The 72,089-nt window shown below is 43.3% G+C and overlaps 1 protein-coding gene, 1 long non-coding RNA gene and 1 pseudogene across 2 annotated transcripts; 2 read left to right on the top strand and 1 right to left on the bottom strand.

Annotated features, from left to right (window-relative positions):
* Positions 1-28,058: 28,058 nt before the first annotated feature.
* On the bottom strand, positions 28,059-30,901 carry LOC122011496 (3-ketoacyl-CoA synthase 11-like). Its single transcript, XM_042567888.1, has 2 exons — positions 29,030-30,901; positions 28,059-28,840 (listed from the first exon to the last, which is right to left on the bottom strand). The coding sequence occupies exons 1-2, from the start codon at positions 29,755-29,757 to the stop codon at positions 28,066-28,068; spliced, it is 1,503 nt and encodes a 500-aa protein (XP_042423822.1). The 5' UTR covers positions 29,758-30,901; the 3' UTR covers positions 28,059-28,065.
* Positions 30,902-50,769: 19,868 nt separating this feature from the next.
* On the top strand, positions 50,770-54,204 carry LOC122008321. Its single transcript, XR_006119264.1, has 2 exons — positions 50,770-51,295; positions 51,963-54,204. It is a non-coding gene; the product is annotated as an uncharacterized LOC122008321 (long non-coding RNA).
* A 2,292-nt stretch (positions 54,205-56,496) lies between these two features.
* Positions 56,497-60,368, top strand: LOC122008320 (annotated as a pseudogene).
* Positions 60,369-72,089: the final 11,721 nt, after the last annotated feature.

Genomic DNA, 72,089 nt, shown 5'->3' with positions numbered 1-72,089 from the left:
TTTGTTAAGTATTTAACCTTAAGAAGACTTAGTTTTTCAAAAAAGAGAATTGTTTTGATGAAATTTTGAGAATGCTTTGGAAAATACTTAACATTTTCAACAAAACTAGCATTTGAGAAAAATTGCTTTGAGAGACACTTGGCTAAATATCTTCTTTTTTTTTCAAAAACATTTAGCTAAGTACTTTTTAAAGTTTTTTTTTTAAAGAAAAAAGGAATTTAGCTAAATTTGAAAATACTTAGCTATATATTCATCTTAAAAATGATTACCTTGAGAAAACATCTTGCCAAATAGCTAAGTTTAGAGTATAACCTAACTAAGTTTAGTTTGATTAAGTATTTAGCTTAAAGAGGTTTTACATAAGGGCTTAGCTATGAAAATATTCTAGAGGAGTTGTAATTTAAAAGCCAGGACATAAATAATTTAAATTTTAAAGCTAAGTTAAAAATAACTTGAATTTTCGAAGACATGCCAAAAATAGTTTTTAATTTTGAGGTCAAGTCAAAATTTTATTTTAAAGAAAAACTAATTTTAAAACCAACTCAAAATCTCTCCCCCGTAATTAATGCCTTAATTAATTCTTTGAGTTCAGGAGTTCAAGCATGAGATGTAAAAAAAAATTATTTTCCTAACTTTCCATCTCACTCATTCCAGATTAACAAACATGTTTGGCATATGAGTGAGCATGAGATGGAGTTGTCTTTGCAATTGATATAAAACATAAGTTTTGAATTTCAAATAATTTTTAAAATGATTTTTTAAAAGATTTTTCAAACAATTTTGAAATGAAGTTTTAAAAGATTTTTGAAATGATTTTTAAAAGATTTTTCAAATAATTTTGAAATGAAGTTTTAAGATTTTAAAATGATTTTTAAAAGATTTTTCAAATAATTTTGAAATGAAGTTTTAAAAGATTTTTGAAATGATTTTTAAAAGATTTTTCAAATAATTTTGAAATGATTTTTAAAAGATTTTTCAAATAATTTTGAAATGAAGTTTTAAAAGATTTTTGAAATAATTTTTAAAAGATTTTTCAAATAACTTTGAAATGAAGTTTTAAAAGATTTTGAAATGATTTTTAAAATAATTTTCAAATAATTTTGAAATCAAGTTTTAAAAGATTTTTGAAATGATTTTTAAAAGATTTTTCAAATAACTTTGAAATGAAGTTTTAAAAGATTTTGAAATGATTTTTAAAAGATTTTTCAAATAATTTTGAAATGAAGTTTTAAAAGATTTTGAAATAATATTTTACCCATTTCGGGTAGATTAGTTGCGGGTGCTAGCTATTCTCGATCCTCCTTCTATTTTTAATTTTTTTATATTTAAATTGAATTTTTAATTGAATTTCGAATTTTAAAGTTTGAATTTCGAATTTTTAATTTAATTTTGATTTTTTTAATTAAATTTTGAATTTAATTTTTAATTTTTAATTTTTAATTTTAATTTAATTTCGAATTGAATTTTGAATTTATTTTCAAATTTTTAATTTAATTTTGAATTTTTAATTGAATTTTGAATTTTAAATTTTGAATTTTAATATAATTTTGAATTTTTAATTGAATTTTAAATTTTAATTTATTTTCGAATTTTTTAATTTAATTTTGAAATTATGTTCGTTTTATTAATATTGTTTTTCTTTTTGCTCCCTCTGGATCATAGCCTCGATATGGTCTGTCGAGGTAGTGTATTTGATCCTTCGGGATCCAATATTGACCAAGTCCAAGTTGATTAATCAATTTGGACTTGGGGACTCATGCTTGGACTGTATTTCTATTTGTTCTTTGTACAATAGATAAGTAAGATTTATATTTCCTTTTTGGTTTAAATCCTAGACCAGTTCTATTGTAAACGGCTCTTTGTGTCCCAAGAATTAGGTTAAGATTCTTGTAGCCTAAAGAAAACCGTTCTAGTGTTTTCTCCAGATCCTTGACTTGGGTTTTCAGACTGGAGTTCTCTTCTTCAAGTTTTTGAACTTGAGTTGAGTTTCCAGTCTATACTGGTTCAGTCAAAGATTTGGAGTCAGTCATTTCTTAAAGGACAGCTACTTCCTTTAGAAGTGACTTGATTCTAAGATTCGACTTAGCTAATTTTCGTAATAAATAATTGACTAAGTTATTGAGTCGAGGGATACTTACAGAGGGATTGGGCCCTTCGGAAACGGATACGGATCCGTGGCTTCGCTCGGACTCGGCCTCCGACTCGATCTCGCTCTCGGATTCGTCGATCTGGTCCTGGGCCATCAGTGCAAGTAAACTCGTCTGATCGAGTTCGTCGTCGTCGTCTTCTGAGGAAGATTCGTCCCATGTCGCCTTTAAGGTCTTCTTCCTTCTTTGCTTCTTTGCATCCTTTTGATTAGGGCAGTTGGCCTTGATGTGCCCCTTCTGGTTGCCGTAGCAGATCACGTCGAACTTTACCTTAGAACTTGGTTGGGCCTCCTTGAATTGGACTGCCTTCTTTAGGTCCTTCTTGTTAAAGCCTTTCTTCTTCTTGTAGAGTCTCTTCACAAGGTTCATGAGCTCCGTTGTTAGTTCTTCATTTTCATCATCTGTGTCGGGTTCTTCTTCTGACTCTGGTTCAGTTCTTCGTCGTGATCTCGGTTCCCGCGTTCGACTGGTACCTGCAACCAAAGCAACCCCCTTCTCGGTTGGATGTGCATTAGTCTGCTCATGTAATTCAAACTCACAAAATAATTCATCTAACTTTATTGAAGATAAATCCTTGGAGACTTTGTAGGCATCTACCATTGATGCCCACAATGTGCTCCTCGGAAACGAGTTTAGTGTGTACCTTATGACGTCCCGATTCTCTACCTTTTGCCTGATTCCGTGGAGAGAGTTGAGGATGTCTTGAATTCTTGCGTGTAGAGAACTTGCCGTCTCACCTTCCTGCATTTTCAGATTATATAATTTATTAAGTAAAAGATCACTTTTACTTACCTTGGTGTCGGAGGTGCCCTCGTGGAGCTCTATCAGTTTCTCCCACAGCTCCTTTACGGTTGAAAATGGACCGACTCTGTTAAGCTCCTCCTTGGTAAGACCACACTGGAGGGTGCAGGTAGCTTTGGCGTCGGCTTCTACCTTCTTGATTAGGGATGGCTCCCAGTTCTCACAGGGTGTAGGCTTGCCATCACCGTCGGTTGGTAGTTGTATCCCAGTCTTAATTATCATCCAGGTTTCGAATTGGATTTTCAGGTAGGTTTCCATTCGTCCCTTCCAGTACCGGAAATCTTCTCCGGGGAAGAGGGGGGACGAACGGTGCTGAAACCCTCTTATTGGGCCATTGAGAGAATATGCAAAAGAAATAGAGAAAAAAAATATGTCACAAGACTAAGTCTTGGATTAGTAGTGCGGAAGTAAAGAATTGATACAGAACTAACTCGAGTGGTGTTGCATCAACCTCGAGCGAGATCGATACGAACGAAAAAAAACTAGAATATAGTAATAATACTAATTTCAGTTGACTCCGAAAAATTTAAAATACCGCGAAAAATTGCATGATTGGTGGTTGCACCAGATCAACGCGACCCCGCTCTGATACCAATTGTTGGATCGAGAAGCGCTAGAGGAGGGGTGAATAGCGCTCACGACTATTTCGTTCGATTCGTAAAACTATCGGAGTTAAAACACGCAGCTGAATAAAGAAAGACAAACAGAAAAAACACGAGGGTTTACTTCATTCGGAGCCTAGATCGACTCCTACTCGAAGGCCCGCGATCCTTGATCGCTTTCCATGGGCAACAACAATATTTCGGAAATGTGTTACAAACTAATTACAATAAAAGCTATTAAATTTACCAACAATAAGAGAAATAGTAGATGCAGAGCTCCGGGTTGTCGGTGTCAAGTCGCAGCACCTCGGGATCGTCTCGTAGGCAGCTTGTATCAAAAGGATTGCTTGGAATGAGTTTTTCTTAGTGTGTTTCAGCTGCTGCCTCGAGACCTTTATTTATACTGTGTTCAAGGCGCCTTCAAGCCCTCTCAAGGTGCCTCCAGCCCGCCGAGTCGCACGCGTGGATCAGCACAGACCTGGTCGAACTCTATCTGGTTCAAGGCGCCTTCAGCCTCTCCAAGGCGCCTTCAACCTTCGGTCCAAGGCGCCTCCAAGCCTGCTTCGCAGCCAGCTCATCTTTTGCACCCGAGGCGCCTCCAAGCTCCATGGAGGCGCCTCGGACACTATTCATCCGAGGTAAACTTGTGCTCCTTTGCTCCTGCAAAAGTGTTAGTCCTAAACACATACCCTGCAACACAAAGTTAACACAAAACAATAGTAAATATGATAACAGAATATAATGACAGTCTCCGGACTGTCCGGGTCTGACTTCGAATTTCCAACCGGAAACCCTAGGTCGACCCGACGCCTACTGTTCCCTCTACGGGGAGCGCGCCCCCACCTACTACACTCAGGAGATTTAACTGATGTCAGTCAGGTCCTCTAGACCGATTGGACTTTCCGCCTAGGGTTACCATCCCCTAGGACCTAGGGTTACCGCCCCCTAGGGGTTTTCTCCACCTAGGGTTACCACCCCCTAGGACCTAAGGTTGCCACCCCTTAGGGTTTTCCTTCACCTAGGGTTACCACCCCCTAGGACCTAAGGTTGCCGCCCCTTAGGGTTTTCCTCCACCTAGGGTTATCACTCCCTAGGACCTAGGGTTACCTCCCCCTAGGGTTTTCCTTCACCTAGAATTACCACCCCCTAGGACCTAGGATTTTCACCTGCCTAACCGCAGTTAGGACTTTCCTGAAACCTTATTTAAGCATGTTAGGTAACTAGGAATCTTAACTTTGAATCTCTTTGCCATTATCAAAACTGAGGTTTGATCGTCGGATGCTTCCCGCACCAACAGGTACACGTTATTCACTATTCATGCTTGCGCTCACTGTTGCTCCATTTTCTTCATCTATTCCGGTGATTGACTTGAGCATCGGAGGGACAACATCAGGGACCCCTTCCCTGGCTCGGCATTGACGTTTCTTGTGTTGCAGAGCAGAGCAGAGTCAACATCAGTCAACGCAGAGGTCACATCCCCATCTAGCAGTCTCCACGATTTTCAAACAGGATCATATTGGCATCGTCTATGAGATCGTAGCCTCAATCTGATACGTGAAGATGGAGGATGCTAGACGACTCACCACGGTGACTTTAACAAAGGAAGAGCTAGATATGCTGATATAAGCCCGACAGCAAAAATAGTGGAGTAATAACAGCAGCAGATGTTGTCCGAGTGCCAAGTACATGAGCCTGCAACATCAGCAACCATCAGGTCGGATATAGGGACCGAGCGGAACATATATTCATTCGGTGGCAAAATAAGAAGCCGACCGACACATATGGGGAGGCGCCCAATGCATTGATCCCCTTTCATCGCACACTGTTCCAAACTCCATCAGAGGAATAGTGTCAAGTGGACAAGGAATGAAGATCCTCCTCAGACGAGGCGTTCGTTGGGGATGTGAGGAAAGAGAAAGCACCAAGGAATGATGATTCGCCCGAGTAGATCAATCAACGGTTCTCTCGAAGGATCTTGGATGACCCTCTGCTAAGCCACTACACTCTACTGGCGATCGGAGAGTATAATGGAATGATCAATACGGATGACCACCTAGTCAAGTTTGATAACGCGGCTACACTCCATCAATACACTAACGGAGTGAAGTGTCGAGTCTTCCTCACTACCCTTTCCGGATCAGTGTGGTACTGGTTCAGACGATTGCCAATCGACTCGATTCATAGCTTTAAAGACTTTCGAATGACATTCTTGCACCACTTCGTTAGCAGTCGCCGCTACCAAAAGACAGGTGTTAATTTGTTCATGTTGAAGTAAGGACCGAAAGAGGCATTGAGGGCCTACATCAAGCGGTTCAAACAGGTGGTCATGAATATTCCATCGGTCTCCTTGAAAATATTGGTGAACGCCTTCGTCCAGGGCTTACCGAAGGGGAATTCTTATGCTCCCTTATCCAGAGACCACTAAAGGACTTCAACCACCTACTCGGGAGAGTCATTGAATACATAAATGTGGAGGAAGCCCAAACGATACGGAGGACGGAAGTTCCTGTAGAGCATGCTGCTCCCCAGAACGACGGTCAACCACCAACCATCAACCACCAAAAGGCTCCCAATCGGGAGCAGCACAGCCACATCAGGAGCCAAGGGCACATGTTGTGCAACATGTAGCAATCAGTCGCTCGAAAACTGCAAAAGGCAAGTCATGGACACTATTATTTTGCTCCTTCCATCAGTCAGTGATGCACAACACACACGACTTCTATAACCTGATACCCATTGCAAGCAGACCAGCTCCACATGGATATCGACGTCGATCACCATCGCCTGATCGACATCATAGGTGTCGATCAGCCGGGCTAAGGGAAGAAGATAGACAGGCGGACGAGCAACGCCCTTGTCAACCTCAAAGGAGAAATAACACAAGTCCTGCCCGAGCTTCTGCAGAGTGGACTAGGACCTTAGCTCGGGAAGAGAAGAACAAAAATAATGCCGCTCGATGAGAGATTGGAATGATCACTGGGGGTCGACCAACATTGATTCCAACCGAGCGAGAAAGTCGCACGCCCGGTAACTAGAAATACATGTTGTTAGATGTAGTAAGGAGAAGGCCGAGGGACCCGAGATCAACTTCGGCTCTCGAGACTTAGAGGGATTAGAGATTTCGCACGATGACGCCTTGATCATTCGGGCGGTGATAGCTAATTATACTATTCATCAGACTTTTGTTGATATAAGTAGCTCGGTGAATATTATATTTAAGAAGACGTTCGACCAGCTGCAAATTGATCGAAGTGAGTTGTAGCCAATGACGACCCCACTCTATGGGTTTACAGGCAAACAAGCAATGAAGTATTACCAATTGACTAGGCACAACTGGCCATATCACTTGGAGAAGAACCGCTCAAGAGAACAAGGACCACAAACTTCATTATGGTGGGCGCACCGTCCACCTACAATGTCATATTGGGCATACCAACTCTCAATGTGTTTTGAGCGGTGGTGTCCACCTTCTGCTAGAAAATAAAGTTCCCGGTGGACAATGAGGTAAGCGAAGTCAAAGGTGACCAATTGGCTGCTCGACGATGTTACCTCGAGATGGTCAAGACAGAGGCAAGGGTATCATGGAAGATTTAGCATTTGGAGGTGAATGTCATCATGGAAGAACCTCCCGCACTAGTCTAGAAGGAAAAGGAGGAAGTCCAGATCCATCCCATCTGGTTGAAGGCCACCACCTTCATCGCCACCAACTTGACAGAGGAGAAGAAGGTAGAGTCGGTCACCTGCCTTAAGCGAAACCATGATGTGTTCGCCTGGTCGACACACGAGCTCCCAAGCATCTTATTAAGCGTAGCTCAGCACAAGCTTCACGTCCGACCGGACGCTCGGCCGGTAAAGCAGCAAAAGAGAGACTTTAGTGTGGAGCAGAACCAGATCATCCGAGCAAAGATAGAAAAACTGCTGGAAGCCTGTCATATCCGCGACGTTCAGTTCCCAAGCTTGTTGGCTAACGTCATGATGGTCTCCAAGTCGAGCAACAAGTGGCGAATCTGCATCGACTTCCATGATCTGAATAAGGTCTATCCAAAGGACTTCTATCCACGGCTCTGGATAGATCAAATGGTAGACTCCATGGCGAGTTGCGAGCTGATCTGCATACTCGACGCATACCAAGGTTACCATCAAGTGTTGCTCGCCCATGAAGATCAAAAGAAGGTCAACTTCATTACGACCGACGGAACTTACTGTTACAATGTAATGTCGTTCGGATTGAAGAATATTGGCACCACCTATCAGAGACTAATGAACAAGGTGTTCCAACGGTAAATCGACAATACCATGGAGGTATATGTCGATGACATATTAATAAAATCTCTCTGAGCTATTGACCTTTGCGCAGATATTGAAGAAACTTGCCAAACTTTGAGGGCATATGAGATAAAGTTGAACCCAAACAAGTACCTGTCGGGTAATAAGTGTCCGGGTGGGCCAACTGTCTGGCTCAGATAATACAGTAAGATAGCCAGAGGCTCAGTGTGAAGCAGCGGAACGCTAAGGAGACTAGAGAGTTTATCCGAATGTGAGGGGCATGCTGCTACACTCAGTCACCGCAGGGAAGAGCAGCTGAGGTCGATAGAGAAGAGGAGTCCCGGCCGAGCGGCTACCCTACTCAGACAAGTAGCGAGACTTGGCCATTAATGGAGCGAAGGATTCCCGACCAAGCTGCTACCCTATGTTAGAGTGTATACTAAAAGCCTAGCTTTTTGTAAACATTTATTTTGAAATAAAGAATCACATTGGCCAAATGTCTACATTTATACTAAGTGTAGTTGTTCAATTAATTTATATTGTAGATAACATGGAGTGTGGTGTCACATAGAGAAAATAATGTTATCAGTTCTTTATAAATTATAAACAGTTGCTCACCACTAAGATAGACAGGAACAAATCATTGGAATAGTCGTAGTGTAATTTGGTATTAATTTATCTTGACTATAAAATTACACTAGTACACTCAGAGTGTATTGAGCTGGACCATTTAAGGTAAGTTCTTTTTATACTGACTAAATAAAAGAACAAGACCTTTGTTATTATGGAAGTGTGTGCTCTTAATCATGATATAATAACAAGCACATATATTTAATATTCATTTCTTTAATTTATCAAAGGGTGTGATTTAGTTTGATAAATCAATAGTCCCGATAAGTTGGGAAATGATATTATTTATATGGTGTGTTGTTGATTATACAATGAAACTGTGCCCTAGTAATCTAGGTTGATAATGTCTCCAAGAGGAGCTCATTAGAATTGTCATGTAAACTCAGCAGGTGGACTTAGTCCAACATGACGATAAGGTTGAGTGGTACTATTCTTGGACTAAGATATTTGATCCGACAGTAACGACGGGGGACCCCCTTTGAGGGAGGTCAACGCCACATGGAGGTCAAAGGTCAAACGGTCGACCGGAGAAGGGGATGTCGACCAGTCGGCCGAACGGGATCTAAGCGGAATAAAAAACAACCTGACGGGGGAGTCGGATCTCCGACGCTAATGTTGAACAGGGTCGACTGGCCGAGCGGATAGCCCGCTCGGCCGAAGGCATAAGGCAGCAATACTGTGAAAAGTCTCATCCGAGCACGTGGCCGGGAGAATCTTCCCGGTCGGACCGATATCTACGCCTAGTCGGGCCTATGCTTGCCGAGCGGACGGATGCTCGGCTCAGGGAAAAGGAGACAAAGACAAGGGGACGCGGGGAAACATCTTCTGACAGCAGGTATGTTCAACGACCAGACCATACGCATGATCTTACGACAGAGGGTTCCGCTGTCCCATCAGAGAGGTGTTCGGACTGTAGCAGTATGGTGTCAGGCAAGCTCTTCTGACAAGCCCATACTAAGGTATGGTAAGAGGACACGTATTCGCTTCAGTATGTGTGCATAAGCCTTTTCCTGGCTTTATATAAGGGTCCTCATTCTTCACCGGAGGTACGCATTCACGCGATCACGCATTCTCTCGTATTTGAAGCCACTTCCGCATTTCCTCTTACCTGACTTGAGCGTCGGAGGGTCGTCGCCGGGACCCCTTCCCGGCCCGACTTCTTTGCAGGTTCGCCAGAGACCCGGGCGACCGGTCGGAGATCCACGTCAGTATTTCGGAGAGCGCCACGTGCCTAGCGTCCGTTGATTCAGCGTTCGGACATGATCAATTTGGCGCCGTATGTGGGAATGCACCTGCATCTGAGCAGAAGCAATGGACGAAGCTGGACGACCGCACACGGTGATGCTCTCTACTAAGGAGCTCGACGCTCTGATCGAGGCAAGAGCAGCTAAGCTTGTGGAACAACAAAAGCAGAAGTCGCAAGCCGAGCAGATTGAGCAACAAGCGACATCAGCATCAGGGGGCCGAGCAGAAGCACCGCATGCCACGGTTCCATTTCATCGGGCCCTATTCCGCACGCCTCCTGAACCCGCAGCAGTTAATCGTGATTGAGGATCTTCATCAGACGAAGTGTCAATACGAGACAACAGAAAAGGCAAGGCCCCTCGAGCAGACGCCTCCCCCGAGCGGATCAACCGACAATTTTCAGATGCCATCCTGCGGGACCGTCTACCAAAGCACTATGTGCCCCCGGCGATCGGTGAGTACAACGAAACCACCGACCCGGATGATCATTTGGGTAAGTTCGACAACACAGCTACCCTACATCAATACACGGATGGAGTAAAGTGCCGGGTGTTCCTTACCACCCTCTCGGGATCGGCTCAACGGTGGTTTCGGAGGCTGTCGGACGAATCCATTACAAGTTTCAAGAAATTCCGCACAGCCTTCCTCCACCATTTCGCCAGCAGTCGACGTTATCAGAAGACAAGTGTCAGCCTGTTCGCCATCAAGCAAGAGCCTAGAGAGCCGCTCAGAGCTTACATCCAACGATTCAACCGAGTGGCCATGGATATTCCAACTGCCACCTCGGAAATGATGATGAATGCGTTCACGCAAGGCCTCGTGGACGGTGACTTCTTCCGCTCGCTCATTCGGAAGCCACCTCGAGACTACGATCATATGTTACACCGGGTCAATGAATACATCAATGTGGAGGAAGCTCAGGTGGCCCGAAGAAAAGAAGTTCCAGCTGAGCGGCTAGCCCCTGCCGAACGGAAGCCTGTCACTCGCCAGGAGCTGCCCAGAGGACTGAGGGCCGAAGCAGTCCGCCCTCACCATGCGAGGTCTCAAGCCGTTCAGGAGGTAGCTGTCGAGCGGCCTAAACCAAAGAAGAAATGGACCCCCATGTTTTGCTCTTTCCACCGGACTGACACGCATAACACAAGAGATTGTCGGAGCCTTCCCCTGATCGCCCACCCCTCTCCTCGGAATAGCCGTCGTCGCTCACCATCATCCGACAAGCGACAGCAACACCATGAAGCCGATCGGCGTATATCCGACAGGCGACAGCGACAGTCTCCCGAGCGGCATCATCCTCAAAGGCACGAGGACTATCCCGGGTGTCTAGGGAGCGGCCTAGGCCGTCCGCTCCGGAAGAAGAGAATAGAAGCAACACGTCCCGCGACGAAATCAACATCATCGCTGGCAGGCCGACCGGAGATGACTCCAACAGAGCACGGAAGGCGAGTGTCAGGCAGCTCCAAATCCATGCGGTCGGCTGCAGTCAAGAACGAGCGAGCGGACCCGAAATCAGTTTCGGGCCCAGGGACTTGGATGGAGTCGAAGTGCCACATGACGACGCTCTCCTCATCAAAGCGGTAATAGCTAACTACACTATTCACCGTGTTTTCATAGATACAGGAAGCTCGGTCAATATTATATTCAAGAAGGCCTTCGACCAACTGCAAATTGATCGAGCCGAGCTGCTGCCCATGACAACCCCCCTCTACGGGTTTACGGGCAATGAAGTTCTGCTGGTCGGACAGGCCCGATGGCTATTTCGCTGGGAGAGGAGCCGCTCAGAAGGACGCGGACTGCCAACTTCGTCGTGGTCGACTCTCCCTCTGCATACAATGTCATCTTGGGGCGACCGGCGCTCAGCGAGTTCCGAGCGATCGTCTCCACCTTCCACCAGAAAATCAAGTTCCCGGTGAAAGATAAAGTGGGAGAAGTACGAGGAGACCAGCTGGCGGCTCGGCAATGCTATGTCGAGATGGTCCGAGCTGAAGCTAATTCCGCTTGGAAGACGCCACGGATCGAGGTGAACGCCATTACCGAAAAGCCACCCTCTTTGGTTTATAAAGAAAAAGAGGAAGTGCAGATTCACCCGACCCGATCGGAGGCCACCACATTCATCGCGGCCGATCTGGAGGCAAGCTAGAAAAGGGAAGTGATCAAATGTCTCCAGAGGAACTCCGATGTCTTCGTTTGGTCAACGCATGAGCTACCGGGAATTTCTTCAAGTATAGCGCAGCATGAGCTCCATGTCCGACCGGACTCTCGGCAGGTGAAGCAAAGGAATAGGGACTTCAGCGCCGAACAAAATGCTATTATCCGAGCGGAGGTCGAAAAGCTCCTGGAGGCCGGCCACATACGCGAGGTCCAGTTCCCGAGTTGGTTGGCAAACATGGTGCTAGTCTCCAAGCCGGACAACAAGTGGAGAGTTTGCATCGATTTCCGGGATCTCAACAAAGCATGCCCCAAGGATTTTTATCCTCTACCCCGGATAGATCAACTGGTGGACTCCACAGCCGGCTGCGAGTTGATATGTATGCTCGACGTCTATCAGGGCTACCATCAAGTGCCGCTCGCCCGGGAAGATCAAGAGAAGGTCAGCTTCGTTACAGCCGACGGCACTTACTGCTACAATGTGATGTCGTTCGGACTGAAGAACGCGGGGGCAACCTACCAGCGATTAATGAATAAAGTGTTCAAGGAGCAGATCGGACGCAATTTGGAAGTGTACGTGGATGATATTCTCATCAAGTCCGTCCGATCGGTCGATCTTTTTAAAGACATGGAGGAGACCTTCCGGACGCTGAGGAAGTATGGAGTTAAGCTGAACCCTCAGAAGTGTCTGTTCGGAGCAAAAGGCGGGCGTTTCTTGGGCTATATAGTGACCGAGCGGGGCATCGAGGCAAATCCCAGCAAGGTGAGAGCATTACAAGATATGCCGCCCCCAAGAAATCTGAGGGAAGTACAGCGCTTGACCGGTCGGATAACAGCATTGTCAAGATTTATCTCGAAGGCGGCCGATCGGAGCCTCCCGTTTTTCAAAATCTTGCGCAGAGCTACTAAGTTTCATTGGGATGAAGAGTGTGATCGGGCGTTTGAAGAACTGAAGACATATCTGAACTCTCTGCCCGTGCTCGCCAAGCCAGCTGTGGGTGAGCCGCTTTGTATTTACTTATCTTCAACCGAGCAGGCAGTAGGCTCGGCATTAGTAAGGACGAGCGGAGAAGAACAACCCGTGTACTTCTTGAGCCATATTTTAAAAGACGCTGAATCTCGCTACACTGGGCTAGAGAAACTGACATTTGCTTTGGTCCTCGCCGCTCGGAGACTTTGTCCTTATTTCCTGGCACATACAATCATCGTCCGGACAAATAGCCCATTGGGAAGAGTGCTGTTGAACCTAGAAGCGTCCGGACGGCTCATCAAATGGACAACGGAGTTGAGCGAATTTAACATTCAGTATCAACCCCGTTCGGCGATAAAGGCGCAGTCCTTGGCAGATTTTGTCACCGAAGTGCAAAAGCCAGAGCCCGAAGCTATGTGGAAAATATTTGTGGACGGATCGTCCACTCGGCTCGGAAGCGACATTGGCGTGCTATTACTCTCTCCCCGAGAAGAAAGGATGCATTTATCCGTCTGGCTGGATTACAGAGCTACAAATAATGAAGCAGAGTATGAGGCCCTTATAGCCGGCTTGCAGGCCGCCCGGCATGTGGGGACCGGTCAGGTAACGCTGCATTCAGATTCTCAGCTGGCCGCTCAGCAGCTCTCGGACACTTTTGAGATTAACAATGCTCGGCTCAAACTCTACGCTGAAGCCTTCGAAAAGCTCAGGGCCAATTTCAGAGAAGTCATTATTTAGAAGATACCCCGAGCGGAAAATCAGGCAGCAGACGAGTTAGTCAAGCTTGCGAATTCAATATTACTGGTCGTCATCCAACAGCCAATTGAACAAGTATCCTTGGTGGCGCATATTGACCGGATGGAGGGCCTCGCAGGCCCGAGCGATTGGAGGACAGCCATCATAAAGTTTCTGCGCTCGAGTGCGGCACCGTCCGATCGGAAGGCTGCCCAACTATTAAGAAGGAGAGCCGGTCGGTTCACACTCATTGGAGACCAACTCTACAAGAAGGCTTTCTCCCGCCCACTTTTGAAATATGTGAGCTCGGAAGACGCGGCGTACATCCTCCAAGAAGTGCATCAAGAATCGTGCGGAGGGCATCCGGGCGGACGATCAGGCTAAGAAGATTCTGCTGGCCGGATACTTCTGGCCAACCCTGCAAGCAGACGCCGCTCAAACCGTTGCGACGTGCCTTTCCTGCCAGAAGTATCACAACGTCTCCCACCGATCGGCTGAGGAAATGAAGGCATCTACAATATCATGTCCGTTCGATCAGTGGGGAATGGATATAGTGGGTCCGTTCCCTATGGCAACCGGTCAGCAGAAGTTTCTACTGGCGGTGGTCGACTATTTTTCCAAATGGGTGGAGGCCGAGCCGCTAGCCAAGATCACCGAGCAGATGGTCAAGAAGTTTATCTGACAGCATATAATCTGTCGTTTCGGCATCCCTCGCCGGCTCGTATCTGATAACGGACGACAGTTCACCGGGAAGTAGCTAGAAGACTGGTGCAAAAGTTATGGCATCGAACAACACTTTACTTCCGTGGCGTATCCCCAAAGCAATGGCCAAGCGGAAGTAACCAACAGAGAAATCCTTAGAATTCTTCGGGCTCGACTTGACCACATAGGAGGAAGCTGGGTGGACGAGCTGCCGGGTGTTTTATGGGCTATCCGCACGACCCCAAAGGAAGGAACGGGTGTCACGCCATTCCATTTGGTGTACGGCGGCGAAGCGATTATCCCAGTCGAAGTCGGTGTGGAGTCCGTCCGGATCCAGCACTATGATGATGACAATGCCGAGCGGAGGAACATGGAACTGGACTTGGTCGACGAAGAGCGAGCCAAGGCGTCCGTCCAGTTGATGGCGTACCGGCTAAGAATGAAGCAGAACTACAACCGGCGCGTGATCCCTAGAGCATTCCAAGTTGGCAACCTTGTCTGGAAGAAAGTAAAGTCGGTCTGTGACGTTGGCAAGCTGGAGGCTCCTTGGGTGGGCCCCTTCAAAGTCATCGAAAAGCTCCGCTCGGGTGCTTATTATTTGGAGGATGAAGACGGACGGCGGCTGGATCGACCATGGAGCACGAATCATCTCCAGCCGTACCGAGCTGGGTGAGAGGTGCGCTGATGTAATTTTACATATGTTTTGGTCGCCTATGTCCTTGTAATGCAGGAAGCAGAATGATAAAAGATGGCAAATATCTTTGCCGAACGGCAATGTTAAAATTAGCCTTAAAGACCGTCGAGCTCCGACGTTAAAAATCGAGAGTCGAGCCGGCGACTATAAACCCTCTGAGCGGAAGACCGTCGAGCTCCGACGTTAAAAATCGAGAGTCAAGCCGGTGACTATAAACTCTCCGAGCGGAAGACCGTCGAGCTCCGACGTTAAAAATCAAGAGTCGAGCCGGCGACTATAAACCCTCCGAGCGGAAGACCGTCGAGCTCCGACGTTAAAAATCGAGAGTCGAGCCGGCGACTATAAACCCTCCGAGCGGAAGACCGTCGAGCTCCGACGTTAAAAATCAAGAGTCGAGCCGGCGACTATAAACCTCCGAGCGGAAGACCGTCGAGCTCCGACGTTAAAAATCGAGAGTCGCGCCGGCGACTATAAACCCTTCGAGCGGAAGACCGTCGAGCTCCGACGTTAAAAATCGAGAGTCGAGCCGACGACTATGAACCCTCCGAGCGGAAGACCGTCGAGCTCCGACGTTAAAAATCGAGAGTCGAGCCGGCGACTATAAACCCTCCGAGCGGAAGACCGTCAAGCTCCGACGTTAAAAATCGAGAATCGAGCCGGCAACTATAAACCCGCCGGCCGGACGAATGCAATAAAGAGGTTTAACTGGTGAGTCGTTTCGTCAATCGGCCAAGTGCCCAAGAGTACATCCGACGAACAACCTCCTTTGTCAAAACATGATATACTAAGCCGAGCGGACAAGCTACGCAAAATACTTCGTAAAAAACCCCCTTTCAAACACAAGGAAGGTGGGATGAGAAGCGAATAACGATGAGAAACAGGAGCATGAACAGTAGTTACCTAGCCGAGCGAACAACACTCATATTGATTAGAAAAGGGAAAAAGCAAGTAAAAGGATAGCATTAAAGAAATTAAGGCCGAGCGGCCTAATTACAAAATTGGGTAAGTTTTTGGCCGAGCGGCCGAATTACATAAAAGCTTCCTACTCAAGAAAATCATAAACCTCTTGGGGGATGTTGCCGAGAAGCGCCGCCTGGTCTTGGGTCGGGATGAGGACGGAGTCGGCCAGATGACCCTTAGCTTGGATTTCAAGTAGGTGGTGGTGGCATTCATGGCAAGCTCGAAGGTGGTGTACATCCGTTCGCAGACTTTCTCCGAGAATACTTCCGAACGGATGTAATTCAGCCTCAGGGTTGCGACTCAGCCAGGCTCAGCATCTTGATATTCCTTGAAGGCCGCTTGGGAGGCTGCAAGGGACTCCTGCAGAGTTTTCATCTCCTCTTTATGCTTATTTGCCTTCGTCGAGCGGGCCACTTCTCGCCGTCCAGATGATCCATCAGCTCTTTAACTTTTTGCTCCAGGCCCCGAGCCTCTACGTTCTTCTTCTCCAGATCGGAGATAGCCGTTTTCTTCCGCTCGGTAGCCAGACTTATCTTGCGGTCCAGTGATTTGTTCAGGCGATCAAGTTCGGCCAGAGTGTGCGCCTGGTCGGCCGTCTTCTTCCGTTCGGCCTCCAACAAGTCTTGGGTCTTTTTGAGCTCCTTCTGTAGCTCGACATATGTTGGACCCTGAGAAGGTGCACCGCTCGCACTCTTTAATCTTTTTAATTCTACGTCCACCATCGCCAGACGATTGCAAACGGCGATCTCCTCCACTCATCTCTGTCACGGGCAAAGTTGTTAGTAGCCGGTCGGAGAGAATGCGTAAAGGACTTGAGAAAACAAACTTACCCCCGTGGCCTGTTGCATGTGGTTGTTGGCCAGATTACTGAGGGGAATCATTGCGACGCGTGCCCGAGCGTCGGCCCACATTTCAGCTAAGGGCCCTTTCATTGTGATCAGGTGCTCGGGCGTTATTGGCCGATCGGATTCAGGCATTAATTCCTCAGTGGGGAGATGCAGGGAGACACGGACGGTGCGGCGCCGATCGGGCGTCGTCTGGGCAGAAGCCGGGGAAAGATCGGAGGTCGGCGCCGAAAACTGGGACAAGATTGTTGAGCGATGGACTTGACAGGGAGCGGGCGGAAGGGAGCTGACAGGTATCGCCTCCAAGGGGTCCGCGGAGGCATCCAATTGGGAGGGGGTCCGATCGGAAGAGATCGCCTCCACCGGCGCTTTGCCGCGAGAATCGGCGGTGGCCCGCTTAGATGGATGGACTGCAGATGTAGCCAAGCGGAGTGGCGTCTCCGTGCGGCGCCTCTTTTGTCGTAGGGGGCGCTCCTCCTCCTGAGTCGAGCCTTCCTCCCGGGCGGAAGGTTCTCGACTAGCAGTTGCGCCAGCCGCTGGCTCTGGGAGAGAAGCCTGAGCAGCCGACTCCCCCACATTTGTCTGGCTCTCTCCTTCGTTCGAGCCGACCGGCTGAATGCCGAGCGTCTCCATTTCTTTGGCCGCCGCGGCCTCGAGCGCTGCCGCCTTCCTCTTCAAAATTCCAGCCATCACCGACTCCATGACAATGTTCACTGCAAGGAAAACAGAGAAAATCAGTTAGCAATTAAAGCGATGCACAAAGTAAAAATCTTACCGAAGCCGCTTGGGAGGGGGGCCCTGATCGGACTCAAGCCGAATATGTACATCACCCCTTCTGGCAGGAACCTCGTGATGTCAAACTTCAGACCGGCTAACATGTTGGCGGCATGAAGATAGTTCGGCCGGGTCTTGAACCTTTTGAGTTCTGGGGAGAGAGGATGTCCGACCTGCCATTGGGTTCAGAAGGAGGCCCGCTCGGGAAGGCGAATATAAAAGTAGAATTCTTTCCAATGCTTATTAGAAGAAGGTAGTTTATTAAAGAAAACTAAGCCGGGCCGAGTCTGGAACATGTAAGTGCCCGGCTCAGACTGTTTAGGGTAGTAGAAATAGTAGAAAACCTCCGGTCGGAGGGGAATGTTATGGATTTTGAATAGGACGACAACGCCGCATAGAAGGCGGAAAGTGTTGGGTACTAGGCTTCCGAGCGGAATGCCGAAAAAATTGCAAACGTCAATGATAAAGGGATGAATTGGAAGTCGCAGACCGGCAGTGAACTGGTCGCGGAAAACACAAAAGGCTCCACACGGCGGTTTGTGTGGCCGAGCGGAGGGAGTGGGTAAGATAATTTCGAGGTCGAAAGGGATGTCAAAGTTATTTCTCAGAATATCGACATCACGCCGATCGAAGCATGACTCCATGGTAACATACCACGGGCCGAGAGTTTGGTCTTGGGATTGAGAGGAATGGGCCATTGTTCGAACGGACGAAATCAAAAAAGGAGAAAGGTAGAGGATAGGAGAAAGAAGACAGCAAACGAAACGATGCCCCGAGGATCGAAACTCGGGAAAGAAATGCAAAGAAAACACGAGAACCAAAGAGAGAAAGAAGGAGAACCTTACAACAAGAGGAGGATCGAGGGAAGCGCACCGGAGATCGCCGAAAACAGAAGAGCAAGATCGCCGGAAATCTGGAACGCGAGAAGTAGCGGTAAGCACGTGACAACAGAAGTGAGGCGAAGGAAAGAAGAGAAGCCTTTATACGGTGGAACCCGAGCGGCCTCCACCGTCGGATCCAGGTCGTGAGAATCGGAGCACTCATCGCGCCGTCCATTTTGAACCGCCTCGGTCTCGTCACCCGCGCCGCCGCCGTACGATGACGTTAGCAAGGCCACGTGGCATTCCATCACGGGGAAGCATTTAAGGAGCGCCTTAACGAGGCACAGAGCGCGTGCTCGACCTTAATGATGGAGATTGGCGAAAACTTCGAAAAGATACCGAGGAGGGTTGGCGTTGACTGGTGTTTTAGCTACTCCCATATGGGCCGAGCGGAGGATAGTTGCTTACGGTCGCCGCTTGGCGAAATTGATGGTCGAGTCAGTCGGACTAATCGCCTCATTCGACTAGACTTGAAGGGGAGGCAAGTGATCCGGCGGTAACGACGGGGAACCCCCTTTGAGGGAGGTCAATGCCACGTGGAGGTCAAAGGTCAAACGGCCGACCGGAGAAGGGGATGTCGACCAGTCGGCCGAACGGGATCTAAGCGGAATCAAAAATAACCTGACGGGGGAGTCGGGTCTCCAACGCTAATGTTGAACAGGGTCGACTAGCCGAGCGGATAGCCCGCTCGGCCGAAGGCATAAGGCAGCAATACTGTGAACAGTCTCATCCGAGCACGTGGCCGGGAGAATCTTCCCGGTCGGACCGATATCTACGCCCGGTCGGGCCTATGCTTGCCGAGCGGACGGATGCTTGGCTCGGGGAAAAGGAGACAAAGACAAGGGGACGCGGGGAAACATCTTCTGACAGCAGGTATGTTCAACAACCAGGCCATACGCAGGATCTTATGACAGAGGGTTCCGTTGTCCCATCAGAGAGGTGCTCGGACTGTAGCAGTATGGTGTCAGGCAAGCTCTTCTGACAAGCCCATACTGAGGTATGGTAAGAGGACACGTATTCACTTCGGTATGTGTGCATAAGCCTTTTCATGGCTCTTTATAATGGTCCTCATTCTTCACCGGAGGTACGCATTCACGCGATCACGTATTCTCTCGTATTCGAAGCCACTTCCGCATTTCCTCTTGCCTGACTTGAGCGTCGGAGGGTCGTCGCCGGGAACTCCTTCTCGGCCCGACTTCTTTGCAGGTTCGCCGGAGACCCGGGCGACCGGTCGGAGATCCACGTCAGCATTTCGGAGAGCGCCACGTGCCCAGCGTCCGTTGATTCAGCGTTCGGACAAGATCAATATTAATTAAAGTGAGTTGTCAATAACTCATTTAATTAGTGGGCATTCGACATCTTAAACACAGGGAGATTAACACACTGATGATAAGAAGGAGCCCAAAATGTAATTTTGGATTTGTGCGGTAGTTCAATAATAATTCTTTAGTGGTATGAGTTATTACTGATGAAATTAAGTTGGGTGTTTGGGGAGAACACGAGAAGCTTAATTTCATTGGAAGACCAAAACTAATTCCTCCTCTCGGTCCCTATCGTAGCCTCTTATATAGAGAGAATTATATCCACCAAATACCCACTTCCTACCCACCCTTAGGTGGTCGGCCAAGCAAGCTTGGAGCCCAAGCTTGGGCCGACCAAGCAAGCTTGGAGCCCAAGCTTGGGTCGGCCAAGCCAAAGGCTTGAGCCAAGTAGGGTGGCCGACCATAGCTTGGAGCCCAAGCTTGGTGTGGTCGGCCATATAAAATAAAAGGGATTTTCTTTTTAAAATCTTTCCTTATGTGGAAGCCATGTTTTAAAAGAGAGTTTAAAATTTAAATCTTTCCTTTTATAGTTTTCTACAAAAGATTAAGAGAAAGATTAGATATCTTTCCTTATTTGTAGTTGAAAGGGAGATTTTAATTTTGGTAAAAACTTTTCTTTTTTGAAAACATCTACATGTTTTAAAAGAGATATTTTAATTTATAAAATTTCCTTTTATAACCAACCATGAAAGAAAAAATTAATAGAGATTTTTATTTTATAAATTTTCGGAAACAAATAAGGAATTTTTAATTTTGTGTTTAAAACTTGCCTTATTTGGAGCACTTGAAGGGGTCGACCATGAGAAGGGTTAAAAGGAATTTTTAATTAAATTTTCCTTATTAACCAATGACAAGGAAAATAAGAAAATTTTAATAATAATTAAATTTCCTTATTTGTCATGACTAAGAATTATAAAAGAGAGGGAGGGGTGCCTTCAATAACATAACACATCCTCTATTCCTCTCCTCTCTTCCTTGGTGTGGCCGGCCTTATACTCCTCCTGTTCTCTTCTTCTTTAGTGGCCGGTGCATCCCTCTCTTGGAGTTCTTGTGGTGGCTGGTTCTTGCTAGGAGAAGAAGGAGAGAAAGGAGGCTTTGTTCTAGCATCCCTTGGAGCTTGAAGGTTGGTGGCCGAAACTTGCAAGAAAGAAGGTGTCTTGGTGGTTCTCATCTCGGTAGATCGTTGCCCACACAACGTCCGAGATAAGAAGAGGAATACGATAGAAGATCAAGAAGTTGTTGCTTACAAAGAAAGGTATAACTAGTATTTATATTCCGCATCATACTAGTTTTCTTTGTATGAATTTTGAAATACCAAACACAAGAGGCTAGTGATTCTAGATTTTCGGATTTGTGATTCGAAGTTGTGTTTCTTTTGTTTTTTCCATCTTGTGATTCGATTGTTCTTTTTGATTAAACCTAGGGTTACTATAAGGAAATTAAATATTGAATTTCGTTGAGAGGCTTTGTCGAGGCAGTGGTGGATGTTCCCATACCCAAGAAGGCCAAGTGCCTCGCCATGTTTGACCTGGGAGCCGATCTCTGAAATAAATATTTAATTAAATTTGTAACATGGGTGGATTTGGATCTATAATGTTAAGTATCGTTTGCGATCCAAGTATAAACCTCTAAGAATAGATAAGTTAAATTTGGAATCAATAATGTTAAGTTCTGTTTACGATTCCGAATTTAATTTCTAAAGAACACAATAGATTGTTAGGATAGGTTCAGGACTTGTACAAAATTTTTATACAGGGGAACCGGTACGATATTCCTAGTAGCAACCAACATCCTACTCGGCCAAGTAATAGGACCATTGTCGTATCTCTCGATATCCTTCTTGGAGATAGTGTCGCTAACATGAGGGATGGTCGACAGGCAGATCATACGGAGGAAGCTTCTACTATCTTATCAGGGATATACATGCCCTGTTAAGGTATTGTGTCAGAGGTACTTTCCTGACACATCCCTTCATAGGATATATTGGAAAATATGTTCATGCCTCGAGGAGCGTGCACATCATCCACCAGGGCTCTATATAAAGGGGGTCTATCGCCGGCGAAGGTACGCGTTATTACTGTTTGCGCTTATGTTACTGTTGCTTCGCTTTTCTCTATATTTCTAGTGACTGACTTGAGGGTCGAAGGGTTAATGTCGGGGACTTCTTCCCTGGCTCGGCACTAACGTTACTTGTTTTGTAGAGCGGAGCACGTTCTACAGTCAGTCAGTGCAGCAGTCACATCCCCAACTTTCCACCCTCCCGTTTTCGGACAGGATTAGAAGAGATTATAGGTTTTGGCTTAGTTCTCCTTCTCTTGGTTGCTTGAAGATCTTGCATATGCAAGCTCGACACTGAAGATAGCAAAAGAATAGCAATGGAACTGTAACATCTTCTTGTGGCTTAAACACCTCAGAATTAGGCTATTTTTCTTTCTTTTTTTTTTTTATCGTCGCCAATAGATTGGCAGAAACACCCCAATTGATTGCTAACCATTTGAATATCCATGGAATGGTCACTGACTCTATATCAACATTTGAGATTATACCATTTTGAATCTCAATCGATTGGTGTGAATCACTAATCGATTGGCCAATCGATTTGTCAGCCTTTTGTGCTCTTGCAGAAGGCCTACCAATCGATTACACCAATCGATCGTCCAATCAATTGACCAATTGATTTGGAAACCTTTTGTGCTCTTGAAGAAGGTCTGCAAATCAATTTCACCAATTGAGTGGCAATGCTCAATCAATCGACCAATCGATTTGGCAGCCTTCTGTGCTCTCGAAGAAGGTCTACCAATCTATTGAACCAATTGATTGGCAAATCGATTTGGGAAGCTTTTGTGTGCTAGTAATTTGTTACCAATCGATTGACAATACATACTAATTGGTTGATATATCACTTTCCTAAAATCAGAATTTCGGGTTTACACCAATCGATTGGTGTTGCAAAACCTGGGTTTAGATTTTAGAATTTTAGCTCGCCAATTGATTAGTATAACTCACAAATTGATTGGTAGACTCAAATATAGGGGTTTTCATCCCTAAATTATAATTGTTGTCAAAATGTGACTTCATATCATTCACATTTAACATTCTTAATGTCGATCATTAGTAGTCTGTAATCATCCCTCGAGGTGTTATCTAGGTATTAAAGGTTCAATCTTTATTATGATATATTTATAAAAAAATTCCTCCACGTAAAGTGTGTGTGTATATATATATATATATATATAATTAAAAAAATAATAATTAATCAAATAGGGTAATGTCGAGTATGGATAATCGGTCTAACCTTATAAAAAATTTTGACTGATCACTAAGATAAATTGGAGTAATTTCTTCAATTAAATGTAGCAAAAGGTAATTCGCTTGTCCTCGACGCCCCCGTCAACCCGTCCCTAAGCCAATACGGAGGAGGTAAATCACAAGTGGTTATTAGTCATTAGTGTAGTGGTCAAAGCATGGGGAAGTCATGCTCTGATATACCGAATTTCGATCCCATGACCAATAATTTCTTCAATTAATAAAAATAATTAACCAGGTTGGATAATGTTAAATCTGGAATGACCGGCCCAGCCCCATGAAAAATTTCCCACCGACCACCTAAATACATTGGAAAGTACTTACGATGGACGACGCAGGAGATGCTGAACTCCAACATCTTTTAGTCTCATTTAGAGGGAAAAAGTAATTTCTTCAATAAAAAAATAATTAACGGGTAACGCTGAGCCTGAGATAATTTTTTCAATTAAAAAAAAAATTGGCTAGTCCTGGGATGACAGATTCGACCCTACTGAATTTTTTCATTGGCCACCAGGGTAAATCGGAAAGTACTCGTGGCGAGTAGCCAAGAAGCCCAGTATTCTTTGATTGCGCACCCTATTTGGTGGAAAAATTTCTACAAATTCACCATAGTTGACGATCAAACCATGGATGCCTAGGTGACAACTTGAATGCTTTATCGCTAAACCATAGCACTGAAGGTTAAAAAAAATAATAAACTCAGTTAGCCTCATTGACTAGCCTTATGGTGACCGGTCCGACTGCACAAAATTTTTCCATCAACCACCAGGGTAAATTAGAAAGTACACACGGCGGTCAGTCTAGAAGCCTAGTGTCTTTTGGTTGTGCGCCCCATTTGGAGGAAAAAATTCTATAAATACGCCATAACTGATGATCGAATTACGAGTGCCTGGGTGATAACCTGAATATCTTATCGAGACACCATAGCCCCGAGGACTAATTCATTCAATTAAATGTGGCAAAAGGCAATTCGCTAGCCCCGCTAACCCGTCCCTAGGCCCATATAGAGGAGTTAAATCACAGATGTCTCTAGCCATTAGTGCAGGTGGTCAAGGCATAGGAGAATGCATGCTCGGACACGCCGAGTTTCAACTCCAAGATCTCATAATTTCTTCAATTAAAAAATAAATAAGCCCAGGTAGCCTTCTTAACTAGTCCTAGGGTGATTGGCTTGACTCCATAAAATTATTCCACTAGTCATCAAGCTAAATCAGGAAGCGCGGGCAGCGGGCAGCCTAGAATCCTAGTATCCATTCGTTGCGCACCTCATTTAGAAGAAAAATTCCTGCAAATACGTCATAATTAGGGATCGAACCGCGGATACCTAGATGACAACCTGGATATCCTATCGCGACACCATACTCCCGGGACATAATTTCTTTAATTAAAAAAAATGATAATCCTAGTTAACCTCATTAACTATCCCATTGCGTGATCGGTCCGGCCCCACGAAAGTTTCCCTTCGGCCACCAGGGTAAATCAGAAAGCGTACGCTACGACCAGTCTAGAAACCCAACATCCTTTGATTGCGCCCCTCATTTGTAGGAAAAATTCCTACAAATACGTCATAGTTGGAGATCGAACTGTCTGGATAACCACCTTCAATTAAAGTACGTTTGGTTTAAGTTATCATTTATAATCTTTAGGGTGCGTTTGGTTGGAGGTTATCCTTGATAACCTTAGTTATCCATCCAAGGTTATCAACGAAAATCCTATTTGGTTTAGGTAATCAATGATTTCCGAGTAATGTTTCATGCCCGACACGTCAGCAAAAGGGGCATGCAACCCGGATTCGGAAAACCTCGAAAAACTAAGGTTTTTTTAATTCCGGAGTTAACGGAATTTTTTTACCTAAAATACCCTCGAATAAGAGAAAAATGTGATAAAAGAGAAAAAAATAAAGAAAAATAAAAAAAACTTTAAAAAATAAAAAAATGTAAAAAAAATATATTAAAAAAACATTAAAAAAATTTATAAAAAATGGAATAAAAAATAAAAAAATAATAATTAAAAAACGTAAAAAAATTAAAATATATATAAAAAATAAAAAAAGAGAAAAAAAAACGTAAAAAAAAATTTAAAAACTTTAAAAAATACACCTAAAAATTTAAAAAAAATGTGAAAAAGAAAAAAATTAAAAAAACGTACGGTATAAATAATATTAATATTAGAGCATCTGCAATGGGATGCTAAATGGATGTTATAACACCCATTTAACACCCCTTCTTCATTGTAAGTGGACATTATAATGTCCACTCACAAAAGAGAGGAGAGAGGGTGTTCAAAGGTGTTCAAACCCATTGTACAAAGGTGTTCAAACCTTTGAACACCCTCTCTCTTAATTTTTAAATATTTTTTCTTTTTTAAATTATAAAATTTTTAATATTATTTAAAAAATTAATAAAAGGGATGAATAAGTGGATGGTGGGGACCATATTAATGTTAAAAGGGATGTGAGTGAAAGAGATATGTTGTTATAATGAATATGTGGCAGTGGACCCCATATCTTTTGATGATGTGGTGAATATTATAACGTATTAGCGTTACGGATGCTCTTAATAATAATAATAATAATATATGATTGGTTTTGTATCATATAGTAAAATATTAAAGTAAATTATTTATTAAAATTTTCAAACAGATAAATTTTTGTTACATTAATTAGATTAAACGAAATAAATTATGTTTTATTTACCATAATCTTAATTATATGATTACTTTGTAATTACATAATCAAAATTATACATGATAATTTCACTATACTTTTATTATTATTTTTACAACTTTACTTTCCCCCTTTCTTTTTTCCTTTTTATTTTTTACGTTTTTTTATTTGTTTTGTTACGTTTCTTTTCTACGTTTTTTACGGTTTTTTTACGTTTTCCTTTTTGTCTAATATTTTTTTACGTTTGTAAAATAAAATATCACATATTTTTATTTTTATTTAATTTTTATAATTTAAATTAAAATTTTTGTTATAAAAAATTTTAAGAGTATTGATCCTGTCCGGAAGCTGAGTCGGATGAAGGCAGGCCTTGATGTAGTGGAAGTTGACGGGAAGTCGCCGCGGAGCCTGATCTACCTGGCACCCTCGAAAAGGCTGGCTCAGGCGGATGATGAGGGAAGAGGACCAGGCTGATGGCGATACGACTCTGCGCACACTCAGACGAGCCCACGAGTCGTTAGAGACCAGAAACCAAGGAAAAAGTCTCCGAGTCAAGCCATCGAAAAAGTAAAGACTAGTGAGAAATAACGAGTGAGCGTACCTGCGTAAGGGACAAAGCATCCCTTTTTATACTCCAACGGATGTTTCTGGGGCCTGGAGGATCTCAGGGAATGTCGGGTATCAGGCTTTGTTTGGCGGTGGTCAACACGTGGCCTCCTCCTATAGGCTGGCGGAGGAATCGAGAGGCAAATAAGTCATGAACCGTTAGAATATTCCCTGACATGTGATGATTACTCTCTGCAAAATGGTTACGCTTCCTTGGCTTGCTCGCTTGTCTTGTAGTGCCTAAACCCTAAATTGTATTCCGCGATCTGTTTGCCGACCTGCATATACCTGTTGTTATTCACGGCCCGTATGTCCCAATCTGCATGTCGGGTCTGTCTCCCGACCCACATCTGTCTGTCGTTATCCGTGGCATGTATGTCCCGACTTGCACGCTGGGTCTGTCTCCCGACCCGCATCTGTCTGTCCTTATCCGTGGCATGTATGTCCCGACCTGCACATTGGGTCTGTCTCCCGACCCGCATCTGTATGTCATTATCCGTGGCATGTATGTCCCGACCTGCACGCTGGGTCTGTCTCCCGACCCTCATCTGTCTGCTGTTATCCACGGCATGTACGTCCCGACCTGCACTCCAGGTTTGTCTCCTGACCCGTATCCGTTTGCTAATATCCACGGCATGTACATCCCGACCTGCACGCTGGGTCTGTCTCCTGACCTGCATCCGTCTGCTGTTATCCACGGCCTGTACATTCCGACCTGCACTCCAGGTTTGTCTCCTAACCCGCATCCGTCTGCTGTTACTCAAGGCATGTACATCCCGACCTGCACTCCGGGTTTGTCTCTTGACCCACATCCGTCTGCTGTTACTCAAGGCATGTACATCCCGACCTGCACGCTGGGTCTGTCTCCTGACCCGCATCTGTTTGTTGTTATCCAAGGCATGTACATCTCGACCTGCACTCCGGGTTTGTCTCCTGACCCGCATCTGTCTGTTGTTACTCAAGGCATGTGCATCCCGACCTGCACGCTGGGTCTGTCTCCCGACCCGCATCCGTCTACTGTTATCCAAGGCATGTACGTCCCGACCTGCATGTTGAGTCTGTCTCCTGACCCGCATCCGCTTGCTCAGAGGCATTTCCTTCCACGCCTTTACCCGGCCTGTGGGCTTACCCCTGAGTTGCACCTGACCTGTGGGTTCAATCCTTAGCTATATTCGGCCCTGTGGACCGGTCCCCTTCTTGATTTTTGTCGAAGCCAGGTATGGCCCAACTCGTAATTCTATCCTTTGACTACTCCGTCGACTGAGGCTTTGACTATAGTCACGTGAGCTTGACTCTTGACCTCCATGTAAACTTGATTTCTGACCAGCCAAGGGGGTTGAACTTTTGATCGACCACGGGGACTGCACTTCTGCCCTCCATGCTGGCATAATTCCTAACCAGCCACGGGGGGTGGACTTCTGACCTCCACGTTAGCCTTACTTCTGACTCTTCCGTAGTCTTGACTTCTAGCCACCTCATCTTACCGACCCCACAACAATACACCGTATCAAGTATTTTTATTAAATTTTTTTTATTAATTTCATAATCATGTAATTTTATTTTTTTTGAGATTTTCTGATTTTGAATTATATGTGACGTGTCAATCATTATTTAAGAATCATTAATTATTTAAATTAAACAGAATTTTTACTGATAATGATTATCAAGGATAATCTTCAAGATAAACACTCTAATAGCAAATTACCTTAATAATTAAATTCATCAAAGAGCAAGTACGCATTTATTTAATTTGCGACAGGCATCATTCATTAATAATCAAATTTAACAAGACGAATTCCCATGGTGTCGGCGTTGGGCGTGGCGACCACTTGCACAGGGAACTTGCGGATCTCATCCGCCCACGGGTTGAGGTTGGGGTCCTCCGCCGCCGCCTCCACGGTCCGGAGCGCCCTCCACACGGCGCTGTTGCACTTGAAGCCGCCTCCCAGCGCGATCTGCCACACGCGGTCGCCCTTGCGAACCCGCCCCTTCGCCTCCGTGTACGCCAGCACGTACCACACCGAGCTGCTCGACGTGTTGCCGAATCGGTACAGCGTCATCCGCGACGGCTCCAGGTGCCACTCCGTCAGCCGCAGGCACCGCCCCATCTCCTCCACTACGGCGCGGCCTCCCGTGTGGATGCACACGTGCTCCACCGCCCGCGTGAAGTCCGGCACGTATGCCTTCGTCACGCCGCCCTTGTTACTCATCACCCTCCCCGCCAGCCACTTGGCGACGTAGAGGAGCTTCTCGGAGGTGGGGAGGATGAGGGGGCCGAGGGTGGTGAGGTTGATGCGGAGGGCGTCGGCGGCCACCGCCATGAGGTTCTTGGAGAGGGAGACGCCCAGCTTGCCGTCGGCGTCCACCACCTGAGCGGCCGCCATGAAGCTCTGGTCATCGGCGCCCGTGTGCGTGCGCACCACGTGCATAAGCTGGTACTTGGATCGCCGCCGCTCGCTGCGCTTGTTGGTCAGCAGCACGGCGGAGCCGCCCACCCTGAACAAGCAGTTGGACACCAGCATCGACCGGTCGTTGCCGTCGTACCTACAATTTTTCAGTGTTTTATCCGGTAAAATATTATTAATAAATTAAATTATAAGGAAAATAATATATTTTTTAAAAATCTCGAGGGTTTATAAAAAATTGAAACGTTTTTTTTATTTATTTTAATTTTAATTTAAACATGTAAAATCTCCTGGTGACGGGCTTCTGCTTAGGATAATTATTTATTACCTGCCGCCCATGGCAGTATTCTCAATGCTGATGACGATGGCATACGAATTCCGGTTGAGCTGGAGAAGATCCCTAGCGAGCGCTATCGCAATCGGACTCGCGCTGCACCCCATCCCGCCAAGGTTGAACGTGATCACGTCGTGCCGGAGCTTGAACCGGTTCGCCACCATCGCCGACAGCGAGGGCGCCGGGTTGAACAGGCCGCAGTTGACGATCAAAATGTCGACGTCCTCCGGCCGCAGCCCCGTCTTCTTCAGCAGCGCCTCCACCGGCTCGAACATCACCGCGCTGGCCTCCTTCCGCGCCTCCACCGGATGGTTGTACGACGGCGCGCGCACCACCGTCTCCGGCAGGTACGTCTCGTGGCCGAGGCCGGCGCGCCCCAAGATCCTGCGCTGGAAATCCAGACTCTCCGGCGAGAACACGCCGGCGAAGTCCGACATCGATATGAACGCCTGGGTCGACTTCTTCGGTTTGTAGCACGCGATCTCCATCAGATACACGGGCCGCGGCCGCACGAGGAGGTAGATGATGAGGAGGCAGAGGAGAAGGCATCCGCCGAGCACGGCGGCGGTCGAGTCGAGCCGGCGGCGGAAATCATCCAACGAGACGGACGCTGGCGCCTGGATAAGGAAGAAGGCGAGGAAGATGGAGAGGAGGATGTAGACGCCACGGGCAAAGAGGTAGTCGACGGCGAGCTTCGCGAAGTGCTCTGTTTCTTTAACCATGTTGCCTAAGCTAAATTACAGCGTTATCTAAGTTAATTCTGATTGGCAGCGACGATGGAGAATTTATAGACGCGTCCGCAACGAGAATTTATCACGTCATGTCATGTCCTGTCATGTGAGCCGGACCGTATAAAAAAAATAAAATCAAGCACCAACAGGGTTGCCCTAGATAGTCAACGATGGAACGGGTCGACAATTAGGTTCTTATTTATTATATACAGCACGTGGATTTTATTGGGTCGAGAGTAACACGTGGGAGAGATCAATCGTATGATTTTAAAAAATTATTTTAATATTTTTAAAATACGAGTATGCACAGTCAAAATTAAAAAGATGCGGCACAAAAAAACATAAATAATTTTATTTGATTCGAAACCTTCGGTGACTCCTATTCCAAGACTCAATCTCACAGACCTATAATCAGGTAATCCACTAAAAACCTTTTTCGATACCTCCGAAAGAAGGAATCGAATACAAAGAAGTTCAGAACAAGTGCAACACTTTGCACTTGTCTTTTTGCAGTAAATAAATACGCAAAATAAAATTTTACCGACACTTAGAGATTGATATTGAAATGCTCCTGTCGATGTCGATCTGTCGGCTGCACTCGAAACTCCTCGGAGCAGTTGTCAGGCACAGCAGATTCGGAGCAAAGTCGTAGCATGAGCTCGGAGCAGTTAGAATCTCAAAAGAACGCGTAGTAGCTCGTTTAGTCATTGTGTGTCAATGCCTCCTCGAGATAGCCTTATAAAAGGCATGGAAGGCGCCTCCAATGAGGCAAGATCAATCCCGATCAATCCGGTGCTTATCCATGACTTCGACTAACATTTATCCTACGGAAAGCGCCTTTTATAAACACTACGAAGGCGCCTTAACACTTTTCATCCTAAAGCAATTTTCTTCCTTTTACCTTGTAAAACAATGTTGGATCAAAATATCCTGTAAAATAAGTATTATGACAATTTAATAATAATAAAAGGTATTATTAATTAGTTTTTGTCCTCCCAGAATCAGGAACTAATCAAGGTCTCAGCTTAGGGATCCCAAATGGACCTAAATTGCTTCAACCGAGATGCGTCCTCACTTGGTCACTCTCCTCCAGTGATTTACCTTAACTTACTAGTTTGTCAGACATCCGGTCAACCCGTCGACCTATCTGGGCTCCGTGTCAACTATCCGGTCAGCTTATCGACCTAGCTGGACTTCGTCCAGCTATCCGGTCGGCTCGTCGACCTAGTTGAATTTCGTACCAGCTATCCAGTCGGTCCGTCGACCTAGCTGAACTTCGTACCAACTATATGGTCGGCCCGTCGACCTAGCTGGATTTCGTACCAGCTATCCGGTTAGCCCGTCGACCTAGCTGAATTTCGTACTAGCTATCCGATCGATCCGTTGACCTAGCTGATCCGGGGATAAGGATAGGGGCCCACATTGGTAGAGGTCAACAACACGTGGGTCGGGAAGTCAAAGTCCAGGGGGCCCGCCAATGGTTCCTGCCGATAGGAGACAAGACTTGGCCTAGCAGTCGAACCAGTACACAGCCAAACCGAACCGCAGGTCGGGTTGTCGACGCTCAGAAGAGGAGTTGGTCTGTTGAGCGATCTGTCCGCCGGGCTGAACGCCAAGCCGAACAGTGTTGCTCGTCCGAGTGTGCGACCGAGCGGCCTTCCCGCTCGGCCCGGCACGCTCCCTTGACTAGATGCTGGGAGGCCTAAGCGGTCGTCCCATTCGGCCCGGTGACAGACAAACAAACAACGCAGAAGAGGACAAAAGGAGCAGTGGATGACATCGACCTCGAGACAGCTGCCGCCAAGGGGCAGCATGGTCGGCGGTCGGGTCGTACAGTACGGTGGAAGTTTCCACTGTCCTGTCAGGGGTATGATCAGACAGTTGCGGTATGGCGTCAAACATGCTTTTCTGACACGACCACTTCAGGTATGCTTTGAGGAGTATGCACGCTTTGGGATGCGTGCACGCATTCCCCCGGGAGCCCTATATAAGGACCCGCAGACTTCGACGGAGGTATGCATTCTACATCACTATAGCTACAGTTCTCACTCTCGTCATTCTCTCTTTCCGCCGGAGTTGACTTGAGCATCGGAGGGTCGTTGCCGGGAACCCCTTCCCGGCTCGATTTTGTGTTTGCAGGTTCTTGCCGGAGATTCACAGCAGTCGAAGGTCTATACGTCATCATCGGGAGCGCCACGTACCCAGCAATCATCGACTCAGCACTCGGACAGGATCAAATTAGCGTCGTCTGTGGGAACGCACCTGAATCCGAGCCGAGAAGATGGAAGAAGCTGGACGCCAACTCATGGTGACGCTCTCTCCCGAGGAGCTCGACGCACTCATCCAAGCGCAAGCTGCGAAGATGGTCGAGCAACAGCAGAAGACACAAGCTGAGTGGATAGCGCAGCAGGCCACCTCGGTTTTTGGTGGCCGAGCGGCGATGGAGGACTGACCGGAGCAATACTCTACTTGGGCGCAGAACAAGGGGCAGACCAGCACACCAGGAGACGCGCCGCCCGCCCCTATTCCGTTTCATCGGGCATTGTTCCAGACTCCGTCGGAGTTGGCCCTAGCCAACCAGGGATCGTCCGATGAAGCGCCCGCGCGGGACGCCAGGAAGGAGAAGGCGCCGCGGGCTGAGTCATCCCCCGAGCGGGTCAATCGCTAGTTCTCCGAGGTTATCTTACAAGACCCTCTCCCAAAGCATTACTCTCCCATATCGATCGGAGAGTATAACGGTACAACCGATCTGGACGACCACCTCGGTAAGTTCGATAATACTGCTACTCTCCATCAATACACTGACGGAGTCAAATGCAGAGTCTTCCTCACTACATTGTCCTGTTCGGCACAACGCTGGTTCTGGAGGTTGCCGGACGGATCAATTCAGAGCTTCAGAGACTTCCGAACGACATTCCTTCATCACTTTGCCAGCAGCCGACGCTATCAGAAGACCAGCGTCAGCCTCTTTTCCATGAAGCAGGGGCCAAGAGAAACACTCCGAGCCTACATCCAACGCTTCAACCAAGCAGCTATGGACATCCCCACGGTCACGTCCGAGACAATGATGCATGCTTTCACACAAGGCTTAGTCGACGGGGACTTCTTTCGCTCGCTCATCAGAAAGCCGCCTTGCGACTACGACCACATGCTGAAAAAAGCAATTGAGTATATTAACGTGGAGGAAGCACAGGCGGCCCGAAAGAAGGAAGCACCAGGCGAGCCTTCGGCCCCGACCGAACGGAAATCACACACCAGCCAGCAACCACCGAGAGAACCGCGTGCCGAGGGGATGAGGCCGCATCAAGATTCCAGGTCGCCCTCCGTTCAGCACATTAAGTCCGAGCGGCCTAGATAAAAAGGCAAGGTATGGACGTCCCTGTTTTATAGAATCCATCAATCGGCCACTCATAACACTCGAGACTGCCGAAGTCTCCCACCGGTTAGCCAACCTGAGCCAAGGAACTATCGCTGCCTATCACCTTCACTGGACAGGCGAGCTCATCATCAGAACACCGAGCGGCGAATGGTCAGGCGTTCACCCGAGCAGCATCACCGTCAGCAGCATCATCACTAGCCAAGGGCCAACCCCCGAGCCTCACAGGAGCGAGCGAGACCATCCGCTAGGGAGGAGGAAAATAGAAGCAATGCAGCTCGGGGCGAGATTAACATCATCGCCGGTGGACCGACGAGTGGTGACTCGAATCGGGCCAGAAAGTCGTCCGCCCGGCAACTCAGGATCCAAGAACGGGCAGCCGGACCCGAGATCAGCTTTGGTCCCGGGGACCTTGAGGGAGTTGAACTACCCCACGATGACGCCCTCATCATCCGAGCGGTAATAGCTAACTACACTATTCACCGCATATTTATTGATACAAGCAGCTCAGTCAACATTATCTTCAAGAAGACATTTTACCAGCTTCAAATTGACCGAGCCGAGCTATTGCCAATGATGACCCCGTTATATGGGTTCACTGGCAATGAAGTCCTTCCGATCGGGTAGACCAAGTTGGCTATCTCGCTAGGAGAAGAGCCGCTATGGAGGACGCGAACCACTAACTTCATCGTGGTTGATGCCCCCTCTGCATACAATGTAATATTGGGACGACCGACCCTCAATGAGTTCCGAGCGGTCGTCTCAACCTTTTGCTGAAAAACAAATTCCCCGTAGAAGATCGAATGGGAGAAGTCTTGGGAGATCAGCTGGCGGCCCGGCGATGCTATGTGGAGATGGTCCGAGCCGAAGCAAAGCCCGCTCGGAAAGCACCGCGCCTTGAGGTAAACGCTATAACTGAAAAGCCCCCTACTTTGGTTTATGAAGAAAAGGAGGAAGTACAGATTCGGGAAGGTCGACCGGAGGCCACTACATTCATTGCGTCCGTTCTGGAAGAAGAACGGAAGGAAGAGTTGGTCAGATGCCTCCAGCAGAATCACTACGTCTTCGCGTAGTCAACGCACGAGCTGCCAGGGATCTCGCCAAGCGTCGCGCAGCACGCGCTCCACGTCCGGTTGGACGCTCGTCCCGTCAAGCAAAGGAAGCGGGACTTTAGTGCCGAGCAGAACGTCATCATACAGGCGGAAGTCGAGAAGCTCTTGGAGGCCGGCCACATACGCGAGGTACAGTTCCCGAGTTGGTTGGTGAATATGGTACTACTCTCCAAGTCTGGCAACAAATGGCGGGTCTGCATCGATTTCCGTGATTTAAACAAGGCATGCCCAAAGGACTTCTACCCTCTACCCCGAATTGACCAAATGGTGGACTCGACCGCTGGATGCGAGCTGATATGCATGCTGGGTGCTTATTAGGGGTACCACCAAGTGCCGCTTGCCCGGGAAGACCAAGAGAAAGTGAGCTTCATTACGGCGGATGACACCTATTGCTACAACGTAATGCCGTTCGGAATGAAGAACGTCGGGGCTACGTACTAGCGACTCATGAACAAGGTGTTCCGAAAACAGATCGGGCGAAACCTAGAGGTATATGTTGATGATATACTCATTAAATCACTCCGAACGCCCGACCTCTGTGCAGATATAGAAGAAATCTTCTGGACATTGCGGACGTACGGGGTCAAGTTGAACCTGCAAAAGTGTCTGTTCGGAGCCAAAAGTGGTCGTTTCCCAGGCTACATAGTCACCGAGCGAGGCATTGAAGCCAACCCTAGCAAGGTCAAAGCGCTACAGAATATGCCGCCGCCCAGAAACTTGAAGGAAGTCCAACGCCTTACGGGTCGCATAACAGCACTATCCCGGTTCATCTCCAGGACGGTCGATCAGAGCATGCCCTTCTTCAGGATCCTGTGCCGAGTAACCAAATACCAATGGGATGAGGAATGTGACCGAGCATTCGAAGAATTGAAGGTCTACCTAAACTCATTACCTATATTAGCTAAGCCATCTATTGGCGAGCCTCTCCGCATTTATTTGTCTTCAACCAAGACGCGGTCGGTTCGGCGTTAGTCCGGCAGAACGGCGAAGAACAACCAGTGTATTTCCTTAGCCACATTCTAAAGGATGTTGAGTCTCGTTACACTGGTCTTGAGAAGCTTGCCTTCGCACTTGTTATCGTCGCTCGGAGGCTCCGACCCTATTTCTTGGGGCATACGATCATTGTCATGACAAATAGTCCCTTAGGCTGAGTTTTGCTGAACCCCGAGGCATCCGGGCGACTGATCGAATGGACCACGGAGCTTAGCGAATTCGACATACAGTATCAGCCCCAGACGACTATCAAGGCGCAGTCGTTGACAGACTTCGTCACCGAGGTACAAAATCCTGAGCCCGAAGCCACCTTGGAGGTGTATGTAGATGGATCGTCCACTCGGCAGGGAAGTGGGGTTGGCGTGCTGCTGGTTTCCCCCCACGGAGAACGGATGCACCTGTCCGTGCAGCTGGACTATCGAGCAACCAACAATGAAGCAGAGTATGAGGCGCTAATAGCAGGTTTGCAGGCCGCTCGGCATGTGGGAGCTAGCAATGTTTTGATTTATTCAGATTCATAGTTGGCTGCTCAGCAACTTTCGGGAGCATTTGAGATAAGCAACGTCAGACTCAAGCTTTATGCGGAAGCCTTCGCCAAACTGAAAGCCGATTTCCGAGAGGTGCTGATATAGAAGATCCCCCGAGCGGAGAATCAGGCCGTAGATGAGCTGGCTAAGCTAGCCAGCTCGATATCACCGATCGTCATCGAGCAGCCAGTCGAGCAGGTGTCTCTGGTCGCCCACATCGACTAGATGGAGGGACTCACATTTCCAAATGACTGGCGGATGGCTATAACAGAGTTTCTGAAGTCAGGAGCAACGTCGTCCGATCGGTTGGAAGCGCATCTGCTCAGAAGGAGAGTCGGTCGATTCGTCCTCGTTGGTGACCAACTCTAAAAAAAACGTTCTCCAAGCCTCTGCTTAAATGCGTTGGCCCAGAGGATGTGGACTATATTCTGCAAGAGGTACACCAAGGCTCATGCGGCGGGTATCTGGGCGGTCGCTCATTGGCGAGGAAGATTCTTTTGGTCGGCTACTTTTGGCCAACTTTACAGGAGGACGCCGCCCGGACAGTCGCCACGTGCTTATCCTACCAAAGGTACCACAATTTCTCACATCGTCCCGCGGAAGAATTAAAGACATCCACAGTGTCCTGTCCGTTCGATCAATGGGGCATGTACATTGTGGGATTATTTCCAATAACGATCGAACAACGAAAATTCTTACTAGTAGCAGTCGACTATTTCTCTAAGTGGATCGAGGTCAAACCAATGGCTAAAATAACCGAGCAGATGGTCAAAACAATTCATCCGCCAGCACATCATTTGTCGGTTCGGCATCTCGTGGCGACTCATCTCAGACAACGGAAGACAGTTCTCGGGCCAACAACTCAAGGAGTGGTGTGAGGGGTATGACATCCAGCAAGCTTTTACCTCAGTTGCGTATCCCTAAAGCAATGGGCAAGCTGAAGTCACCAATCTGGAGATCTTGCGAGTTCTGCGAGCTCAGCTCGACCTTGAAGGTGGGAGTTGGGTAGACGTGCTGCCCGGGGGTATTATGGGCACTCCGAACGATGCCCAAGGAAGGAACAGGAGCGACCCCCTTCCACCTGGTGTATGGGGGAGAGGACATCGTCCCAGTAGAAGTCGGGGTAGAGTCTGATCGGATCCGAGTCTATGACGAGAACAATGCTGAGCGGAGGCATTTGGAGCTGGACCTGGTGGACGAGGCGCGAGCCAAGGCCGCCGTCCGGTTGATGGCGTACCGGTAGAGGATGAAGTAAAACTACAACAGGCGGATAATGCCCAGATCTTTTCAGGTCGGCGACCTCGTCTGGAAGAAAGTCAAGCCGGTCGGCGATGTGACTAAGCTGGGAGCTCCTTGGGCTAGACCGTTCAAGATTGTAGAAAAGCTCCGTTCAAGCACCTATTACCTCGAGGATGAAAACGGGCAGAAGCTAGAGCGACCCTGGAGTGCGAGCCACCTCCAGCCGTACCGAGCTGGATAAAAGGTGCGCCAATGTAAGACACGGCATATATTTGTCACCCTTTGTCTCTTTCAACCGCAGGAAGTAAAAATAGAAGGGTTTTTTGCAAAATCACGGGCTCACGGCCGAGCGGCTAGTCTTCCCAAACCGTCGAGCGGCGACGTTAAATCCCAGAGTCGGATCGACGACTATAAACCCCCTGGCCCGAAGACCCTCGAGCGGCGACGTTAAATCCCAAAGTCAGACCGGCGACTATAAACCCCCCACCCCGAAGACCATCGAGCGGCGACGTTAAATCCCAGAGTCGGATCGGCGACTATAAACCCCCCTGCCCGAAGACCGTCGAGCGGCGACGTTAAATCCCAGAGTCGGACCGGCGACTATAAACCCCCCGACCTGAAGACCGCCGAGTGTCGCTCGGAAAGAATGTGTTTTGAGAAGTAAACGAGAACAAAATTGAAAGGTTATGTTGACTCGTAGCATGGCCAATACGCAGACAAAAGTCGGATAAAGTTCAGATAATACTAACTCGCCGAACGGCGAGTATACAGATGAAACTTCAAAATTTAAAGGCACTCCTCACTCCAGAACATCGAAGATTGGCTCGAAGATGGTTTCCAGCAGTCCGGCCAGGTCTCTGGGGGGGAGGGGGGGACGTCGTCTTCGGAAGATGTCCCTTGGCCTTCAGATAGGCAGTCGTAGCATGGATGACTTCCTCAAAGGCCAGGACAAGCCGATCGCTGAGCTTATTGCCAAATTCTTCCGAACGGACATAGTTTTGCCGCATCACCGCGAAGCGACCTAATTCGCCGTCTTGGTACTCCTTGAGAGCGACTCGGGTAGCTTCTAGGGCGTCCTGGAGATCCTTCTTATCTCCTTGAAATTTAACTTGGTCTGTCGATCGGCTTTCCCGCTCGGCGGATAGCAGGCCAGTCAATTCTTGGACGCGTTGCTCCAGCGCTCGGGCCTGCACATTCTTTGCCTCTAGATCAGAAACGACCCTATTCTTCTTGTTAGTCGCCAGCTTGATCTCCTGGTCGTGATACTTAACCTCGGCTTTGAGCCCAGCTACCCTGGTTTCCAGGCCAGAAGACTTGTGCCGCTCGGCCTCCAGCAGTTTTTCTGTTTTGTTCAGTTCGTTCCGAAGCATGGTGTACGAGGGCCCCTGAGCTGGCGCCCCCCCAGAAATCTGAAGTTTCTTCAACTCTTCCTCTAACGCAGCCAGGCGGTTGCTGACTGCGATGTTCTCCACCCAGTTCTGCGCTCAGATAAAATAATATCAAGAACCAAGCAAAATAATCATATAGGAGTTTGAGGGGCATGCCCCGGTAGCCTGCTGCAAGTGGCTATCACTGAGCTGACCGGGAGTCATTAGGGCAACAAGAGCCCTCGCATCCTCCCATATTTTGGCAAGTGGTCCGTGGATGGTGATCTGATGTTCAGAGGCAGTTGGTAGATCAGCCGCCAGAAGGAATTCTTCTGTTGGGAGATGTAGGACAGCCTTAATCACTCAACGGCCGCTCGGGTCAGACTGGGCTGAAGTTGAGCGACCGGATGACTCGCCGAGCGGAGCGGAGATTATGCCCGAGTGCCTAAGCCGACGAAGGGCTCGGGGCGGAGAACTGACGGGCTGCGCTTCGAGGGAAGCCACTTGCCGATCGAGTTGTGAGGGAGTTCGATCCGAGGAAATTGCCTCGACCGAAACGGGGGTTGGGTCGACTGCTGCAGAAGGAGCGCCGACCTGCTCCGACACTGGTTCCATAGATGTAGCCGAATGGGCAGGAGGATCCATCCGGCGCTGCTTGCGTGTCACCAGCGGAGCGTCGTCGGTCGAGTGCCCAATGTCCTCCGACGTAGGATGTCCAGCAGACGAGGTAGCATCGCCAACCGCTTCGGTTGCAAGTTCCCGAACGACCAACTCTCCGACGGCGGATGGATCTTCTTCGCTCTCACCATCTCCTTAGTTGTCACCCCCTCTATCTCGGCGACCCTCTACTTCATCCGTTCAGTGGCCTTGGCGCGCCATATGATGTCGGCTGCATAAAAGAAGAATAAATCAGTTAGATCAAAAGGAAAGGGGGCGAGGAAAATGCTTACCCATGCTGCTCGGAAGCTTCGTTCGGATCGGACTTAATCCGAATATGTACATCACACCCTCACAAAGCAGCTTATGGATGTTGAATTTTTGCCGAGCCAGTTGGTTGGTTGCATGGAGGTAGGCCAGCTGGCTCTTGTATTTACCAAGGTCCGGCGGGGTTGGCACGATGGTCTGCCATTTGCTTTGGAAAGCTGGCAACTCGGGAAGACGAAGGTAAAAATAGTACTCCTTCCAATATTTATTCGAGGTCGGCATTTTGTCGAAGAAAACAAGGCCAATCCGCGACTGGAAGAGGAAGGTGCCCCACTAGGACTGTTTGGGATAGTAGAAATAATGAAAAATCTTGGGGACTAAGGGAATGTCGTGCAGCCTAAAGAGGACAACCACTTCACACAACAACCTGAATGAGTTGGGGACGAGTTGGCCGAGCAGGAGGCGGAAATAATTACACACTTCAAGGATAAACGGATGTAGAGGAAAATGCAGACCAGCTATAAACTGGTCTTGGAAGAAACAAGTAGTGTCAGGCGGCGGGTCGTGTGGCCGATCGGATGAGGTAGCTAATATTAATCTATGGGCAGAAGGAAGTTCGAAGTCACGGACGAAGTTCGTCGCGTCACCCTCATCGAACCGGCTCTCTATGGTCGTATACCAGAGGCCGGGAGAGGGATTAGACGGTTGTGAGGTGCTCGCCATCGCCGGAACAGTAAAGAAAGCGAGAACCAGAGAAAAACAAAAAGATGGATGAAAAAGAAGGTCGGAACAGTACCGAACGAGCACGGATGTTGCTAGAATACTAAAGAAAGCACAAAGAAGAAGATAAAGGGCAGGGAGTCCTTATAGGAAAGGATGGCGGAGAGAGGAGGCGAGAGATTGCCGGGACACTGAGAAACTGGTTCGTCGGAGCACGAAGCGCGAACGAAAGCCGCTGAACGCACGAACGCAAAAGTGCGGCGGGGGATAGCGATGAAGGCTTTACAAGGATGGGCCCGATGCTGCCTAATCGTCGGATTCAGGTCACGGGACCCGAGGCCTGCATCTGACCGTTCATTTCAAACAGCCGAGGGTCCCATCAGAAGTGACGCCACCGCTGCATGATGATGGCGACAACGCCACGTGGCACCCGGTCATAGGATCGCATTTAATGAGCGGCATTACGTGATCAGGGACGCATGCTCAGCCTTAATGGCCAGGATTTGCACAAATGCTGAGGGGATTCTAAAAGCGTCAGCGTGGACCAACTTACAACTGGCCCGGCAGGTAGCGGAAAGGAGTGAAACAAGTTCTATTAGGTAATCTGTCGAACGGTCGTAGGGCGCTTTCATTAGGGCCGTGCAAAAAAATATTTACATCAGTGGTCGAGCGGCCATCATACCACTGAGCTAATAGTCCAGTTAGTCGGACCTACAACATCCTTCGACTAGACTTGAGGGGAAGGCAAGTGATCCGGGGATAAGGATAGGGGGGCCCACATTGGTAGAGGTCAACGACACGTGGGCCGGGAAGTCAAAGTCCAGGGGGCCCGCCAATGGTTCCTGCCGATAGAAGACAAGACTTGGCCTAGCAGCCGAGATAGCCGCCGAACCAGTACGCAGCCGAATCGAACCGCAGGTCGGGTTGCCGACGCTCAGAAGAGGAGTTGGTCTGTCGAGTGATCTGCCCGCACCGGCTGAACGCCAAGCCGAACAGTGTTGCTCGTCCGAGTGTGCGACCAAGCGGCCTTCCCGCTCGGCCCGGCACGCTCCCTTGACCGGATGCTGGGAGGCCTAAGCGGTCGTCCCGTTCGGCTTGGTGACAGACAAACAAACAACTCAGAAGAGGACAAAAGGGGTAGTGGATGACATCGACCTCGAGACAGCTGCCGCCGACGGGCAGCATGGTCGGCGGCCGGGTCGTACAAAGAATCGTACGGTGGAAGTTTTCACTGTCCTGTCAGGGATATGCTCGGACAGTTGCGGTATGACGTCAGACACGCTTTTCTGACACGACCACTTCAAGTATGCGAGGAGCGTGCGCGCTTTGGTATGCGTGCACGCATCCCCCTGGGAGCCTTATATAAGGACCCCCAGACGTCACGGAGGTATGCATTCTACATCATTGTAGCTACAGTTCTCACTCTCGTCATTCTCTCTTTCCGCCGGAGTTGACTTGAGCGTCGGAGGGTCGTTGCTGGGAACCCCTTCCCGGCTCGTTTTTGTGTTTGCAGGTTCTCGCCAGAGGTTCACAGCAGTCGAAGGTCTATACGTCATCATCGGGAGCGTCACGTACCCAGCGTTCATCGACTCAGCATTCGGACAAGATTACTAACTAAATTTTCTACACACTTAATTAAATGATTAGATAACAACATAACTTAATTTAACTTATTTATCATTCATTAAAATTCGAATTAGACCATTAATATAAACAGCGCCAATAGATTTGACATGGCATCGTCCATATATCCATCGAAGAACTAATCAAATGGATATTCATAGTCAAGGTTATCAATCGATCCTATTTGATCCTGTCTGGAAGCTGAGAAAACGAACCTGCCGGTGTGACGTGTCTGGAAGGTTGACCGCATCCCCATGACCCGGTCGGTGATCTGTCCGCTACGTTGACCAGATCGTCAGAAGTCCTCCTCCGGTCAACTGTACCTGTATCCAGCGACCGGGTTCCTCCCGGTCTCTGGTACCTCGGTGCTCGAGGCGAATCCCACAAATGTATAAATATCCGGATAATAATAGAATATTGAAATAAATGCAAAGAAGGTACGAGAACGTACCCTGGCCCAGGGGGGCGCCCTCGGATGGATGGATGAGTTGGTCATGGTGCTGACCGAGTCGTCGTGGCCCCAACCATGAGATGGGTGGGGACCCGCTGATAAGCCGAATCTGATGGTGGCGATATACAATGGCTCATAGGCCGATACACGACACGCAGGCCGGATCATCATAGCAGTAATACAAAGAACAGAACATCACGGCTCGACGGCCGGAAAATACAATGGATGCATAGAAACACCGCAAAGGACCGGATCTCAAATGTACAGCCATCGATGCGAGCTGTCAGGACGCCGGAGCTAACTGTGTGGGCCGTCGGAAGGGGCGGCAGTGGCTGCCGGCGGTGGTGACACCACCTGCTGGTGATGGCGGAGCTAGACGCCGGGGGCATCTGCTGCCAGAGGCGGCTGTGGCCGGAGGCGGATCCCACTGTAGGGTGATGTCGGGAGCTGCCGGCAAAGGAGGCGCTGTGCGCACGGAGGCTACCGGCGAGGAAGGCGCTGTGCGCGCGGAGGCTGCCGGCGAGGAGCCTGAGAGGAAGGAGGTAGCAGCTCGCCGGCGATGAAGGAGGGGACGAGGCTGGCGGCTGGGTTGCGAGACGTGGAGATATCACAAGCGGGAGATGGAGAGGAGGAGATGGAGCGACCTGTGGTCGGCGTCGGCGTCGGCGCCGGCGAGGAGCCTGAGAGGAAGGAGGTGGCTCCATTTCCTTTGGCGGCGGCAGCCTCCTTCCTGCGTGCAAGCTTTTTTCCCCCTCCTGCTGTGAACGGCGATTCCCCCAAAAAAACCCCTCAGCCCTAGCAATCCTCAATCCCTAAAATGCCCTCCACTTTTCTCTTAATTCCTTCTCTGCCCCCTTCATATCCGGATCACAAGCCTCCCCTTCAAGTCTAGTCGAAGGAGGCGTGAGTCCGACTGACTGGACAGTCTATTGCAAAGAATTGAACCGCTTCCGATGTCAAAGCTAAATCGCTGAACCAATAATATAATGTCTCCCGCGACCGGTCGCTATAATAATGGTGTCGCATGAGATAGTACTCGTGCCGAGCGGATCAAATCTGTAACCGGACCAATGCCTAGTACGCAACCGCGAAGATACCGACCGGACGATCGAAGTGATGCCGATCGGGTGGATAGACGCTGAGCGGAAGATGCTGAGCGAACGACAACACGCTGAGTGATCGACATGTAAACTGACAGCCGACTAAGCGGCACGTGGCCGGGCGTGCGACCTAGACCAAGCGGTGTGGCCGAACGGATGAACGGAAAGATGTCGATCGAGTGAGTAGACGGCGAGCGGACAACGCCGAACGGGCGACAGAGAAAATGACGATCAGTCGATCATGAAATGCTGGCCTGACGTGCTGAATGAGCAGCACCGAGAATGGTCAACGAGTGAACATAAAATGCTGGTCCGGCAGTCGAGTAGCGAGGAGTTGGCAATGCTGAACGAGCGATCGGAATGATACCGATCGGATGGATAGATGCCGGACGAATGCTGTCGTGCGAACGATCGTAATGCTGCCGATCGGATGTATAGATGCCGGACGGACGATGCCGCGCGTGCAACTACGATGACGTCGATCGGTAAGATAGATGTCGGGCGGACGATGCCGCGCGTGCGACCGCGGTGACGTCGATCGGTCAGATAGATGCCGGGCCGTGAGGACTGTTCGACCCCGAACGGGGGAGATAGATGTATGATATACTGGTCCGATGTACTAGTCCTCCCGGCCGAACGGCTCGGGGGCCTTCGGTGATAACTCGACCCCGAACGGAGGAGATGAATAATCAGGACAAGCTGGCCGTGACCAGTGAAGGCCGCACAACCCCTAACAGGGGAGGTATGATATCTGAAGATGACGACCATTCGACCCCGAACGGGGGAGATAGAATATACGATATGTTGGTCTGTGCAAAGATCTTCAGACCGGGGGGTTTATAGTCGCCGGTCCGACTGCGGCCCGACTCTTGGTCGGTCGCCCGGGAGGTTTATAGTCGCCGGCCCGACTCTCGATTTTTAACGACGGTGCTCGTCGGCGCGGTTTTTATAGCCGGTCGGCGCGGCTCTCGATTTTTATCGACGGGGCTCGTCGGTGCGCCCGCTCGGATTATTTATAGACGCCGGCTCGTCTCTCGATATTTATCGTCGGAGCTCGACGGCGCGGTTTTTATAGCCGGTCGGCGCGGCTCTCGATTTTTAACGACGGGGCTCGTCGGTCTCCAAGTGAGACTATATACCCGGCCGAACGGCTCGGGCCTTCACATCGAGCGCTGGGCTCAGATACCATATACCCGGCCGAACGACTCGGGCCTTCACATCGAGCGCTGGGCTCGGATATAAACATCCCGGCCGAACGGCTCGGGGGCCTTCGTCTTCGGGCCTGTGGCTCAGAGATAAACCTCCCGGCCGAACGGCTCGGGGGCCTTCGTCTTCGGGCCTGTGGCTCAGATATAAACCTCCGTACCAACGACTCGGGGCCTTTCTTGAGCACATGGCTCGAGATATAAACCTCCGAACTACCGAGGGCTCGTCTTGAGCACGTGGCTCGGATATAAACCTCCTACCGAACGGCTGGGGCTTCGACTCCGAGCCCGTGGCTCGGATATAAACCTCCACGAACGGCTCGGGGGGCCTTCGGCACGTGGCTCGGATATAAACCTCCCTACCGATCGGCTCGGGGGCCTCGACCCGTGGCTCGGATATAAACCTCCCACCGAACGGCTCGGGGCCCGAGCCCGTGGCTCGGATATAAACCTCCTACCGAACGGCTCGGGGGCCGACCGAGCCTGGCTCGATATAAACCTCCGAACGGCTCGGGGTTTCGCCGAGCCGTGGCTCGGATATAAACCTCCTACCGACGGCAGGGTCTTCGACACCGAGCCCGTGGCTCGGATATAAACCTCCGGCCGAACGGCTCGGGGACCGAGCCCGTGGCTCGGATATAAACCTCCTAGCCGATCGGGCTTCGACTCGAGCACGTGGCTCGGATATAAACCTCCTACCGAACGGCTCGGGGCCTGAGCGGCTGAGCATACCCTCCGGCCGAACGGCTCGGGGCTTCGCCATCGAGCTTGTGGCTTGGATATCCCTACCGAACGGCTCGGGGGCCTTCGACCGAGCCCGTGGCTCGGATATAAACCTCCCGGCCGAACGGCTCGGGGCTCCACCGAGCCCGTGGCTCGGATATAAACCTCCCGGCCGAGGGCACTTCGAGCCCGTGGCTCGATATAAACCTCCTACCGAACGGCTCGGGGCACTCGAGCCTGTGGCTCGGATATAAACCTCCCGGCCGATCGGCTCGGGGGCCTTCGTCTTCGAGCCTGTGGCTCGGATATAAACCTCCCGGCCGAACGGCTCGGGAGCCTTCGACTTCGAGCCTGTGGCTCGGATATAAACCTCCCGGCTGAACGGCTCGGGGGTCTTCGGGACTAATACAGATCATATAACTGACAGGATAAATACCAGAAAAACTGACCGTGATCATGAGGATGGCAGAACTACCCGGCGTCGTTCATCTTCACGTTCCAGATCAGGCGCGTTCCCACAGACGGCGCCATTTTGATCCTGTCTGGAAGCTGAGAAAACGAACCTGCCGGTGTGACGTGTCTGGAAGGTTGACCGCATCCCCATGACCCGGTCGGTGATCTGTCCGCTACGTTGACCAGATCGTCAGAAGTCCTCCTCCGGTCAACTGTACCTGTATCCAGCGACCGGGTTCCTCCCGGTCTCTGGTACCTCGGTGCTCGAGGCGAATCCCACAAATGTATAAATATCCGGATAATAATAGAATATTGAAATAAATGCAAAGAAGGTACGAGAACGTACCCTGGCCCAGGGGGGCGCCCTCGGATGGATGGATGAGTTGGTCATGGTGCTGACCGAGTCGTCGTGGCCCCAACCATGAGATGGGTGGGGACCCGCTGATAAGCCGAATCTGATGGTGGCGATATACAATGGCTCATAGGCCGATACGCGACACGCAGGCCGGATCATCATAGCAGTAATACAAAGAACAGAACATCACGGCTCGACGGCCGGAAAATACAATGGATGCATAGAAACACCGCAAAGGACCGGATCTCAAATGTACAGCCATCGATGCGAGCTGTCAGGACGCCGGAGCTAACTGTGTGGGCCGTCGGAAGGGGCGGCAGTGGCTGCCGGCGGTGGTGACACCACCTGCTGGTGATGGCGGAGCTAGACGCCGGGGGCATCTGCTGCCAGAGGCGGCTGTGGCCGGAGGCGGATCCCACTGTAGGGTGATGTCGGGAGCTGCCGGCAAAGGAGGCGCTGTGCGCACGGAGGCTACCGGCGAGGAAGGCGCTGTGCGCGCGGAGGCTGCCGGCGAGGAGCCTGAGAGGAAGGAGGTAGCAGCTCGCCGGCGATGAAGGAGGGGACGAGGCTGGCGGCTGGGTTGCGAGACGTGGAGATATCACAAGCGGGAGATGGAGAGGAGGAGATGGAGCGACCTGTGGTCGGCGTCGGCGTCGGCGCCGGCGAGGAGCCTGAGAGGAAGGAGGTGGCTCCATTTCCTTTGGCGGCGGCAGCCTCCTTCCTGCGTGCAAGCTTTTTTTTTCCCCCCCTTGCTGTGAACGGCGATTCCCCCAAAAAAACCCCTCAGCCCTAGCAATCCTCAATCCCTAAAATGCCCTCCACTTTTCTCTTAATTCCTTCTCTGCCCCCCTTCATATCCGGATCACTATTAAATATGAAATGAATTGCAATAGTGAATATGTGCTCCTTTGAATTTTCAAAGTACGTAGTTGAAGAACAATTAGCAAAACTCAATCATTTTTCAAGTGCATGCAAACATAGCTTTGAACTTCGAATTATATTGGACCAATCGGCCGGTTTGACTAAGAAAATCAATCATTTTTTTATATTTAACGTATTCCTCATGGCCATTTGTTAATAGAGGGTAAAACCATATTTTGATAATTAAAATTATAAAATCTTTTTAAAAAATAATTTTGTTTGTCGAACCAAAACACCATGGCACTCTTCTTCCTTTCATGTTCATTATTTCTTTAGCCGTGAATTTGTGATGATTATGATTTTAATAAAAGTTGTACAATTTTATATTTGATATGTATAATTTTGACGAGTGACTAGGGCGGTAAACAAGTCGAGTCGAGCCGAATTTTGAGGTGTTTAAGCTTGTTTGATAAGGTAATCAAGTCGAGCCGAACTTAAAATGAACCAAGCTTTTGAAATGAGTGTTCAAGTTTGACTTGGTTTAATTTTTATGAACTTGAGCTTGTTTGAAGTTTGGTTTGAGCTTGGTTCATTTAAATGTTATCAAACTCTCAATTCAAGCTTGGCTTGAGCTTGGTTCATTTAGATATTATCAAGTTCTCAATTCAAACTTGTTTGATTGTTTGAAACTTTTAGTTGTTTTATTGATTATTGAGCTTGATAATTTAAATTTATTTATTTATTTTATCATTTATTTAACGTATTGAAAATAGTTTTATTAATGAATATAATTCGTGAACATTGTTTATGAACGTTGTTCATTAATATTGTTCACGAACGTTGTCCACGAACGTTAACGAGCTGAACACATGTATTCAAACTTGTTTGTTTAGTTTAACGAGCTGTTCAAACTTGTTTGTTTAATTAATTTTATGTATATTAAACGAACATAAACAAGTTCTTACTAAGTCGAACATCAAATTTATTCACTTGATTCATTTACAACCCTACGAGTAACTCGTATTTAAGCGTAATGTAGATTGATATGAGAAATATCAAGAAAAAAGGGGCACTATCTAGCATAGCGTGCCTACCAAGTAGGATCAAACCGTGTCCAGTTTTAGAGGCACGGTCCGCCCAGGAACGAGCATATCCATTGAACACAGACTAGCCTTGTCTAGTTTTGGAGACGTGCCTCTAAGTTTTTAAACATAAAAGAAATTTTATGTTTAGAATTTAAGATGGAATTAGAATACTAAATATAAAAACTTTTAAATCAAAATTTTTTTTAGTGCTGACATAATGTAAAGTGTAAAATTATATAATATTAAAATTATATATATATAATTATATATTTTTTAATTTAATAAAAGATCCTATATTAAGAGAGAATGTTTTATAGAGTTAGCCAGACATGATGATAAAAGATGAATATGTTTGTCTTCAATGTCTCCATCAATCTATCTTATGATCAATATGGAAAAGATAAATCATGAATAATTATTAATTTTTAAAATAATAATTAACACATAAAAAAAATATTTATCTTAATTTTATCAAAATTCGAACTCTACACCTTGTAATATTATAACTAGTCAGACATGACTAACCGTGAAGATAATTTTTTTCCGATTTTACCAGAAATCGATGCCCGTTTAACTTCCCAAACATAAGAAAGGCTTGAAGTCGGCGTGCCGCGTGACAGGTTGGCGGCGTGCAGTCTAGCCGTCCATCGACGCAACTGCTTCAGTGCATCCGTCTCCCCAGCTAACAGTCAATTACTTGAGTACTTTTCAATTGGATCACACTTGCGGGGTAGCTTATTAATTAACTTTCCAAAGTTGACTAATTCATTTTAATAATAGAAGTGTAATTGTGAAGATATTAGATATTTTTATTTTAAGATATAAAAGTAATTATAAATAATGATAGGTCTTTTTATATGTTTTTTTTTTATCACAGCTGCTTCTTATATAGTTTTCTAATTAGCATGAAAGTTGACTAAATCATTTTAATGCTTTTAATAGAAGTGTAAATACATGATGAAAACAATCCGAATCAATTTAAATTTATAAAGATATTAGATATTTTTTATTTCAAGATATAAAAGTAATTATAAATAATGATATATAACTAGGTCCTTTTCTGAATCATACGATTTTAAAGATTAAACTTCATGGAAATCACCATTGATTTTGATAATTAAAATTATAAAATCTTTCTAAAAAAAAATAATTTTGGTTGTCGAACCGAAACACCATGGCACTCTTCTTCCTTTCATGTTCATTATTTCTTTAATTTAGCCGTGAATTTGTGATGATTATGATTTTAAGAAAAGCTGTAAAATTTTATATTTGATATGTATAATGTCGGCCAGCGACTCATATTGAACCCAGCGTATGTTGATATGAAAAATATCATGAAAAAAAAGAAGGTATTATATTTAAGAGGTGTCATAGGACAATCATCCTATATATTGTATCATTTATTGAATAAATGAAATTCATTATTTGAGTGTATATTTTTTACAATATCTAAACGAACTCTATTTGTATAGTACCTATTGGGTGCAAATAGATTTTCAAGAATAAAATTAACATACATAGGAGTTTGATTTCTCACAATATCCAGACAACTCTTTTGTGTACATGAAGATTATTGGGAGTGCAGTCGTATTTCTTATGTAATATGTTAATGATATATTATTTATAGGAAACTATGTGTCTATTTTAAAGTTAGTTAAAGTTTGGTTGTCTAAAATATTTTTCATGAAAGACATGAGAGAAGCAACCTATATCTGGGATTAAGATTATAGATATAGATCAAAAAAGTTGTTAGTTTTTCATAGTCTACAGACATTGATAAAGTACTAAAATGGTTTAGCATGAAAGAAGTTAAGAAATGTTGTCTTCCCATGTGACATGGGATTTACCTTTTGAAGTTTATGTGCCCGAGCATACAAGACAAGAGGATTCACATGATTTAGATCTCACATGCGTTAGCTATAGATCAATCATGTATAATATGTTATGTACAAGATCTAGTATATCGTACACTCTGAGTATCGCGAGCAGATATCAATCGGATCCAGGTATAGATCGTTGGGTGATTGTTAAGGTAATCCTTAAGTACTAAGGATTTGTTCTTAATATATAGAAAGAGTGATATGATTATACTTGAGTATACTGATACTGATTTTCAGATGGACAAGGATGATTTCAAGTTCCAGTCTGGATATGTATTCACCTTAAAATGGAAGTACAATAGATTAGAAAGGTTCCAAAAAAAGATACTGTTGTAGATCTACTACTGAGACATAATACATTGCAGCTTCTGAAGCAGCAATAAAAGTGGTTTAGATCAAGAAGTTCGTCACTAAACTTATATGAGATTCTGAGAATTGTTAAAGCGGTATCAGTTTACTGCAACAACAATGAGGTTATTGACCAGACTAAGAAACTCAGATCTCATCAACGATCTAAACGTATAATTCACTGTTATCATTTAATCAAAAAGATCATAAGTAGGAGTAAAATACAAATTAAGAAAATTCTTATCGAAAGGAACCTAGCAAATCCTTTAAAGGAACCTCTACCTCAAAACTAAGTTTGAAAGTTATGTAGAGACCGGTGGTATTGGATACCGTAGAGATTGACATTAGGCCAAGTGAGAGTATGTTATATTTGAAAGATGTTTCAAGGCAATCACCTTAGATATTGTATTAATTATTAGATAAATAAAATTTACTATTTGAGTGCATATTTATTATGTGTACGATTGAATCTTAAACTCATTTATTGAATGTCTGTTATATGACTCATAACATATTATGAGAGAACTTGTGATTGAATCATAATTAGTAAGCATATTTAAATGTGCAATTATAAATCACTACAACAAAACTGAACAAAGAAAACATTATAAAGACAACGAATTTAAAAAAAATCTATTGTAAATTTAAGAAACCTGTACCCTGCATCTATTTAACTTTTTGTGCACAACAATTATCGTCCACCTCCCTCGGTTTCTTTCTCTCCTGACCCCGTCTCGCTTTGTTGGATCAACGACGGAAGAAGGAAAAGACAAGGAGAGATCACCAAATTAAAAATGCATCTTGATCTTGTTCTGGTCGCGGAGGGTGGAAGAGACAAAGGGGGCAACGATTTTCTAGGGTTTTGACGAAGGATTCGGTGAGATGGAGGTGGCGAGGTACTTGAGCTAGCAGGAGATGGTGGTGTCAAATGGAAAGGGACATCAGGTGGTGCACTACTACCTCAAGGGCGCTGTCGGTGGTGGACCGGGAAAAGAGCTCGCGACACATGCCCTACATCGTCCCAAATTAGTTTGTTAGATCTCTCATTACCAGGCCCTATTTCCTACAGCCCTCACCCTCTTCATCGTCGTCGTCGTCGTCATCACTGAACTTGCCGCCGGAGGCAGTCTCGTTCAAGTGGCGCTCAAGGAGGGAGGTCATCGACTGGTTATCTTCCCTCGTCTCAGGTATGTGTCTCATGGTTTTCGTTGTTAGGTTGGATTTGGTAGAGAGATTTTTTAAAAAACATGGATTTTAAGGAAGAAACTCATTTTTGATTATTATTATTGTTTCATTTTTTCCTATAAGGTTGGTTAGTATGATCCTAAGAACTTAGACTAGGATTATTGGAGTATGTGCTTCAGAGTTGTCTTCTTGAGCAGATGGTAGGCAAAGGGTCAAGTCTACTTCTATGTTAAATTTTAGCTTCTTAGCATCACTCAAATCAAAGTTTGTCTACACTGTCTCAGGATTGTTGAGGATCATCTAACTATGGTCGTCCGAACCATTTGTGATTTGTTACATGATTCTTCTTATTCTTCCGTTGATCTCTATCTAATGCAATATCACTAGTAATACTAATTTAGATCATTGAAATCATTCTTTATTATATAGGCTATCACTTTCTTTGGTTACTCTCTACTCCTTGCGCCTTCTCCTCTAAGTTGAATTCTAATTATAAATCTTTTCATAACTTTTGAACATGGTCATACCATCTGAACATATTTTCTCATTTTATTATTTGTTCGAGCTTTACCTACTATTTTCCTATATTAATTCCCCAACTCTTGAGGTTACTATGTTCTAACTGAAAATTCTGTTATGGTACTATTATATAGTTTCTTTGTTGTGCAGCTCTGAGTTTGCCTTACGGTCATATATATATATATCTTATGCATTGGTGGATGGGTCAACTTCTTTAATCTACATTGATGAGAAGGTGAATGCCAGCATAGTAGATTGGTAGAATTTGTAGTTCTATGGCTTATCTCAAAAGATGACATAGCTTTTGTTCACCAACTTTGTTCACTTTTTGTAATAAATTTTCAGGTTCGAGTCTTTTACTCTGTGAGACTCTTTCTTAGTCTTATCTCAACTATCATTGACACATTTCTTATGGTCGCCCTTTCAAGGTGGCAAAAGGTGAATACGCTCGCCCCCAGTGTCCCCGTCAACCCATCCTAGAACTAACATGGAGGAGATAAATCACGAGCGACTACTAACCTTTGGAATAGTGACTAGCACACAAAAGAGACATTTATCTCGGCTTTGTTGAGATTCAAATCCCAGACCTCATGGTGGCAACACCTCATGTGCTAGCCACTAGACCGTCCTGAGAGGACTCGTGGTCGCCCTTTTAAGAAAATATGTCAAGAGGGTTGCTTGGTATACACTTGCCATGCTATGTCTAACCAGTGGTTGTTTCTTTGCAAGTACAAGTGAGGTTCTTTTCCTTTGTTGTTATCTGTTGTCTGCTGGTAACTGTTCAATTCTTTTTTATATTTTGTTCATTCTTGAGTGCTCACCTTGGGTTAACCATAATCGCTGGCCTTTATATTCTTATTTGGTGACAACTAAATTTGTTTAATTTCATTGTTTCTTATCTCTATATTAGCTTCTCTCATTATGTTAATTACTTCTTTGTAGGTTTTCTTCCTAGTAGCTTCTCCATGTATGCGGTTACTCTTTCATCAGCTCTTTTTCTTCTTCAGAAGCATGCAATGGTTGTTTCTTTAGCTGCTGTTGGAGTGATCATAGGCTGACCATTCTTTATTTTAGTTTTTCTATCAATTACTTTCTTTTCATTGACAAAGGGAGGCTTCAGAAAAGTATTTTTATCATGGCTATTAACCTCTTTATTTATTCTTGAAAGGACATAAGGACACTGGCTATTGACCAGTCCTTCCCGCTCTCTTTCAAATTATCAGTAGTTCAACAATCTCTAACATTGATTATGATTTTTTTTTTTTTGGAAATTTTTTTTGGCATGGTTGTTTCATTATTTGTTGATTTTTACTGCTACGGAAGATGGGCATTCTCAATATTTAATTTGTTGAAATATAATATTTTTGGAGGTGGTCAGGGTAACTTATATAGAACTGAAGGATTCTCATTTTCTTCAGGAACCGATTTAACTGTTGGTACCCCAAGGTAGTTTTGATGTGATCAACCAAGTTAGGTCAGGAACTTAGGAGCACAGGAAATCGAACAAAAGACGCAGCTAGCGAGAAGGACGACATGGGAGAGAGTCGACGGGTTCGGTGCGTCTGAGGGATGAGGTACTGCGGAAGAGTATGCGAGCAGACGAGAAGGAGGTGCGCGACGTTTTCGAGGGATGAGAAGCCGGAGTGGAAGTTTGCTCAAGAAGGCCGGAAGTTGGGTTTGGGTGAGCCCTATTCTGGATGGTCGAGATCACCCAAGCAAGAGGAACCGGAGCAGAAAACTCAGACCAAGACGAGGGAAACCGGAACAGAAGACCCGGAATGGAAAAACTCAACTTGGTTGACTTTCCTGGTTTGGGTGCCCGGACTCAGTCTGAGCGCCCGAAATTAAATTCTATCCTGATCGAGTTTGACATTGATCCGTTGCGAAGGGGATACAATTTTATCCACCTTCAAGAACCTAGAACTCTTCCAGGCGTCCCAATCAAGACTATAAATACAGCCTTGGTCCAAGAAGCTAAAGACAACAAGTATCTTGAGAAACAACACTTTTACGCTTCCAGTTTTCGTTTAGCTTCATTTTTTGTGCGATCATTGTTGTAAAGAGGGTTCTCCGCCTGAAGGAGATATTAGTACGCTCTACTTTCTTGAATTAACAACCTCCCCGGTTGTAATCAAGTAAAAACTTCTATGCCTCTGTCTTTTTGATTTCTTTATCATTTCTTATGCAAGTGTTATTTAATTAAGTTAGTTGTCCGAGAAAGGTTATTCTTTTGTTTTATTTTATGTAGGGGCTATTCAGCCCCCCCTAGCCAGTCGCTAGCGGTCGTACAAGTTGTATCAGAGCCAAGTTCGTTTCAGGAGGACTAATCGTCGAACGAAGCACACGAGATGGCTAGACCAAGCATCTACCCACCAAAGTTCGAGGAAGAGTTCGCGAGCTGGAAAAAGAGAATAGAGGTATTTTTCAAAACTAATTTCGATTTATTATTAATAATGACATTTGGTTTTGAAGCACCCGAGGGCAAGGAAAAGTAACAATGAACAAAGAAGGAACAAGGCGACTACGTGGCAAACGACAAGGTAGACTTTCATCTGCTGAGCATTCTACCGTCACAAGAAGTTAACCGGATCGAAGCTTATGAGTCCGCAAAGGAGCTCTGGGAGAAATTCCTAGAACGAGGGAACCTCGGAGGCGAAACTTGCGAGATGGGACCTACTTCGCAATCAGCTCACCAACCTCCGATTTGAAGAAAATGAAATCATAGCACACCTTCACTCGAGGATTAAGGAGCTGATCACTGGACTTTCGAATCTCGGAGAAAAGGTAAGCAACCGAGATTCGCTAAGGTACGCACTTAATGAATTCCCTAGAAATACAAAAATGAGCATCATTAGTAGATGTCTACTATATCTCTAAGGATCTAGAAACTGTTACCTTAGAAGAGTTATTTTCAACTTTTGAAATCTATGAGTCAAGATGTGTAGATACGAAGAAGGAACCGGCACACAACATTGCCTTTAAGGCAAGGATGGACGAACAAGATTTAGAATCCTCTCTCGAGGACGCAGAAGCGGCAATGATAGTAAGTTGATTCAAGAAATTAATTAAATCTAAAAAAACTAACCATCTGTAGGGTAGAAAGAAAAGAACAGTTAAATGCTACTACTGCAATGAAGAAGGACACGCTAAAGACAACTGTCCTAAGTTCAAGGACAAAGGAAAGAACAAGAAGCATGTCCAATCGAACAAATACAAGACTCTAAAGGCGGCGTGGGACGAAACGTCGTTTGAATCGGAAATCGAAGCCATTGCCGGACTTGCGTTAGTGGCAAGTCATCAAGAAGACGAATACGAAGCAAGCTCGGCCGAAATGAGCATCGAGAGCATCGATGAAGGGAGAGTGACATCGGAAGAAAACAGCAGTTCAGGGGGAGCTACGAATAACGAGATTGACAAGGTAAGTTAGGTACGATCTTTTCCACCTGATAAGTTATTTAAATTTGTTAAATTATTAAGTATAGACGGTTGTAAATTAGAAAAAGTAAATAAAGAGTTGAAATTAATTCTAGCCAAATCTTGTCCATTAGAAGAATTTGATAAAATAAAATTGAAAAATGATATTTTGCAAAAAGAAATAAAGAACTTGAAAAATCAAGCATGCTCATATAATATAAGTATTAGAAAATTTAATAGTCTAAATTGGTATTTTAATTACCACAAAGGACAAATTAGAAAAATTTCTCAGAAATATATTTAAAAAAATTTCTAATTAACCAAGTTGGAAGGAACCTATATTAGGTTCCAAAGACTTGTCTAAATTAAAGTTTAATTGGACTTAGAGCTTTCAAAGAGTACATTAAATATTTGATTTCCTTATGAGGCTTTGTTTAGAAAGTGGTTGTTGCTCCAATAACTAAGAAGGTCTAGTGTCTCGTCATAGCCTGGAATCCAATTAACGAAATAAAATATTTAATTGACTAACTGATAAAGCATTGAATAATGATTAGATAATTCTTTACATAGTTATCAACATTTCTCAAATATTTTATTTGCAGTTTTTTTACTCAGGAAGTTTTGTTTAAAACTTAAAGTTTTTTTTGGGTTATATATATATATATATATAAAATATGCTTCGCTAAATTTTTAATCTCAAAGTTTTTTTTAACTTTATCTATTGAGAGTTTTTTTTTATTACAAACTTAAAATTTTTAACTAAGAATTTTTTCCTTGGCTAACAGATTTTTGGAAGTATCCGTTTAACTTCGAAAATTAAGTTACCAACTTAACCAAGTAGTTTTTTTTTCTTTAGACTTTTTTGAGTATCCCATTTTTTACGTGATCAAAGGGGGAGAAAGGAAGAAGATTAAGTCTAGGGGAGGTAGTTCGATTCAAATTTTTAAATTTGAAAATATTTTTTGCACTTTATTGTATTCTTGTAATTTTTTAACTTTATATTTGTTTACCCTAGCTTAATTTGGGTTGCTCACATTAAAAAGGGGGAGATTGTTGGTATCCCAAGGTAGTTTTGATGTGATCAACCAAGTTAGGTTAGGTCCTGTTGTGTTTAACTTTGTGTCTAAGTGTACAGGAACTTAGGAGCACATGAAGTCGAGCAAAAGACATAACTAGCGATAAGGACGGCACAGGAGAGAGCCGACAGACTCGGTGCGTCTAAGGGATGAAGTGTTGCGGAAGAGTACGCGGGTGGACGAGAAGAAGGTGCGCGACATTTCCGAGGGACGAGAAGTCGGAGTGGAAGCTTGCTCGAGAAGGCCGGAGGTTGGGTTCGGGTGAGCCCTATTCCGAATGGCTGAGATCACCAAGTAAGAGGAACCGGAGCAGAAGACCTAAATCGAGATGAGCAAAACTGGAGCAGAAGGCCCGGATGGGAAAAAGTCAACTTAATAAACTTTCCTGGTTCGGGCGCCCGGAATCCTTCCAGGCACCCGGAATTGAATTCTATTCGGATTGCGTTTGACCACGATTTGTTGCGAAGGGGATAAAGTTTTATCCCCCTCCAGACGTCTGGAACCCTTCCATGTGCCCCGTCCAAGGCTATAAATACAGCCTTGGTCCAAGAAGATAAAGACAACAAACATCTTGAGAAACAACACTTGTACGCTTCCAGTTTTCATTTAGCTTCATCTTTTAGTACGATCATTGCTGTAAATAGGCTTCTCTGCTTGAAGGAGATATTAGTACGCTCTACTTCCTTGGATTAACAACTTCCTCGGTTGTAACCAAGTAAAAACTTCTGTACCTCTATCTTTTTTATTTCTTTATCATTTCTTATGCAAATGTTCTTTAATTAAGTTAGTTGTCCGAGAAAGGTTGTTCTTTTGTTTTATTTTGTGCAGGGGCTATTCACCCCCTATAGTTGGCCGCCAGCAACCCTACATTAACAATTTTAATATCTGTTTTGTTCTTGCATTACTTTACATGTCATTTGTCCTTATTGTGAGGAGGAAATATGGCCCTGAACTATTGCTTGTGGTCTCTTCCGCGTATATTTGGCTGGCTTTCATGTCATTACAGCCTCACAAAGAAGAAAGGTATTGTTCATGAAAATTGATTGCTTTGTTGATCTCATTAAAAAATTGATTCTCTATAAGGCTAAACATTTAAAAATTCCTTTGGTCTTAAACAAGTTTAGAATGATTTTGCCTAAGTTATTTTATACTCCATTCCAATTTTCTCTCCGTTAAACTGGATCATCTCATCTCAACTACTTGTTCTCCTTTTCTCACATATTTATCTAGGTTTAGAAATAATTTCAATCCTTAGTTGTATACGATAGTTACTGTCTTGTCTAACATCGCATACATATCTTCATCAAGATATGTAAGCAAATTATAAATGCGCATCTTAATTTAGATCTTATGCTAGGCTATTTTGCTATGTCATAGTTTTCTCTATCCAATATATCTACTTATCGACATCGCAACAACTACTGTCATTGATAGTTTCCTAGATCTTTTATTGTGTCACAGATGTATCTATCTAATGTATCCACTTATTTGCATCGTAGCAACTGCTATCATTGATAGTTTCCCAGATCTTTTCCGCAATAAGTATGCAATGGACGACTCATTGATTGTTACTGTATGTTCTCACTTTCTTAATATGGTTCATTGTTTAAGCAAGTAATTATACTATGTTTGATTTCTTCTTGTCTATCTACACAGATTACTAAGGGACTAAGACCCATTTTTCTTGGCCTTATATTGTGTGCATCCAATAGCTGTACATTCTCTATACTTAATGAGTACTCTGCGCCTTTGGAAATATATAAACACTTGGGCCATCACGATGTTATTGGAAATGGTAAGTTTTTTTATTTTATTTTGAACTAGAATTATCCTATTTGTAGTAAATTCAATATCAAGTTTTAAGATGCAACATCTCTACCTGTTCTTTTCGAAGGATCATCATTACTTTTTCAGCGTTCTTATGTACCTTTAATAGTGTTTAGAATAAAAGGAAACAAAAATAAAAAATAATTCTACATAATTGATGCTCAAGGTGATCAAATTTTTGCTTCATTCACAAATTTTGTTTTGAAGGTCTGGTTGATTATGCGTATTGTTTGATTGGATTATAGTTTTAAATTTGATGGAATGCTTGCCTTTATGCACAGAGACTATGCTTTGCATCGGAAGTGAATGACATCGTTATCCTTCTTCAATTTTTATGCCTTCGTACATTAAGGAAGTTCAATAGATAAATGAAGGATTTAGGGGTCTTCTCCCATATCCTTTTAATTCAAGTTTGGGAGGCATGGCAGCTACCCCACCTTATTTCAATGACAAGAACAAGGCTTCCCATGGCCAATATGTAATCTATCAATTGTGTCTATTAATGGGATTTTTTGATGTATTGCTTACTACGCTAATCCTACTCGTGACTGGATTTGCAGCTTCAAGATATCAAACTCTACACCTTCTATGTGGAGCTAGATTTGCAAAAGCCATATCCAACTCGAGGAATCGACTTATTGACATGGGAGTTAGGTGTACCTTCTTTAGTTCCACTTTTGATCAAATATCCCTATAAAGATTCATTTGTGTTCTTAATAGATCTATTCCTACAACGTTGTTATCTAGGATTTGCATTTATTCTGTTAAATGTGATTTATGCACCTGTAATTATTCTGGTGAAGTTAGCATTCTGTTAAATTAGATTATGACCTTTGTAGAGAACTTATTGGTAACCAAGGACCTTGTGAAGATAGAAGATTTTGGCGTTGCTCGTGAAGTTCATTCAAAGCCACCATTCACAGAATAGGTTTCAACACGTTGGTAAGCATGTTTGTGACAAGCCCTTGTGATCTTATATTTTTTTTATTTTCACGTGCTTTGTTGTGGTGATATCATAGGTATCGAGCTCCGAAAGTTTTACTTCAATCTTCTGTTTACAGTTCTGCAGTTAGTTAGTGAAATGATCCAATATATGCATATAATCATCTTTGTTTTTATATGAAATTATTATATTATTCAAATGTCAGATATGTGGGCAATGGGAGCTATCATGGCTGAGCTTTTCACACTTCGTCCCCTTTTTCTTGGATTGAGGTACTCATCAAATTGGTACATGTTCTTTGTTAACTATAAAACTTATAATTTCTCCTATCCTATTACTATAAAGGGATATTGTAGATCCTTTGTTGACCAACTATTTGCACATTGTTTTTTTGCTAATGACTAATATGTTTTAGGTGAATTTGAATTTTCTATAGAGGTTAAGTAGCTTTAAGTGTCAAGCTAAATTGATATAGTCTTTAAATTCATTATTTGATGTCTCAACCCTTCTATCAGCTAATTTATTTGGACTACAATTTTCAGTGAGCTAGATGAGTTATTCAAAATATGCAATGTTATTGGATCTCCAAATAACTACTCTCAATCAGAAGAACTACCACTTGCAGAAGCAATGAAATATCAGTTTCCATAGATGTGTTTGTTACTTAATAAATTTATTTTTCCCTACTCCAAATACCTTTTCTATACAATTGATTTATTACGATCACTGGGTTCTCATTCTTTTAAGAAATTTTTAACCATTTATCAATTGGTTTGCACATGGGAATTGCAAACTTGAGATACTAACATAACCTATCTTTGGTGGCAGCATGGTTGTTGTTTTGTTGCTTCTTTGATGATCTTAGGCTTCGTGTCCATATATGGAAAACATTTGTTTTATGTTTTGCTATCTTTGTGTTTTAATTCAAATTGAGGAACATTGTTTATATCCTATGAAAACTTAAATAAATTTTTGATAATGTCTTATTTTGACTGTCTTAGTTTGCTGGTATCCCTCTTTCCGTGGTGATTCCAACAACCAATAAGGATGCAGTTGATTTTATCTCGACAAGTCACTGAATGAATAATTCTGCTCTCACTGTTTTAACTGCCTTGTTGCATTCTAATATCTTCACTTATATGACAATCACTTTGTTCGTGGGACTCCATTAAAAGACCCTCTACACTGGAGGTTCTTCACCATTCTATCTTCCAGGTAATGTATTGCATAGGGATCCTTGTTAAATATGATTTATGGAATAGAAGACTTTGAGAAGCAAAAGATTTATTATGTTCATGTTTTTTGTCAACTACTCGTAGCCTTGCTTTCACATACCACCATCACCTCAGTTGAAACCAGAGGGAGTGCACAAAACACTTTCATTAAGTTAAGTCTCCGATAATTTTTATTATTAAATTTAATTATTCTCTAATCTTGTAATATTAAGCAACCATTAAAGGTGTGTTGGTATTAAAAAGTGCTAGAGTACAAGGCTTGTAAGAAACTTTCCGTCTCATGGTACAAATGAGTTTTCAGGGACAAGTGGCCTTCATTGTCCTATCTAGTTATACTTTATCAGTTTTTATCAAATAATTATTTTATAATTTGTGAATTATAGGCGTGCAAAGAAAGTTGAAGATGAATCATCAGGTAGTTTATAGTTAATTTAATCTTTTTTATGTGCGAAAACTTGTTTAGCTATCGCCTATTATCTGGTATAACTACAGGACTGCCGGAAGGATAAAACAATTGAGAATGATGTTAAACCATATAACCATAAGATAACTGCAAGAAATATCAAAGATGGTATAAAAATAATTGAGAATAATGTTTGTAAGAAGTATTGTTTATATATGTTTTGCTACAAGTTTGTATATATATTTGTAAGAAGTGATCATTTAAAATGAGATGATATATATAGAGCTATGATATTCTTAAGGAAAAATCTCAAGGAAAATTCTTAAGGATAGACACATAAATGATGGGATCCATCATTTCACTTTTTATGGGTCCCATCATTTATGTGTATATCCTTAAGAGTTTTTCTTGAAATTTTTCCTTAAAAATATCATTTCTCATATATATATATATATATATATATATATATATATATATATATATAGATAATGGTTTATTGTATATATATTTATAGACAATGGTTTATTGTATATATATATATATATATATAATAGTTTATTATCCTACAGTGTGTGTTGAGAAACAACAACGGTTAAATGGTTAAAATGATAATATTTTAATACGAATGACAATGGCTAAAAATCGTCGTGTAAGACCCAAAAAAAATTCATGATAAATCGAGGTGTTGAGAAAGATAGGTTATTCAAAGACAATTGTTATAAACTGTTGTCTTATCACTTAAAACACAAGGTGAAAAATTGTTGTCGAAAATCGTTGTAAATCGACATGCGGAGAAAGATAGGGCGTTCAAAGATAATGGTTATAAGGCATTGTCATTTCGCTTGAAATACAATGATGAAAAACTATTGTAAAAGGCCTAAAAATCTATTGTAAATTGACGTGTTAAGAAAGATAGAGTTCTTAAAAGACAATAGTTAAAAATCGTTGTCTTTCTCTTAAAACGATAATAGTTAAAAACCATTGTCTTTTGAGGGTTTAATTTTTCTCAACATGTCGAATAACAACGAAATTTTGGGACCTTTAACAATAGTTTTTCACCGTTGTCTTTATGTAGTTTTGTTATAGTGAATGTATTGAAATAATCCCTAGTCGTTGAATTGGAGAGGTTGGACATCATTGATTCAGTGAGACTACACGTGTTATACTCCTTGGTCTAATCAAACAGTTGTTCTTCATTGGCTGGAGACATTAGGATGTCAAGAGTTAAACATAGATGCTAGTTATGGTAATTAGTTATTGGAGTGAACTGCTATGGGACTTCATATAGTACTCTATATATATAGATAGATATGTCAATGAAGATCTCGTTGCAGCTCGAGTGCAAGTTTCCTTCAACTCAAGGTATTCAAGTCATCTTGGTTATGGAGACTTATATTTTGACATCTTAAGCAAATATCTCCATAAAAGTGTGGACTCGGGATGATTGGGTATAAGTCGAAGTGCCCGAAGGTGTTTATGGTGGTGAGCGACTCCAATTGTTCTCTTGAGACGAACAACGCTGATGTGCTCGTGTGGATACCATAAAGGCACGAACATGTTGATTGCGCTGAGTTTGACTTGACTTTCTAGATTCACAAAGGATTTGCTCATCATAGGTAACCTTTCCTAACAAACGTTTAATAAGAATTATTTTAGATCTACGACGAGTTCCTTTTTCAACACCCATGGTCTCATTTCTAACAAAGAAGCTCTCAAAGCTATTCTTGGCATCCTCTATGTTTAGGGACACCAGAGCTTTCGATAGAACCGTCGGAAGTCAACTAGGACTTCATCGCCAGGTGTTTGACAAGTGACACGAGCGAATGCTGGACGGTAAAGCAGTTACTAATGTTAGGTAATGCCCAATGTGGTTGCATGCTAAAACACATTTCATAAACATACAAAGCAAAAATAAAATAATAATTCATAATTATTATAGCACATGCACCACACGTATACAAGGATATATCTCATGTAGACATAATCTACATGTATACAAAAATTTATATGTTTGCTATAGAGACTTCATATGGTTCTCTACATATATAGATATGTCAATAAAGATCTCATGCAGCTCGAATGTAAGTTTCCTTTAACCTAAGGTATTTAAGTCACCTTGATCATAGAAACTTATACTTTGATATCTTAAGCAAATATCTCCGCAGAGGTGTGGACCTGGGATGACTGAGTATAAGTTATAGTGTCTCAAGGTGTTTGGATAGCTCACAGAGGATTCATCGCTCCTTGCGAGAAAATGTATATCCTATGACCACTTGTCAGAATTATTACTCAAAATCTTTAGCCAAAACATCACATGTTAAGAGTATTGTACTCTTGGACACATGCACGAGTAATTTGAATCCGCAAGATCAGAAAATATTTCTTGGACTATGTGTGACATAGTCAGTCTAGTGGAGACTAATACATAGATCATATCTTGAATCAAGTAGGTATAAGACGAGTGAAGGAATGATACACGACTTACTGTAGCTGATGAAAGGTTCACAAGTGGTTCTGGAATCAACCATTTGATTTTTTTAGTCAATTGGGGATCATGATATGCTATTAGGTGCCACTAATGATGGATCCATAATTAATGATTAATTATGGACGACCAACATAATCGGGAAGCTATTGGGTCACATGCACTACTAGTTTATCTAGAGGATCTAAAACAAGTTTGAGAATTAGATTCTCAAATCAAGAGAGAGATAGAATTTGGTTGGACCACACAAAAAGGACAAATGTAGAAAGATATTTGTCGGAACGAAAGCACGATGTGCCATGATTATTATAGGAGATATGAATTCATTATGGTTTGATAATAAACTAAAAGAGGTTTGTTTTAGTTATAAAATAACTTGGTTTAATAATAAATCAAAAAGGTTTAGTTTAATTATGAATCAAGTTGGTTTGATTTTGAAACAAACTTAATCTTAATGGTAATAGATCGGGTTGGCTTTGCTTATTAGATTTGGGAGATAACTTGCTTCTGTCATGTAGAGGTGTATAAATACCCCTATATGAGGAGAAGAGAGTAGTGATTTTATTCTTTGAAAGAAAACTCTAATTTAATTAGGACTTCTCATCCTCTTCTCCCTCTCTCTAATCGCCACCCAAGCTCCCACTGTCTCTAAGAGTTACTGTTGGCCATCTCTAGCCACTGAATTCGATGCCGACAATTCAATGCCAATGAATTTGGTGCTGATGATTTTGGTGCCAACAATTTCAATGTCGACGAATTCAGTACCAATGATTTCAGTGTTGATGAATTTGATACCGATGATTTCGTTGTTGTGCCGCCCACCAAATCGTGTCGTAGGAGTTAGCTCAGATTGCTTCGTCTTCATACTTGGCTAGTACCGATCAAAGATGAATGACTCATGACTTCATAAAGCCGTCTCAATGACAACTCAACATGAATACGAGTAGAGGCAAACTCCATTGGGCTTGCTAGTTGATACCCTTTCCACTTCGCATCATCCGTCAGGTATACCTAGATTAAATTTTTGTATACGTGTGAGCTATCCAAGTGTGAGCTATACGAGTAGAGGCAAACTCCATTGGGCTTGCTAGTTCTGACAAGTGGTCATAGGATATACATTTTCTCGCAAGGAGCGATGAATCCTCTGTGAGCTATCCAAACACCTTGAGACACTATAACTTATACTCAGTCATCCCAGGTCCACACCTCTGCGGAGATATTTGCTTAAGATATCAAAGTATAAGTTTCTATGATCAAGGTGACTTAAATACCTTAGGTTAAAGGAAACTTACATTCGAGCTGCATGAGATCTTTATTGACATATCTATATATGTAGAGAACCATATGAAGTCTCATAGCAAGTCACTCCAATAAACTACTTACCATAACTAGCATCTGTAAGTCCCCGTGATGGTTTTGATGTAATCAACCAAGTTAAGTTAGGTTCTATATATATTTGATGTCTTGTGTCTAAATGTGTAGGAATTTAGGAGCACAAGAAGTTGATGTTGGATCGAAAGTGCTAGGGGGGGTGAATAGCGCTCGTGGCTTTCACTTTCGTTTCGGAAAACTAAGAGTAAATGCAGCGGAAAAGTAAACAATATAAACGCAAACACCAAGGATTTTTTATTTGGTTCGGAGCCTGGGGCGACTCCTACTCCAAGGCCCATGCTCGTTGAGTGTTTTCTTTGGGCAATCACTATAAGTTTACAAGAGTACAATTTTAGAGTACAACAATTATGTGCAGTAAAAAAATATACCAACAACTTTAAGAATAGAAAATTTGAGGCTTCGGGTTGTCGGTGTCTTGCTACAGCTTTATCGGGTGGTTCTTCGAGCAGTGCACGGAAAATGGATCGTGTTTTCGTTGTTGTTCCTTGCTGCTGCTCGAGACTGCCTTTTATAGCATATGGAGGGCGCCTCCGACACCATGGAGGGCGCCCTCAACCCCGCCAAAAATGTAGCGTCGATAAGCCTTGACTTCTTCACAGCTTATCCTCCTGAGGGCACCTCCAACTGCATGGAGGGCGCCCTTTGCTCAACATCCAAGGTGCCCTCTAGCTCCATGAGGGCACCCTCTGCCCTGCTGCGCAAAGGTCTTCAACCAGTCTCTTGAGGCACACATTCCAAATCGCTTCCTGCAAAATACGTTAGTACAACATATCCTGCAGAACAAGGTTAAAACATAATAAGATATAGAATTTGACAGTCATCGGACTGTCTGGTTCTGATTTCGGATTTTTGACCGAAAATCCTAGAGCAAACTGATGCCTATTGTTCACTCACCGGGGAACGCGTCCTCACCTACTCCACTCAGGAGAGATTACCTGTTGCTAGTTGATCCTCCAGACCAACTAGACTTTTACTCAGCGTCCGATGCTCCAGGACTTTCCGCTGGACATCCACTCCACGACTCGCCCAGTCTTTCATCTAGTTCGCGACACCAGGACTTTCCACCTAGAGTCCTCGACTCTAGGACTTTTGCCTAAGTCCTTGACCCGCCAAGACTTTCCGCCTAGGGTTACCACCCCGTAGGACCTAGGATTACCTCCCCCTAGGGTTTTTCACTTGCCTAACTGCAGGTAGGACTTTTGCCTAAGTACACTTAGGACTTTCCTGCAAGTTCATTCAAACCCATTAGATCACAAATAACCTTAACTTTGAACCCTTTGCCATTATAAAAACTTAGGTTCGATCGTCGGATGCTTCCTACACCAACAATCTCCCCCTTTTGATTATGACAATAAAATTCAAAGTTAAGTAAAACAAAAGTACAAAAAAAATATTAAGAATCAAGTAAATTAGAACACTTTAAGTGATTGTAGCAACTTGAATAAAATGAAATTGAGCAAAATGTTCTAGTTTTATTCACTTTTACTTTATTTATTTTTACTTTAACTTTCTCTTTCTTAATTTCTACTTTCCTCTCTCTCTTTGTCATCTATCAAAAAAATATATAAAGTATAGAAAGGAAAGAAATGATAGTTTGCTCCCCTGAAAGGAAGCTTAGTTATTTGAAACTAGTAGTTGTAACCAAGCTAAGTTAAAGTATAGAAAATTTAAGACTTAAAGTAACAACTTAGCAAATATTATCTGGTCAAAATAATAGATTTGCAAGTTAAGTTAATAAATCAAATTCTTGTTTTAAAACTGCAAGCTAATTTAAATTGAAGTGAGTACTTACAAACTTTTGATTTCAATTGAAGTTGTGAGCATTGAACACAGTTAAAAACTTTGAAAAATATTAGGTTTAGACATTTAATTTTAATTTAGACTCTAATTTAATCTAACCTTAAGCATAAATAAGTCAAAAATATTTTTCATTTCAATGGCAAGTTAAAAAATAATTTTATTTTACACCCAAGTCAAAAATATTTTTTCTTTAAGTCAAAAACAATTGTTTTTAAAAAATTATTTTGATTTATTAATTAAGTTTTAATTTAAGTTAAATGGATTGTTAAGTTACGATTGATTAATTGATTTTATTTAAAATTGTTAATATTGATTAATTAATTAAGTTAAAATTATTTATTAATTAAATTAAGATTATTTATCAATTAGGTTAGTTGATTTATTAATTAAGTTAAAATTATTTATCAATTAGGTTAGTTGATTTTATTGTTAGTGCGGTTAATACTAACGGTCTAACTCGGATTATGATGAATGACAAATCGGGTTAAGTTAGGTTTGTTGTGATCTAACACTCCGACCGAGTGTGCAGACGAAGTCCAGACAGGTCGACGGGCTGACTGGATGTCTGACAAGAAGTTCAGCTAGGTCGACGGGCTGACCAGATAGCTGGCTAGAAGTCCAAGCGGGTCGACGGGCTGACCGGACGCTTGGCGAGAAGTCTAGGTGGGTCGAAAGGCTGACCGGACATCTGGCAGGTGAGTAAAGGTAAGTCACTAGAAGGGAGTGACTGTGAGGACGCGTTCCCGGGAAGGGAACATTAGGCGTCGATCTGACTTAGATCCATTTCGGATATCTAAGTCGAGATCGTGACTAGATTCCGGTCTCGGAAAGACGGAATCTAAGTCATACTTTTCATGTCAAATTTATGAACTGTGCTAACACTCTGTTTTGCAGGATATATACTATTTATTTGCCTCGGACTAACCTTTTCTTGCAGGAAAGTTGGTTTCTTGAGAAAGGTGGTCCAGGCGCTCGGAGGGGATCCGGGTGCCCTGAGGGGATCCGGGTGTCCTGAGGTCCAGGCGCCCGGAGGTCCGGGCGTCTGGAAGGGATTCGGGCGCCTGGGAGGCAAGTTTTATCCCGATCGCGCGCTGCCACATGGAGCTCGCTGGTTGGATCTGCCACGTCTCATCAGGGCACCTGGAAGGGATCCAGGGTGCCCCGAGCTTCATATAAAAGAAGGGGCAGGGGTGAAGTTTCAAAAACAACTCAGAACTCTCTGCTCTACTGTGCTCCTGCGACGCCTTGAGGCTACTCCGACAAAGCTCTGTCTTCAGTTTACTTTTTTTTTTTTTTCAGTTTGTCGGTATTTTAATTTTATTAATTCTTGTATTTTGTTTGTAATATCTTTCGAATTGATAGTGATTGTCCAACGAAATCACTCAACGAGTGCGGGTCTTGGAGTAGGAGTCGACACAAGCTTCGAACCAAGTAAAATCGAACTGTGTTAGCCTTGCCTTCTCACTTTGTCTTTACTTTTCCGCTGCGCTTACTCGACGAAAGTTTTAATCGATATTCACCCTTCCTCTATCGAACGCTTACGATCCAACAAGTGGTATCAGAGCAGGTACCGCTCTGATTTGGTGTAACCACCAATCAGGCAAAGGGGGGGGACTTTTTGAAAGAAAAATTAGATATCATTTGTCTTTAAAATTAGATATCGTTTGTCTTTAAAATTAGAGCAGGTATCGAACGCTTTTGTCTTTTTTCCCTCCAAAATTGTTTTTGAAAAATACATCGCCATATCTTCACCATTGCTTAGTAATGACATAATATTATATTTTCAAAATTTTGAAATAATATTTTTTATTAATATTTTAACAATATTTTATTACTTTTTTCGAAAATAGTGAAATATTATTTTTTTCAGCACTGCTAATCCAGGACCAAGTCTTTAGATTTTTTGTTTGTTTCTCTGTGTGCAAGAATAATGACTCTTCTAGAAGGACGGAATCCTCACGAACCACCGCCATACGATCAAAATTTCAACTAAGGGAAGCGATTAATGGAATGCTTCTTAGGAAGCTTAAATTTTGGTTATGTGCTAATATTGAGGAAACCCTCTCAAGACTCGGAACTGAACAAAAAAATAAGTAAAATTATTTGTAATATTTTACCTAACAATATTTTATGTAGACTAGAAAAATACAAGAATGCATATGAGCTGTGGACTCAGTTGATCAAACTTCACAAGACGCCAATGGAACTAGAAGATCAAGTTAAAGTCGAATCCGGACTCAAGTCAGATCCAACGGAGAAGCCTGAATTAAGGGTTGCGCTCAAGGTTAGTAATATTTATCAAAACATCCTTGCTAGTAGTAGTTTAAAATATGTGCATTTAATTTGGATATGTCTGAAAGTATATGTGAAAATAGTGTACATGACAATACTGGTAAAAATACTTCTAGGATATTTTTTGATAAAATAATTATAATTAATTCAGAAAATACAGAAAATACCCTAGGATATTTTCTGATAAAACAAATATAATTAATTTAAAAAATACAGAAAATACCCCTAGGATATTTTCTGATAAAATAAATATAATTAATTTAAAAAATATAGAAAATCTGAAAATAATTAATAAATCTAAAAATTCGAATTTAAACTTAAACAAATTTGAAAAATCAAACAAAAAAGATAACAATGTCAATATTGATCTACATAAAATTAATAAATTATTTAATCTAGACAATATTAATCTAGAAAGTCTTATCCAAACTCGAGATAATCTAATTAACAAAAAATTAAATATTAAAGATAAAACTTATCTAATAAATTTTACTAATTATATCAACTTAAAAGATAAAGAAAATATAAGAATAAATCCAAACACTCTGATAAAAAATAACAATAAAAATAAATTTAATAAATTTAAAATTAAATATTAAAGATAACATATTAAATAAAGATAATTTTAAATTTTTAAAATTAACAACTAATAAAAGATTAAAAGGTAAACCTTTAAAAAAATATAATCTAATTAATTTACATTTAAAAATAAATAAAAATTTAAGCTTTAAAAATAAGCTATTAAAAAAAATAATTCAATTGACCGAATAAAATTGAAATTGAAAAAAAATTGACATATTAAATATACTCTTTTAAAGAAAGATAATTTGACCAATTTAATTAATTCAAAATTAAAAACTTAAATTTAATTAAACATTATAACTTAACTAAACACAACTCTAATTATACAAAAAATCTTAAAACCAATAATTCAGGGGGAGCCTCCAAAATAGTTGACACCTCCAAAATTAACCTACCCGACAGGATAACTCAAACCAACCTACCCGGTAGGGTAACAAGGACTAATTAGAAAGGGACCAAGTTTAACTTGACCCACGGTACTAGTGAAGTTTTGGATGATAGTACGTTAAGGAGGCTTAGTCTATGCATGTCTAGGAAGATATGACTTCGACCTAGTGCATTTGCCTAAGTGGAACTAGCCGAAGCTACCCCTTACGGATCCTAACTAGTTAGTCTAAGGTTTTGAATTAAGTTCAGTGGATAGGACTATTTGGAAAACCTCGAAGGCATGGTTACTCTAATGATGTTTAGGTGACTCATCATAGCCCATAAGTTTATACAGAGAACAACTATTTGTTGAACCCAAAGCTAAATATGAATCTAACACAAGTTAAAAACAAACCCTAAAATTGAACCTAATTCATCTCACAAAATTATAGGATTCCCTGATTGAAAACATAGATCGAGTGAGATGACTAATAACTTAAATTTAAATTAAATTAAATTTAAATGTAAAATTAAATTAAAATTAAATTAAAATTAAATTAAAATTAAATTAAAATTAAATTAAAATTAAATTTAAAATTAAAATTAAATTAAAATTAAATTAAAATTAAAATTAAAATTAAAATTTAATTAAATTAAAATTAAAATTTAATTAAATTTAAATTTAAATTTAACTTAAATTAAAATTGAAATTAAATTAAAATAATTAAATTTAAACATAGTTTTCTTAAACTAATAAAAAAAATTTATTTTAAAAATTAATTTTAAAAATTATTTTAAAAATTAAACTTAAACTTTTTCAACTTATAAATTATTTTAACTTAAAAATTATTTTTTTTAAAAAATATTTTAACTTAATAAATTATTTTAAAATTCATTTTAACTTAAAAATTATTTTTTTTTAAAAAAATATTATTATAACTAAATAAATTATCTTAAAAAATTATTTTAACTTAATAAATTATTTTTTTAAAAAAAATAAATTATTTAAAATAAAATTATTTTAACTTAATAAATTATTTAAAAAAATTAATTTAACTAAATAAATTATTTAAAATAAAATTATTTTAACTTAATAAATTATCTTAAAAATTATTTTAACTTTAAAAAAATATTATTTTAATTTAAAAATTATTTTAAAAATTCTTTAAAAATTACTTTTAAAATTGTTTAAAAAATTATTTTAAAAAATTCTTTAAAAATTACTTTTAAATTTCTTTAAAATTTTTTTTAAAAAAATTCTTTTAAAAAAATTTGATTTTTATAATTCTTTAAAAATTATTTTAAAAAATTCTTTAAAATAAAATTTTATTTTTAAAATTCTTTAAAAACTATTTGAAAAATTCTTTAAATTCTTTAAAAATTATTTTAAAAATCTATTATAAAATTATTTTAAAAATCCTTTTTAAAAATTATTTTAATTTTTTTTAAAAAATTCTTTTAAAATTTATTTAAAAATTCTTTAAAAAATTCTTTAAAAATCATTTTAAAAATTCTTTTAGAAAATGATTTAAAATTCTTTTAAAAATTATTCCGAAAATAAAAAACTTTTTAAACTCATTTTAAGTATTTCTTTAAAAATAATTTAAAAAACTTTTAAAACTCATTTTATAAATTCTTTTGAAAATTAACTATGATCTAAATTAGATGTGACCTTGTATTAAACAATTAATTAATGCTTAATCTTAATTTAACTCAGTTAATTTTAATTTTTTTGTTAATCAAAATATAATTAAATCTTAAGTTATTATTATTAACGATTGGTTCAAATTAAACCTTAACTATATTTAATAACTTTAATAAATTTAACGTTGAATTAATGCTAACTTTAAACTAAAGAAGTAAATGAATAGTTAAAATTATAACTAGCACTTTCATTAATCAACTCAATCAATTAATACAAAATTTTAATTATTTCGCTAAGTATTAAATTATTACACTACAAAAAAACAGGACTTTAGAAACGGATTTTTAAGACGGAATTAAAATCTGCTTCAGATTTAGGTCAATCAGAGACAGACTTACTACAGAATTACTAATCTGTTTCAATTTATTAAAATATAATGTTTGGAAAATAAATTGAGACGGAAATTGAAATGAATTTGAGACGGAATTACAAATAAATTTTTATAAACAAAAAAATACAGTTTACAAACAAAAATTGAAACGGTAAAATTTCTGTTAAAATATTTGTTTAAAATTTAATGGAAAGTTAAGACAGAAAAAATCCATTTTAAATTTATCTAAATTAGACATAATTTTTTTGATAGAAATAAAATCCATTTCATATTTATGTAACTTAGAGAAGGTTTTGTTACAGAATTTAGCAGTCTGTTTATAAATATAATATTTTTTTAAAATTAAGATAAAAATTAAAATAAAATTTTAACAAAATTATAAATAACTTTTAATAATTAAAAATAAATATAGATTATAAATAAAAT

This window comes from Zingiber officinale, chromosome 8A (assembly GCF_018446385.1).
Source record: "Zingiber officinale cultivar Zhangliang chromosome 8A, Zo_v1.1, whole genome shotgun sequence".
NCBI classification, from domain to species: domain Eukaryota; kingdom Viridiplantae; phylum Streptophyta; class Magnoliopsida; order Zingiberales; family Zingiberaceae; genus Zingiber; species Zingiber officinale.
This window is presented reverse-complemented; position numbering and strand designations above follow the sequence as displayed.

Bases quoted from the DNA above. Each gene is read 5' to 3' on its own strand.
- LOC122011496 (XM_042567888.1), bottom strand. From the start codon at position 29,757: ATGGTTAAAGAAACAGAGCACTTCGCGAAGCTCGCCGTCGACTACCTC. The intron at 28,841-29,029 runs GTAATAAATAAT...GAAAAATTGTAG, and splicing joins AATACTGCCATGGGCGGCAG to GTACGACGGCAACGACCGGT.